This window comes from Pocillopora damicornis, chromosome 3 (genome assembly GCF_964200805.1).
Source record: "Pocillopora damicornis chromosome 3, jaPocDami1.2, whole genome shotgun sequence".
NCBI classification, from domain to species: domain Eukaryota; kingdom Metazoa; phylum Cnidaria; class Anthozoa; order Scleractinia; family Pocilloporidae; genus Pocillopora; species Pocillopora damicornis.
In genome coordinates, this window is record NC_142672.1 from 17,282,980 (window position 1) to 17,355,068 (window position 72,089).

At 38.6% G+C, this 72,089-nt stretch overlaps 1 protein-coding gene, 3 long non-coding RNA genes and 4 pseudogenes across 8 annotated transcripts; 3 read left to right on the forward strand and 5 right to left on the reverse strand.

The window, feature by feature from the left end:
* Positions 1-13,841: 13,841 nt before the first annotated feature.
* On the reverse strand, positions 13,842-21,453 carry LOC149048576 (uncharacterized). Its single transcript, XR_016184559.1, has 2 exons — positions 21,364-21,453; positions 13,842-14,334 (listed from the first exon to the last, which is right to left on the reverse strand). It is a non-coding gene; the product is annotated as an uncharacterized LOC149048576 (long non-coding RNA).
* On the forward strand, positions 19,468-40,638 carry LOC149048577 (uncharacterized). Of its 4 annotated transcripts, none has more exons than XR_016184556.1 (3): positions 19,480-19,958; positions 20,094-20,578; positions 39,459-40,638. It is a non-coding gene; the product is annotated as an uncharacterized LOC149048577 (long non-coding RNA). The 4 variants fall into 4 exon arrangements; XR_016184554.1 differs by lacking the exon at positions 39,459-40,638 and adding an exon at positions 22,598-22,931; XR_016184555.1 differs by lacking the exon at positions 39,459-40,638 and having other exon boundaries at positions 19,468-19,607; positions 20,094-22,246.
* Positions 27,126-31,660, forward strand: LOC149048578 (uncharacterized). Its single transcript, XR_016184558.1, has 4 exons — positions 27,126-27,256; positions 30,400-30,488; positions 30,866-30,952; positions 31,524-31,660. It is a non-coding gene; the product is annotated as an uncharacterized LOC149048578 (long non-coding RNA).
* Positions 38,105-39,190, forward strand: LOC149048579 (uncharacterized; annotated as a pseudogene).
* Positions 40,639-40,678: 40 nt separating the features above from the next.
* LOC149048580 (uncharacterized) lies at positions 40,679-42,078 on the reverse strand (annotated as a pseudogene). Its single transcript, XR_016184731.1, has 2 exons — positions 41,485-42,078; positions 40,679-41,029 (listed from the first exon to the last, which is right to left on the reverse strand). The product of XR_016184731.1 is annotated as an uncharacterized LOC149048580 (transcript).
* Positions 42,079-48,940: 6,862 nt separating this feature from the next.
* On the reverse strand, positions 48,941-50,065 carry LOC149048581 (uncharacterized). The gene has a single exon (XM_089199496.1). It carries the CDS (start codon positions 50,063-50,065, stop codon positions 48,941-48,943), a length of 1,125 nt encoding a protein of 374 aa, XP_089055622.1.
* Positions 50,066-63,130: 13,065 nt separating this feature from the next.
* Positions 63,131-63,779, reverse strand: LOC113664659 (uncharacterized; annotated as a pseudogene).
* A 2,792-nt stretch (positions 63,780-66,571) lies between these two features.
* Positions 66,572-68,027, reverse strand: LOC149048582 (uncharacterized; annotated as a pseudogene).
* Between the last annotated feature and the right edge of the window lie 4,062 nt (positions 68,028-72,089).

The following is a 72,089-nucleotide window of genomic DNA, read 5'->3' on the forward strand; positions in this document are numbered from 1 at the left end:
ACACTTCGAAAAAATTTAAGTCTTCTAGTGACTATCAGCTTTTTCGCTATAAGACCTCTACTTATTTTTACTTTGTGAAGTTCTGGGTCCTTTTGGTTGGACTGCCTGAGCATCCAACCATCAATTTGTTGTATTTGCTTATCCATTTATTTAAGAGGAAAATAATTTACGTTCGTTTGAGCGTAGCGAATTAGAACGTAAATGTATTTTCCGCTGGTATGAAGTTGATGCAGTTAGTCAGCACTTTATGTTTTTTCGTTTTTGTTGGAACATGCCGCTAGGGCGTGTCTCCAGGGGTTTTTGTGATTGGTTGATGTGTAGTATTTTAGGCTTCAAAGAGTTAACAGATTCCTCTCGCTCGCGCTCTCCATCCTGGCGTTTACTTCTTTTCCCACTCACCCACCCACCCCCCCCCCCCCGCTCTGTAGCGGAGGGCGAAAATTGCCTGGTTGTTCCCCCTGTGAGCCTTATTGCTAGAGCTATTTATTACCTGCACGTTTCCAGGGCTGTTGCCACTTTAGTTCTGCCCTTTGGCCGTCTTCATATTTCTGGCCTATTATTTCTAGAAAATGGGTAGTGACAGGTTCACTGGTTTCATCCTAGCCGTTCGTATGAAGTTTCTTAAGTTTCTATGGCTTTATTTACATGGGATGTTTAACCATTAAAATTTCAGTGGATAAAAGGCGCAGGCCTGGGCCGATATTATTACCATGTTTTGTACTTAAGAGGTACTGGCCTTGGTCGATATTGTTACAATATCTTTGTAGATAAGAGGCACTGGCCTGGGTCGATATTATTACTATGTTTTGTAGTTAAGAGGCACTGGCCCGAGTTGGTATTATTACAATGTTTTTGTGGATAACAGGCACTGGCGTGGGGTTGGTATTATTACTATGTTTTTGCGGAGGCGCTTGTCGTTATTCTCTGTTGTTGTGGAAGTGTCTTTGCAGCATGTGACTGTTTTGGTGGTTTCATAATTTGCGTTATTTCTTGTTTTCTCGTTACAGATGTTTGCTTCAGACTATCTTTGGAGTTGCATCCCGGTTGGTGTAAAGGCTAACCTAGGAGAGTATCTCGACATTATTGAAGTCTAAAGCGGATTCTACATCAAGGAGATATAAGAAAGAGATTTCGAAGTTTATTGATTTTTGTAATTCCTCCAACGTTCAGCCAGTGCCTCCTTTTCCTGTTACGTTTATAGTTGTTTATCTATTTAAGGTTTATCAGAGTTCTAACTCTTATGCTTCTCTAATTATGGCTCACGCAGCTCTTAAGAGGTTTCACTCGTTCGGTTTAAGCAACGGCGCTAATCCACTGGATAGTTCGATCTGTCATAATTTACTGGAGGCTGCTAGGCGTAATAAGCCAGTTACTGTTAAAAAGGCGCCTATCTCCGCTGAAATTATTAAGGATATTATTGATAAGTTCGCTGGATCTTCTGCTAATCTTAAGGACATACGAGTTGCTTGTATCTGCTCGTTAGGCTTCGCGGGGTTTTTTCGTTATGATGAGCTTAGTAACATTGCGCCCATGCATCTTGAATTTTTTCCTGATCATCTTAGAGTGTTTGTTCCCAGGGCTAAAAATGACATTTATCGTGAAGGTAATTATGTCTATATTAAGAGGTTAGCTAACAAGTATTGCCCTGTTGCACTTTTAGAAAGGTATATTTCCATGTGTAACATGGAACTTTCAAGTTCAGTTGCTCTCTTCCGTCCAGTAAGGTTATTTAAGTCTACCAACACTTACAAGTTATACGGAGTTAAATTATCATATACCAGATGTAGGGAAATCTTTAAAGAATGCCTTAAAGAAATAGGGGTGGATCATAAGTTGTACGGGCTTCATAGTTTAAGGGCTGGTGGAGCTACCTCTGCTGTTAGTTATAACCCTAGTCTTTCGGAGAGGGTACTTAAACTGCATGGTCGGTGGAAGTCCGATACTGCGAAGGATATGTACATTCAAGAAGATATTTCTAAGCGTTTACAACAAACTTCTCAGCTTGGTTTGTAAATTTACATTTATTTAGTGATATTTAGCTTAGTTACACTGTTATGACTGCTTGTGTGAAGCTTGAATAAACGTCAGTTGTTGGACTGCCTGAGCATCCAACCATCAATTTGTTGTATTTGTTCATCTATTTATTTAAGAGGAAAATAATTTACGTTCGTTTGAGCGTAGCGAATTAGAACGTAACTTGTATTTCATTGTGCAAAAAATACAGGAAATGGGTGTTTTCCCAAGGGAATCCCATATTGATATAGATTTGAGCATTATCAACCCACCTGATTCCGCCTGGTTTTCTCGTGCACGTTGAGAAATTTTTCAGTATAAAGCTGGGAAAAAGAGCAATCAATAAAAAACAGAGCTACATCAAATTTGTTCAACAATAATAATTACATTATAATGGAAAATAATCTTAAAATTGTGACAATGGCGTGGTGTGCAAATTCATTTTTGAGAATGCAAAGTTTTCAGATTTATAATGGCAGAGTATTAGAATTGAAATGTTACTGTGAAGAAACTTTGGAGTGACGTGCTGCAATAATTCAAAGTTTTTGGAATAAAAATGAAGTGAGTAGCAGAAAATTGATTAAAAATTTGACAAAGAATTAAGAAAATCTGGCATTTAAATTCAATAAAGTTAAAAAGAGCTACATTATATGTTACATTAGGAAATATTATAGACATGAAAATAATCCTAAAATGATAACCATGACGTGCTGAAGTAATTAAAGACAGATACAGTTTGGAAGCTTACTTTTCAAAGATTGTCAGTATAAGAGAAGAAGGACTTGATGCACAACATGGTAACCAAATCCAACAGAATCAGCTGCATGTCAATGCACAAATCAACCCAGCTAGACTGAAAAAAAAGAAAACATTATTGACGACGACTCCTCTCAATCACGTGCACAAGGGTCACCGTTCCTACTTCACCATTTTAAAGATGGCAGCAGGTAACTCGACCATTATCCTGCCTCTCCCGCCAAATTAGCCATTTGACCAGATTACCTCGACTAACACGACCGAATTGGCCGCCTCGGTCAACGCAGTCGACAGAACTGTCTCATCCGACACGTTTGACGGAACTGCTAAAACACTTCTAAAGCTAGTAGAGCTCATTACCAGAAATCACGGACATTTTGTGCCGGTGTCACAGCAGATTTGGACCCCCCGCGGATTTGGACTCTCCCGTCCATATCCGCTAGCGGATATGGATCCCCCTTCGCAGATTTGGACCCCCTCTACCAAACTTTCCTTTTGAGCATCGTTTTTGGTAACTAATTCTATTTGCAAGCTTTCGGTCGATGTTCTTTTCAATCACAACACAACATTCCTCAATAAAGGTACAGAAAAACAGCCATTTCGTTCCAATTCTGCCGCATTTATTATAGCGAGTCGTACAGTATACGCAAGAATTAGATGCAAAAAAATTACTGCATTCGAACTACTGAAATTGTTACAATAGATCTTTGCTTCTTCTGATGCAAATTAACATTAATACGAAACGTCATGACAACAGTGGAGACTATTGCGTCCAGTCACAAAAATAACTCAGTCTGACGTTCTGAAATAAAAACCCTCTTATTGAATCTAGCGGCGTTCGACTATCGCGGAAAAGGTTCAGAAACGACTTTTTTCCAAACATTAAGCTAAATACTTGCCCATTTTCCCTCGGTCGAAAGAAACATCCGACGGGTCACGAATGTTTTGAATTAAAAATATACTTTAGTACACACTGGTACATAAAGTATCATCTATTTTTACTAGAGCAATAAGGATGATGTTTTCACTCAGTTTTGTTGCGCCGGGGAGGGGGGGGGGGGGTCCGTATGTCTACGTCCTAACAAAAGTGGAGACTATTACATCGAACTCAGTGTTACTTTCTAATTACTTTCTAATTTTAACGGAAAGGCGAAAAACTGTTTTCGAAGTGGAAAAGTGGCAAAGTAAGTACTCGATGCCTGTTTTAAAGGTGCTGTTCCAAGGCTTGTCTTTAGCCGACCGATTCACTTCTTAATTATTTTCTCATAGGAGATAGAGTACCCTATCAAGTGGAAAGGATGGCCCATGTCATCATGTACCTGGAAGCCTGCCCTCCCGAAGAGGTTACAATTCATAGGCACTAGGCAGGAGTGTCGAAACGTTGGGTCTATGAATTGTAACTTCTTCGGTTACATTCATTAATCTACAAACCAGAGTAGCATCAAACCATGTCTCACCTTGTTTCTTATTATAAGAATAATAAACATATGTTTAAAAATTTAGTTAATTTGTTAAGATCGTTTTAAAGGATTTGTCTTTGTCCTAATAGATCTGTTTTCTGAATCTCTTCTAGACTTTATTAAAAGCCTCCACAGCCCTCAGAAAGTGAAATTGCTTCAGTATTTAATGGCTTTTATCTGGCAGTCAAGTACCTTGAAAATCAAATGCTGTCAAAGTGCAGCACACTTGCAAAGTTAACATACAGCATGTTATGAATGAAAGTGATCTTCGCAGTGATGTGCACTACTTAGGCAGTAGTGAAAATAAGGCCTGAAAAAAATTCAGGCCTGTACGGGATTTGAACCCATGACCTCTGCGATACCGGTGCATCGCTCTACCAACTGAACTAACAAGCCAACTGGGAGCTGGTCATGATGGTGGTTCTAAATAAACCCGTGAAGTGATGAATAGACGGTTAAGAATATATGAAGGTCATATATTTGAACTGCGGATAAAGACATGAATGAAAGTGATCTTCGCAGTGATGTGCACTACTTAGGCAGTAGTGAAAATAAGGCCTGAAAAAATGATGATGTCTATCGATATTTTTTTAACTACAAAGCAATAACGTCAAGGGATTCTAAATACACCATGCTCAGCTTAGAGGACTCTAACAAGTTGTCTCTACCCTATTATTGGTGGTATATATTTGGACTCTTAAGGCCAGGGAAAGGCCAATGATTTTCCTTTAAAGACGAAAGCTTACCTTGGAAACTCACCAAAGCATTTCGTGGCGCAAGCAGGGAAACTTCTTTAAGCACCAAAAATGCCCCTTGAGATGGTATCTCTCACAACTAATAGTAAAGCATGCAGTGAAGAATATTTACCAACTTAACTTTTACCTAATTAATAATTTTTGTAACACCAACAAGGCATTGATATTTGGTTGATAGAGGTACTTTTAAAGAAGGATATACAGTTTTTACATTTGAATGTATTTAAGACATAGTATAACATGCTTGTCATCAATAACATTAAATTATGTTTTATATGAAACTGAATGTGCTTAGAGGTGCTTTTAAATTACCATTTTGATTGATATTTATTTCCCCTGGTTTTCAGCTTTTGAAAGGTAGCAGAATTTCAAGTGAATACAAGTCAAAGAGATATAAAAGTCAAGCCAAATAGAAGTTGTGCAGCAATGCCTCCCCTGTTATTAGTGAAGGAGAGAAATAATTTGAGTTTTGTTCATTTTGCAGAGTCCTTTCTTCCTCTGTATTTCTTTGCAAATCCCTCATTTCATATATCAGCTTTTGCGTTTCTGTCTCTAGATCATTAAAATTTTCCTTTCAGTCTGAAAGCTCATCTCTTGTGAGATGGTCCCTTTCCACTTCCTCAATAGACACTAGTTCACTATGCCACAACTCTTGCTTCTCTTTCTAGCCTGCCTTGGATAGGGTAGCCTGTCTCTCAACTAACTCTAAACCATGGTCTGGAAACTGTGGCATTGAGAAAGTCAATATAATCAAATCCATCCTGAACATTTTCATGCCATATCTTTAGTAATGGGTATGGTATATTTACTGCCTGTTTTATATATGATAAAGTTGGATCTGGGACAAAGATTCTCATTCATAGCTTCTCTGCATGTACCTTGAAATTACATCTGACATTTTTGTGATGTATTTTGGATTTCTTATATTTTATGTGAAGGAAATCTGCATTTCTGAAATCAAATTTACAAGTGTGTAAATCTAGGCTTTCTATAACAAGTCCCCGTTCCTCGATGTATTAGAACGCACGTGTCTGATGAACGGTTCATTCAAATCTCCAGTTCTTTCAATGGGTATACATTCTGTGCCCATACACATGGCTTATTTATACAGCAGAATAAGCCAGGTTAGAAGGTTTGATTTGAGAGAAAGAAGATGGAAGCCCGTCGTAAAGAAATTTTGCGCAAGACCACAGTGGTTTCTCGAACTCCACACACACTCATATCGGTCCATTTGCAGACGTATTTACAGGATAAAATTTGCCTTTTTAAGTTCCCTTGGAACTTATTTCCTGCATGGGAAGAAGCCGCGTAATACACCAAAAGAAACTACAACAACAGGAGAATGTTGCGAGGTCGGGGAACCACTTTTATCATAAGACGCCTAACCTTACTTGTCAAGTGTCACGCAATGACGAATGGTTGCTTAATAACTCGCTCCACAATACTATATCTCTTACTCATTTCTGCTCAACTTTGCTATCGTTCCAATGGGAAAAGCCTTCATAACAGCAAACCGGTTTTTTGCCCAAAATTCAGACTTACCTGGCCGGTCTACAACACGAGGTTTCTACACGATCCTTGCTTAACTAGCTCGTCCATCCGCCATCTTGGCAGAACTATCACCGTAAAAGGTTATTACAATAGACGCCTGAACTACTATCCTAATTCTTCGAGCTCCTACCAAGTTATACGAATACGTGTATCCGGAGACGTCTCCTTGAATCCTGGTCCCGATAAATGTATTACTTGCAACAGGACTGTGGCGACAAACCACAGAGCGGTTAGCTGTGACTCATGCAATGGATGGACTCACATAAAGTGCGGGAACATTAAGCCTAATCAGTATAAAGCTATGCAATTGATGGATAACTTTGAATGGTTTTGCCAACCCTGTCTGGACGCTAGATTATCAAACAATGTTCCAGATAACACTGGTGATTGTGTACAACACAAAGACGACTACCTCGAAAGGTTTGCCGCCTCTTTGAATACTTCGCACAACGATCTACGCATCGCGCATCTCAATGTATGCAGTCTTCGAAACAAAATAGAAGATATTCGTCTTCTACAGAAAATTTGCAGATTTGATGTCCCAGCAATCGGCGAAAGCCATTTAAACGCCTCAATACCTGATAATGTACTACAAATTCCTGGTCTTAAATTCATACGTTGTGATAGATCTCAACGTAAAGGCGGCGGCGTGATCATGTATTATGCTGAACATTTATCCGTTACTCATCGCAGAGATTTGGCAGCCTTAGACATTGAAGCTCTCTGGATACAGGTTAAATTTCCTACAAACACTACTCTGTTCTCCGTAATCTATAGGTCTGAGCTAGAGTCCACGAATTTCTTCGAAAGCTTTCGTGGAGCCCTCGAAAAAGCTTGGCTTAAAACTGACAGCATCTTTATACTTGGCGATTTTAACTGTTGTTTATTAAATAGGGACCCTGACGGCATACCTACTTTGGGCAAAACGAAGAAGCTGATAGAGACCTTTGAAGACTTCAATATGCAAAACATTATCTCTCAACCAACTAGAATAACATCCACAACGGAGTCCCTAATTGACCTCATTGTTACAACTAAAGCAAACATGGTTCGTCAATGCGGCGTGCTGCCATTGGGCATATCTGATCACAGTTTAGTTTACGCTACTTTGAAGTTGAAATCCAAAAGACCCCCTCCGAAGATTGTCCGCTCAAGAAACTTCAAGAGATGTGACATTCAAGATTTCCAGAAAGATATCGAACGAATACCTTTTCACGTACTAGATATATTCGAAGACAAAGACGACGTCCTTTGGGGCTGGAATCTTTTGTTCAACGATGTTTGTGATGTCCATGCCCCTTATAAAGACGTCAAGGTTCGCAGCGTCTGTTCACCATGGATTAACAGCGAAATAAGATTAAAGATGAACAAACGGTTTAAATTATTCAAAGTAGCCACTCGCACTAAAGATCCGGTCAAATGGAAGGAATACAAAAGATTACGTAATGAAATCACCACGGACGTACGTCGGGCGAAAACTAAACATTTCAAGAACCAACTACTTGAAATAAAAACCGCTGCGGAGTATTGGAATCTTCTTCGCAATGCCACTGCACCAAAACTCAGAAAGGCTATTGGACCCTTGAAGAGGGAAGACGGTTCTCTGGCAGTCGATAGTAAAGAAAAATCAAATCTGATGAATTCTTTCTTTTCTAATATAGGAATTAATCTAACAAGGAACTTTTCATTCACAAAAGTCAACGCTGCCACAACATCAAAGTCAGTTCCTGTTATCAAAGACGTTATTTTATCAAAATCCGAAATTGAAAAGTATTTATCAGATCTTAAATGGAATAAAACTACCGGTCCCGACCAGATTTCTTCTAGAACTCTAAAAACTGCCGGGAATGCGTTGGTCCATCCATTATACCATATTTATTGTGAAAGTCTAAGATCTGGCTACGTGTTTGAACAATGGAAAGTGGCTAGGCTGAGCCCTATCCACAAAAAGGACGATGAGAGCGACATGAGCAACTATCGGCCAATTTCTATTCTCAGTATACCCAGCAAGATCCTTGAATCAACGGTCTCTCAGAGAATCGTCAACCATACATTCCACGAGCACAGTTTAGTCACTGAAAACCAATGGGCTTATAGGAAAGGCTTTTCTACTGAATTAATGCTTATAAAACTGACAGAACAATGGAGACAAGCGGTTGATAACAGTAAAGTTGTCGGCGTGGTTTTTGTCGATTTTCAAAAGGCCTTTGACTGTGTATCGCATAAAATATTGCTGCATAAACTCGAGATTGACTTTGGGATCAAGGGCAACCTGGCTGCTTGGCTTCACAGCTACTTAAAGGGGAGGCGACAGTTCACAGTCATTGACGGCGCAGCCTCTGATTTTGCTCGCATTAATACAGGCGTTCCTCAGGGATCAGTCCTCGGTCCAACCTTGTTCGCACTTTACACAAATGATCTACCTGACAATATAACAAATGCAACTGTTTTTATGTACGCAGACGATACCACCCTGTTCTGTATCGGAGACACCGTAGACATTGTTATTGCCGAACTAAATGCTGCCCTCAAGGAACTAGAGCTATGGTGCTTAAGAAATCAACTATTGCCTCACCCCAAGAAATGCGAAGGCATGCTAATTCATCGAGGAAACTTCAATGGTCCACTACAGTCATTAATACTGATGAATCATTGTATAAGATGGGTTAAACACACCAGGCTGCTTGGAGTCTATATTGATAATAGACTTAACTGGGACTACCATGTCAAAGCACTAAAGATCAGCTTTGCAAATAAGCTTAACATGCTGAAGCGCAGCTTGTTCTTACCAAGACCCATGCTACTGGACTTATACTTTAAAGTAATCTACCCATCAATTATATATGGTATCACCGTCTGGGGCGGCCTTACTAATAAGGAGGGCCTAATTGCATTAGAGTCTTTACACTGTAGAGCGGCAAAATTAATTTTTAACTGGCCATGGGATATGCCTAAGTCTGACGTACTAAGCAAAGCTCGATGGTCTTCTATTGAAACCACATATAAAGTTAATTTAGCTAAACTGATGTTCAAAATAGATAAGAAGACTTTACCTATATCCATCTTAGATACCACCGAAGAAGTTGACGTGAATACTAAGAAAAATCTAAGAAGTAATGCCAACATAAAAGTACCAAAATTCAATACATATTACATGAAAAACAGTTTTTCCAGAAGAGGACCTATCGTTTTTAACACACTTCTCCAAGAATCAAATTTAAGAAATATAACCATTAAGCAGCTCTCCTCGTTAGCCTACAAATTAAAGGCACTTTTAAATTTGAACTTTAATTCCATTTCTCCACAGACAGTGAATTTTAAGGACCCCAATTTTAAATATTTTTAGATCTTCTAATTTTGATAGGCTACTTTAATTATTGTATTTTACTACATTTCATTTTATTCCATTTTACGCACGACCCCACAAGCGTGTAGTCGCTTTAACAATTATCGTGTTTAAATAAAGTCTTTGTATTGTATTGTACGACCTTTGATTGAGGATATCTCAGACAAATCTCAGACACTTGAAGGAGTTACACTGGAGCAAAAAACACCTCATTTGATATGCATTTGGATCTTACAAGGAAGTCTCGTTGATTTATCTATTTATATTTTCGAATTTTTCGGATGTTCTGAAAAAAAAATGAGAGGTTGGGGAAACATGTGCAGCATCTTTTAGGTGGTTCTAAATAAACCCGTGAAGTGATGAATAGACGGTTAAGAATATATGAAGGTCATATATTTGAACTGCGGATAAAGACATTATTTAGAACCACCATCATGACCAGCTCCCAGTTGGCTTGTTAGCTCAGTTGGTAGAGCGCTGCACCGGTATCGCAGAGGTCATGGGTTCAAATCCCGTACAGGCCTGAATTTTTTTCAGGCCTTATTTTCACTACTGCCTAAGTAGTGCACATCACTGCGAAGATCCCTTTCATTCATACATGTTATTGTAACACTCCAGCCCTTTTTAAATACTCCGTTCCCAAGCAGCAAACCACACTAGCGACTAAATACAGGAATGGCTCCGACCTGTGATTGGATGATAAAAATAGTAAGGGTGATAACTTATATCTTAACTCCTTGCTCGTGAGTATGGTTAACCGCGTGGGATCATGTGTACTATAGGTGGACTCGGTCAACATATCGAGCGACAGTCGACTGATATATCGGTCGACTATCGGTCGACTGTCGACCGACTATCGGTCGACTGTCGACCGACTATGGGTCGATAGTCGACCGATATATCGGCCTACAGTGGACCGATAAATGTGTCGACCGATATAGTCTTAAACCATCGATACTCGACCGATACATGAGCGATACTTGACCGATACAAGACCGATACTTGACCGATACATGACCGATACTTGACCGATACTTGACCGATACTTGACCGATACTTGACCGATACATGAACGATACATGACCGATACTTGACCGACACTTAACCGATACTTGACCGACACTTGACCGATACTTGACTGATACTTTACCGATACTTGACCGATTCACGACCGATACTTGACCGATACATGACCGATACTCGACCGATACATGACCGATACTTCACCGGTACTTCACCGATACTTGACCGACACTTCACCGATACTTCACTGATACTTGGCCGATAATTCACGATAAAAGATATAAAACTCTAATAAGTAATATGATTATCTCATAATTTAGATGTAAATTGCGTGTCTGGAATCCAGTTTTAAATTTCTCTTGTGCCGGCCATAGCGCGTATCGTCTCCGGCAGCGAATTCCAAGTCCTTACAGCAGCGAAGTAACGAAGAGACCTTAGACCATGTTTTGTACATCTTACTTTAGGTATCAAAGCATATTTGTGCCCCTTTAATTACGATGCGTGTTCTTTACTTAAAATGAATTAGCTGTAGTGGTGGGTGTCTTCTTTTGAAAACATCTGTCTATCGTAATTAACATATCTTGGGTGAGACGACCCTCTAATGTGTTTTGTAAACCAATCATATTGAGCATTCTTTCTTAATGAAGGGTCTTTGCTATAAATACATGTCATACCTAAGTGCACGGTCCTTTACCCTCTCTAGTTTTTCAAGTATATTCAACCTATTGACTTTGCCTGTTACTTTTCCGGAGATAGATGCGGTGTGAGAATTAAGGATCTGAGTTCACTTACAGTAGATCAAAATTATGAGATCTACAACGCACGATGTTTATTGCGTTGGAGACTTACTACACCCTTTTCAAAGGTTAGGTTATATTTGGTTTTATTATCTGTGCTTTGGAAGCTTATTTCATTGGACAATGAATGGCATTTTAACTTTTTTTTCCGCCGCCGCTGTCATTATTCTTTAAAAAAGTGTCACCGTCAGTCGATAAAGAGCACACAATTCGACTATTTAAAGGGTTAAAAACCTCCAGTTTGAGACATGACGGCAAACGGGACGTCGGTAGAGTGAACTCGCAATACTTCCAACCGCACTCATAAAGTTTTGATTTCTATTTCATTCTATATCAAGCGCGTGTTTTTAGTAAACGTCAAAACAATTCTAACACTGTTTGTTCCCATTGGACCGCGAGTAAGGAAATTTCATTTTCCGGTGTTGTAGTCTTCAACGCTGGTGTACTAAATGGTGGTGACGGTTGAAAATATAGATCGTATTAGGTTCCGTAGCTTTGTAAATCCACTTTATACGGATACAACTGTTTCGAGATATTTGTCCGACAAAATGGAGCAAAACAATGGCTGTGTGCAAGTGTTTTAAAAAACGTTGGTTAATTTCCTTACTGTCCTCCGTAATACAAGATGTATACTGGTAACTGCAGTTTGTCATCAAAAAAAAAATTACATTCCAAAACTCAAATGGGAAATGGTTTTTGATCGCATGCATTTTAGCGAAAACTTAATTGACTTTCTTTCCATTGATTTGTAAAAAAAAAGTAAAATACGAGAAATTGGACCTTTCTCGGAAACCTTCGATTTGTTTTTACTGCTCGGTGTATTCATTGGTTCAAATGATATAGATATAGGATGTGAACCGCGAAGCACCCGTAATATAAATTATAATTTTTTTAAAATAAATGTTTGGGTGCTGGAAGAAGGCAATACTGCCGATGCAATAAATCCTCCTGGGTTACTACCCTTTTAAAGGAAATTTGGGAGCCCTCACGGGGCAAAGAAAATTTGACCAAGTGGGGATTGAAGCCACGACCTCCGAATTAGATCTACCGACTGAGCTACGAGACCAGCACGGGAGCAGGTCGGGGTAATTTAGGTAGTCAATCGCGATAAATGTGCAAATGATATCATATGTACAAAACGGGGAGGAGAAATTAGCATTCGAGGGCGTGTTTGTGTGTGCTTCGTGTGAGCCTATTGCTGCATAAAATAGAAATAACATAAATTAATAATAAGAAATACAATGAAAATAAAAGAAATGAGAAATAATGAAATAATTATAAAAAATAGTAAAATAATACATATCTCGTTTCGCCCCAGGAGTCTTTGTGTGGGTAGTTATTTGGAGTTGCCCAACCCCCTACCCACGGGAAAAACTGAAAACTTCAAACATTTTCCACCCTAGGGTCACAACAGCCGATCTTGTCCCGGGTATTACCTCGGGAGGGTGGTAACCGTAGGAAATCAGCGTTGTTGTTCAGCCTACAGGATTGAATAGTATTTGAATTTATTATTAGTTTTGTTATTGCTATTTTATGCAGTAATAGGCTCACAGGAAGCATTAAGGAAGGTCTCTTCCCAGCCCCCCCACCCCCATCACACACGCAGACACACACACCCTCAAATGCTAATTTCTCTCCATACCGAGCAGTGAAAAACAAATCGACGATTTCCGTTAAAGGTCCAATTTCTTGTATTTTACTTTGCAGATTTCATGCGTATGTTATCTGTGTGTTACTCCATGTATTCGTATGTTACTTTTATGTTACTCATATGTATCTGTGTGCGCCCGTATGACTCGTAATTACTCGTATGTACTTGTATGTTACTCGTAGTGCTCGTGTGGTGTTTTAGTCACTATCCTTTGAAGATCAATTGAACAAATGTAAGCTTATTTGCACCTTATCTTCTTCTCGCGAATGGCTATAGCACGTTTTATTCTCTTCTCTTCCATTCCAGCAAGTCGATCTCACCGTAGTGACTTCAACAGAAAAATAGCGCCATCCGAATTATTCCCAAATCTTAGGCAAAACCTGTAGCCAGATTAGAGCCAAAATGCCAAAAACTGTGCGCATTTTACCTTGAAAATGTTAACAATTAATGTGTCATCGAGAAATGTGCCCATAAAGAGATTCACCTCGATGCCTCGTATACATTGTATTTCATTCAGGTCTTTTTTACAACAGAAAACATATCAACTAAAATATATACGAAACATTACATCAACCGTATTTCAGTTTATAATACCCACTTATGTCCTGCACCTGCTAGGAAACAGTCTTTCTTAATTTTTTTCTATATATTCAACACGTTTTAATGAAATCTGTCTCTTCTTAAGCACAGTTCCAAAGGGGACGTCGACCTCGAGAAGAGAGATGGGTTCTTGGGCTTTTTGACACACAGTATGACCCCGCTCGACCGTATTTACAGCTTGTGAGAAGGCGAGATGCGCGTACTCTTTTGACCATTATCCAAAGCCACGTACAACCAGGCTCTTTGGTTTATACTCATGAATGGGTGGCATACAGGCAAATGCATAGGGTCTTGGCTTTCAATCATCAAACGGTTAATCACTCGGTTAACTTTGTCGACCCAATAACCGGTGTCCACCCACAACAGGCAGAGAGCAATTGGTCTGCAGCAAAGGACAAATTTAAGAAGATGAAAAGGAACACAAATCCTAACTTCCTACAAGAATACCTCAAGGAATTCATGTGGAGAAGATGGCATGGTGAGCTTCACCCGAATGGCTGTTTTGGACGGTTGATAGAGGACATTGCAGAACAATATTCACTTTAAATACCCAGAGGTGGGGGTACTCCCATATACATGTATGTGCCGCGGGATAGGGTATGGTTTTGGCGGTTATCGTTTTGCCTCTGTTAGCATTGTGTTTCCGTTGTGATCTTTAGATAGGATATGTAAATTGTATCGGCTAAAATTGCAGCGTGTAAATGGCCAGCTAAACAAAAAGCAAATTCCGCTAAAATTGTCCACAAGCGATTTTATCGAGATTTGTGTTTTGCCGGGCGTGGTTAGCCCTTGTTTGGTTATTGTTTTTCCTTGAATAGGGTGTCATATTTCGTGTTTGGACAATTCTCGTTTGTTTCTTCCTTAAAGTGGGACAGGGTTCAAGACTCTTCGAGGCACACACTTATTCAAAATTTACGGGAGTACCCCCCTCCCCCGAAACGGGACAGTTCCTGTGACCTTAGTGCAACATTGGTGCAATTTAGTACTTTTTTCAATTTTAGACTCAGAAGCATATACGGTAAAAACCCGCTAATAGGAACCTAATTTTTTCAAAGCAAGGCTAAGAAGGTTATTATAAAATATGGTGCTTAACTGGAAAATTTGGCTACTCAGGTTCTTTAACAGGTTCTTGTTTTCAAATAGACTGCGAGCAGTCTCTTTTGTTGTGAAATCCCACTGAAACGAACGGGGAAAAAGCGGACGTGATCGACGAGCGATGAGGGGCGAGGCCGTGATCTGCGAGCAGCAGGGGCGCCAGTCACAGCGAAAAGAGATCGCAGCTTTGCCGCTCACCGCTCGTCGATCGCGCCCTCTGCTCGCAGTCTAGTTTTCAAAATAAATGAGTTTTTTGTCATTGGAGGGCGTGGCCTATTTTTGGTATTGTATGCATCATATGTTAAAAATCCAAGCATATATTTACCAAGTTTACAAAGCTATCCAAGATAAACAGAACAAAACGCAACATTAATACATGGAACTGTGTTGTTGCTTTGACTGAATTTCTCAAAAAAAAGAACCTGTTTCAAAGTTGTAGGCTAAAACAGGTTCTCGTGTAAAAGGAGTTTTAATGTACAATTTTTGTCTAACATTTTCAGTTAATCTATTTTTTTTTTAAAATCTAGGTTCTTAAAAAAGGGTTTTTTACTGTACCTGTAATAAATTCAAACATTGCAATAGTCTAGCACATTCGAGTTATTTTACGCGAGGTATTTTGAGCATTTGACGTCATTTTCCCTAATTCTCAACCAGGCTATAATTGGAACGAGATAAAGAAATGGCGACTGCAACTTCTCGGAAATAAAAATACAAATAAAAAAAAAGATTTTTGATGGTCGTAATGGATTGATATTTAGCAAGGTATTTTAGACATTCATATTTTACACGAAATTATAAAAAATGGATATGGATAGTTTGATCGTAGTAGCACTTTAAAAACATTACTTTCCCCCTACACTTCTGGAGTTGGAAGTCTACGAGAAGTTTACCCACTCTTTGTTTAGCAATTTATTAAAGCTTTGAATATCTATCATCTTGAGGCCTCCTTTATCGTAATCATTGATCATTTGTGTCCTTTTAAGTTTGTCCCCTTTGCTTTCCCAGAGAAAGTCATATAGCAGGGTATCGATTTCCTTAAGTGCACCCTGATGCGTTGGAAGAGAGGTTAAAACATGTACAATTTGGGATACTGCCAAAGCTTTTATTATCGTGATTTTACCTAGAAGAGTAAGTCTCCTAGCAGACCAGCTGCTTAGGATGTTTTTTACTCTCTCAATTTTCTCTGAAAAAATGGCATCACCAGAACACATCAGAACGCTTTAAAGGTAGTGCAAAATGCGATGGAAAATTTGGAGCTATGCGATGTTTGGAGAATTTTTAATCCAAATGGCAAGAGGATTATCTGGAGGCAAAGACAACTAGATATTCATTGCAGACTTGATTTTGTTTTAGTAAGTCAAACTACAGTACTTACCCGCTTATAAGAATCTGAGTTCTCAGTTCTCAATGTACTCGTAGGGTGTACTCATGTGAATTCTAATTCAAAACCAACATGTACATACTACTGTTTTTCATACATTATTTATATCAAATTTAGAGATTTTTATAGTTCATACATGTTTAAGTTCACTACTTTTGAGAGTCATGTCTTTTATCTTTGCCTGAAGATCTTTAAGGTTTATTTTCTAAAACAGGAACCTGTTACAAATTTAGGCTAAATAGGTTCTTATGTAAAGGGGGTCTAAATTGATATTTTTAGGCTAACAGGTTCGTGAATTCTAGGTTCTTATAAGCGGATTAGTACTGTATTTCCGATAGGTGGGTGCCGCGGAGTTCCCTTTTTAAGGATAAAAAAAATTGATACCGTTGTTAAGGCCCAAACCCCCAAAGAGACGCCCTATTCTAGGTAAAATAACAATAATGAAAAAAACAAACAAACAACGGCTGACCTCGCACTGCAAAAAGAAGTCTTTCTAAAATTGCTTTGCTTATGAGTTTAACTGCCTAGTTCAGTTTCAAAAGATCATTTACTTTTCGTTTAGCTGGGCAGTTACACACTGCAATTTTAGCTGATACAATTTAGGTGGATCCCATTACCGACATAAACTGGACAGTTAATATCGGTAACGTTGTACAAGTAATATAACGTTGAGGCCCTGTTAGAGCTATTAGAGCTAAGGAATAATAATTATTTAAGGTATGTTGGATTCAGGGCAGCATGACATCAGGGATAAAGCATAAGCCGGGTAGTTTTAGGAATAATGGAAATACGTTAAGGTACAACATTAGTTACACAAGAGCGACCAACTTTACAATGTATTTTTCCATTACCAAATCGGAACATATATCGAAAAAACCTCACACTCTTTCTTAGCCTATTCTCTTCTGAGCGATATGGTCGGTAAGTGATCTTATACTTGGCCGATACTTGACCAATACTTGGCCGATACTTGACCGACACTTGACCGACACTTGACCGATACTTGACCGATACTTGACCGATACTTGACCGATACTTGACCGTTACTTGACCGATACTTGACCGATACTTGACTGATCCTCGACCGATACTTGACCGATACTTGACTGATCCTCGACCGATACTTGACCGCTACTTGACCGATACTTGACCGATACTTGACCGCTACTTGATCGCTACTTGATCGCTACTTGACCGATACTTGACCGATACTTGACCGATACTTGACCGATACTTGACCGATACTTGACCGATACTTGACCGATACTTGACCGATACTTGACCGATACTTGACCGATACTTGACCGATACTTGACCGATACTTGACCGATACTTGACCGCTACTTGACCGCTACTTGACCGATACTTCACCGGCAGTTGATCGCTACATATCGGCCGATGCATCGGCCGATAGTCGGTCGATATATCGGTTGACCATCGGTCGACTATCGGTCGACAATCGGTCGACTATCGGTCGACTATCGACCGATAGTCGGTCGATTGTCGACCGATAGTCGACCGATAGTCGACCGATATATCGGTCGATTGTCGCCCGATATGACGACCGAGTCCACCTATAGTACACATGATCCACCGCGTGTCTCGAATGAAATATCAATGTGAGAACACCGATGAGTCAATCAAGAAATGGCTACTTACATAATCAAGAGAAGGCAGAGTCTAGCTTGTTCAGCGAGGTCGTTCAGCGATATTCCGGCGATGAAAAAGTCATCCGCTGACAAGCTCCGCTGACAAAAGTCATTTAGTCAGTTTGGGCGGACGACCAGAGACTGGAGCCATTCATGTATTTCACCGCAGACAGGAATGGCTCCAACTCATGCGTATATTAATTTTTTTTTTTCGTTCTGGCTAAATAATTCATACACTGAGATAAAAACTGAAAAAGCGATTTATTAGATTCTTATTATGTTGAAGTCTACAGTGTTTGCAAATGAAGTCCTCTTTTATTACTACAGGGCCATGTAGTTCCTAAGTTTTAAAATAATGCAGCAACTGCATCTCACGTTTGGAAAATCACGCAATGTTCCGTGACGCTGCGACCGATGTTTTTAATTTACAGTATGCTCTGCTGGAGAAATATGGCTTGGCCACAATCGAGGGAGTTTTTTTTCGTGGAAAAATGATTTTCTAGGTTATTGTTCACATGAAGGACAAATCCATTCATTGGGCTCTTCATCTGTTTAAAACTACTGTTCGCACAGCGCTGCTCACTAGTTTAGTTTTAAATTTTTTTTTCAAAAACTGTTTAAAAAATTATTAAAAAATCATTGAAAAAAAGTTATTAAACGTTTGAGTCGGAGTTATTCCTGTCAGCGGTGAAATACAGGAATGGCTCCAGTACTCTGGTTGTCCGCGTGAGCTGACTAAATGAATTTAGTCTGCAGAGCTAGTCAGCAGATGACCTTTTCATCGCCGGAATATCGCTGAACGACCTCGCTGAACAAGCTAGACTCTGCCTTCTCTTAATTATGTAAGTAGCCATTTCTTGATTGACTCATCGGTGTTCTCACATTGATATTTCATTTGAGACACGCGGTTAACCATACTCATCGGTGAAATTAGGAGATCCTCGCAGCTAAGAACACTACTGAAACGAGTAGTTGTAAATAGGACCTGAAAAAAATTCAGGCCCGTACGGGATTTGAACCCATGACCTCTGCGATACCGGTGCAGCGCTCTACCAATTGAGCTAACAAGCCAACTGGGAGCTGGTCAATGAATTGGGTACAAATAAGCATCCAAGTGAATGAGGATTTTAGATATATGAAAATTCGCATATTTGCGCTGCGGTGGAGAGATGAAATTAGGAGATCCTCACAGCTAAGAACACTACTGAAACGAGTAGTTGTAAATAGGACCTAAAAAAATTTTGTGTGTTTTCACATTGATATTTCATTGTTCCGCTTCGAGACACGCGGTTAACCATACTCACGAGTTAAGATATAAGTTATTAACTTTTACCATTTTTATCATCCAATCACAGGTCGGAGCCATTCCTGTATTTAGTCGCTTGTGCAAACCAATTAATGAGGAGGAGTCAAAAATACCTTCTGACATTACAATGTGCAACCAATGGCAAGTTGTTAGCAAGGAAAAGAAAAACCTTCAAAACACAAAAACAAAGGAACAATGAGGATGGGACACAGTCCGTTGCTAAGGTCTCCGATAATTCCATTACTGTTGCCGCCAAAAATTCGATTGATTACAGATTCGTAATCTTCTTTTGTCACAGTTCATTAATGCCTATTGTTCTGTGCGCATAACTTTCATCAATATTCTGTTACTCTTTCCTGTATAATTGCCTTTTGTTTATGTCGCTTGTATTAGTCTTTACCGCGGATTTTATTCATTCGGATCAACCGTTTAACTATTTTAACCGTCTAGCTATCTATACCGTCTCTGTCGATCGCTTTACGCCGCTTTACGTTGCTTTACGTCGCTTTACGTTGCTTTACGTCGCTTCATATCGTCTTTAATTTGGCAGTTGACCCAGATCTCGTGCGACGTTCGTAAGTGTCTTTTGTTTTTCTTTATTTTTGTTTTCTCGTTTGTTAATTTCTTTACCTTGAATTGTGACAACTATAACTTGTAGTCCATTTCTTGCAACCGGTTACGTATTTATTCCTGAACTTCGTTTCGTTTAGCCATTTTGGAAGTGAAGCTGGACATGTAACGAGCATTTCTAGCTACAACACTGATGTAGAACCCTATCAATTGGAGCTTCCTCAACAAAGACAAATATATGTGGTAAAAAGCTAGAAAAAGCCGTTGGCCATCGAGCAGTGGTCAAGTTATTCTGTAGGGCCACCTCAAAAGCTATGAAGGACAACCTCAAAGCTAGCCTGGAGCATTCGCCAGACCAAGTCGTTCTCTATGTCGCTTCCAATAACCTTAAATATAAAAACTGTTGCGAGATGTTGAATCGATCATAGACAAATCGAAAATTCATCCAACGTCACCTCCGCTATATCGAGGCTTACTTCCACAAGGGATGAATTCAATAGAGCAGTGAAAGATTCGAATAAACATCTAAAGAGCTACTGTCGTCAGAATGGATGGAAACTTATCCAGCATCTAAAGATCACAGAGAATGGCCTAATCAAGGGAGGACTGCATCTTAGTTATAAAGGTAATCACAACATTTTTAACAACTTTAACGCGCTCTCCGCAGATTTCCTGCGTGCTCAGTGTATCAAATCCAACAGTGAATCCCGTATACTGAATGAAAGCGGTAGAGAGGGTCCAACATAGGTTTGGCAGGATGCAGGATGAGGCTTAAAATCGAGGCGGGATGTGGAATACGAGATACTTTAAAGGCGAGATGCGGGATGAAGATAGGAAGGCGAGACCGGGACATACTCCAATTCGAATGCGGGATAGGGTATAGGGGACAGGTATAGGCGAGCTCATAAAAAGTATTTCTTTGCTTTAGAAACGGGCTTTATTAATGCTTCCTTGTAAATTGAGGTTGACATGCCTAAATGATTCAGTAGTACGTCCAGTTTTCCCTACATTAGCTACAAATGTTTACACGAAACACCATGGTATATTCATTTTTCTCGCCCTCGTAATTTTCTCTCACGAGTATGTCTGAGTGATCGTTTGTTTCCGTACGATATTATCGGTTTTTTGAGGATTTCTCTTAGCAATGGTTGTTGCTGTACGAAATGCCACTTTCTCATAAGGTTTTTATGTAAGGTTTGGAGATTTGGAACTGTTGGATAGTAATGTCGGTCAGCGCAGGAAAGGGCTTGAACTTTACTACAAATGATATATTTCTATTATTAAAATACGATGGAACTACAATTGAGAGGATTTTCCTACGATGAGAAAAGCGCAAATGTAGTCATGTGAAAAGACAAGGAGTATGAGTACATCTCAAGTGCGTGAAATAAACAACAATAAGGAGCTCACCATTCTTTGCTTATGAAATGTCAGCCGAAAGGAATGTTGAACAGTCGTGTACGGTGTGGAAACAGGCGCTCTAATAAGCATTATTTATAACTGAAATCATAATAATGATAATAATATTAATAACAAGTACAAAATTTATGGAGCGCCATTTCCATGTAGCCCGATGGCGCTCGCTTTATAATCAAAAAAGAAATAGTAAAATAAATCTGACCTACCTATGATGAACAAATATGTAAATACATGGTATCCAGTCGTTTCGTACCCATGGATCTTTCGTACCCAGACGATTTGTACCAGGCTTAGACGTTTCGTACGTACTTACGATTAGTTCGTACCCAACTCTCTGGTCGATTCGTACCCAACAAATTATGACACAAAATGTTTAAAACAAACATAGAAATTTATTTCATTTATCCTAGTAATCGCTAAAAAGCTAATTTCTAATCACAGAAACATCGAAAGTTATCTTTTAGTTAATACTCTTGAAAAATCGTGAACTAGTCGACCCATCCTAATATATTGCCTACCACCACGCAGCGCCTACGACTAAACGTACTTATTCTACATAGGAAGTAGAATGTGTGGGAACAGGCCCTCTAATCAGCATTATTTATAACTGAAACAAGAGTAATAATACTTATAATAATAATAATGACAATAATAATAATTACAAAGTTTATGTAACGCCATTTCCATTTAGCCCAATGGCGCTTTACAATAAGTAAAGAAATAGAAAACTAAATCTAACCTGCTTATGATGACCAAATATGTGAATACATGATTTGAGAATATCTCATGAAGCACTATTAAAAACATATGAACCTCTTGCGAGGGCCATATCTATTGCTCAGAAAAATAAAATAACAATATAATGCACAAAAAATGGTCTATTCAGGAAAACTCGCTGGGCACTAAGGTGGATAATTTCTAATTTTAAATACAGCTATTATCTATACCTTTTAGCAAGTTAAAAGTGGGGCATACAAATCTCCAACAAAACAGAGTTACGCTTAGTCTTTCGAGTCCCAATGAAGCCCAAAATCTTTGAAGTTACAAGGTTTCAATGATGCGAGAGGTCTGAAAACTAATTTTACATGCTGACTTGGCCTCTTGATCGAAATTTACATCCATATGTCGGATTGAACAGCTGTACTGTGGTAATGAGGTTAGCATCGTAGCAATCGTAATGTAGGCAGAATCTTTTCGTGAAGTCTCTTGGCTTTTTTTACAAAAGAAAAGTTGAAGCTCTTAACTCGGACAATGGGCTATTTTTGGTGGAAAAATCAGCATCTTTCCAAAGTGCCGGAGGGTTGTTCACGTCTTTGATCATGGAATCTTGTACTGCGCCGGTTGACTCTTGACTTGGGAAGCATTTTCAAGTAAAGATTTCATGCTGTTAGGGTTTTAGCTGGTGATGGGAAGGGTCGTAATAAAGCGGGGACGGCCTCACGAGGATGAAGACCTCGAAGAAAAAAGGATATCGAGTGAGTTCCCTCCTGTTTACAGTGTTTGTGGCCGAAGGCGAAGTCTGGGGAACATACGGACACTTGGTGAGCCAAAGGAGGCGAGTCATCTTATATTTGATATATCTTAAATTTATTCGTACAAACATTCTAATTCTTATGATAAAGCACAAGAGCTTATGTGTTGTTTCAACCTGCCCCCTCCTGCCCGGTAGACTCATGTGCATTTCACTGTCGTCCGTGCTAAGGGAGTAAGGAATTTAAAAACCTTACCCTCCCAGGGTGGTTAATTTAAAGCGGAGGTGTCAAGTGTTTCTATAGGGAATACAAGTGTCTTATTTTGAAGGTCAAGGAGTTGAAAGGTATTGAACTCGCTCTTGTGAAACAATAAAACATTCTTAAAGATGGGCAAGGAACGTGTTGCCATGATCTTAATAGTTATCACTGGCTTTACAGAAGTTTAAAGACCGCATTTAATAGCGGTGATACAAGTAGATTTGCTCTCACACTGCAGTGATGCACTCTGTATGAGAGTCATCTACATTGCTATTAAAGGTGACCATTTTGATGTAAGGCCATACACTGTACCTTCTTTTTTCGTCACCAATTTAACAAGTTTTAAAGTTTTTTAAAATAGTCAATTCAATTGCTTCTTAATGAGTAGAAAGTCATGTTCCTTGATCTTGCCTTCTACAAAACAAATAGGTCCACACTGCTTTTGTGTGTCTTGGACAATAATAATAATAATAATGATGATGATAATTAACATTTCTAGAGCACCAAAATTATAAAAATATTCTAAAGCACCTTACAAAATATTCTATAAAAATATTAAAAGAATTAAATGATGAAATATGAAAAATATGAAAAATATTAAAATGTTAAAACTATTGAAAATGTTAAAACAACTTAAAAATGACTACACTGACTGTTTTGAATTTCAAGCAGCAGTTTTTTCCACAGAAGTGGCTTGGAACGGCCAAAAGTGCGATCACCAAAGGTCTTGAAATTAGTTCTTGGGATCTTAAGAAGGCCAGGAACATAGGTGATAACCAGAAATGGAGTGTGGCTGCAGATATTCTTCTCAGTGAAGATACAATAATGCAAAATGTGATCAAACTTTGGAATCCTAAATAGTAATTGAGCAGCATCGTTAACCACCTTCTGGAGATTATCTGTCTGGTACTTGGGATGCCAAAGAGAAGAGAGTTACAGTAGTCCAAATGTGAAGTCACAAATGCATGAATAAGAGTCTTCGTGGACTCAGGACTAAGGAATTTCCTAATTTGGCAAATTAGATGAAATTGTGACAAGATGAAACTGCATGGTTACAGTTATTCTGTGCTATAGGTCTGCTTTGAGGGTATGCTGAATGGATGTTGATGGTTGCATCAGTGTGCTAAAGTTGACTGGTTTTCAAAGAAGTTGTTTGATAGCCTGGTTAACAACTAGACATTGCATTCTGAGTTTTCTAAGTAATTAAACCTTTTTAGCCATGTGGTCACATGGTTTGAAATGGGTAAACCAGAATCAAAAATGACTGCTCAAGTATGTGCTTCAGATGACATCTTATAGATGAAACTGCCTCTTCTATTGCTGAAACTTTCATTGTCACAGGTAAATCAGTGCTTTAAAGACTGTGGTATAAGAAATCGGTAACAAAGGAAATATAGTTTGTAATTAAGATTACAAACACCTCAAGCTGGAAAGACAAACTTTTGAGTGAATGATCTTTCAAGGTCACAACATGCAATATTCCAAAGACAACAAATGCTCTATGAACATAGAGTCATAGTATCCCTGGATAGCCTACCTCAAATTTTACTTGAATCCATGTCTGTAATTTTAATCTTCAAGATAAATCTATGGCATTTTCCTTCCCTTACTTCGCCCTTTTGGAAGACTTAAACAAGCTTTTTTGCCCAGCCTTTCAGTATTTTCTGTCGTGGCCAGAACCACAGCTACTTAATACCACCTTGAATTTGGCACTTGATCTTGAAAATTCCGGTGGAATTATTCAATTATTGATTTCAAGGCTGAGGCATGTGAGTCACTGATGGCGTCTCTGTGATTGGCTACCTCCAGTCTGAGGGGGACAAAAGGGGGACAAAAGTGTGAACTTATCTTTGTTGTTGGATTAACTTTGGCAGAATTCCAGCTGGATAAATATTTGATAAATTTAGTGGATTTATCAGGCAGAAAATATGGACACAATATCACATGGCAGCTAGTAAGCTGAATTGCAGAAAATTTAAAGTAATTTTGGAAAAAAGTTAACATTATGCATGATAAAATTTGCATCATAAAATCTATGTTTATTAGTATCAAATTTACTAATTAAGACTTATTTTATGTAAAACTGATATTTACTCATTAAAAATTGTTTATGACTCAATAAAACTAGGAATTGTCTTTTGTACCTGTCAATTCTTGCGAGCAGCCTTTGGAAGGTTTGAGTTTACCATGTTCTGTACTTTGGTTGGGGCTTGAGTGGTAGCTTTAACCTTGGCATTTAAAGCAGACACATGGAGGCTCTCCCAAAGGGGAATATAAAGAATAAAAAGGATCACTAGGCAAAGATATGTATGAACTTGTAAGTGTGGCAGAAGGGTTGCCACTTTCAGATGAGTTTATGGTATTAACTAAATGTCTTCATGATCTACCATTTGCTCCTTAATAGCCTCAATTCTCTAAGTAGGGAGATTGGGTGGGTGCATTAATTTCTCATCAGCATGTTTGGCCTGAATTAGAATTGCTTAAATGCTTGCTGGTTAACTTGAACCTTCTTTGCCTTTGCCTTTGTCTTTCCAGTCTCCCAGAGTAACCATGCAGTAGTTTAGTTCCTCTCCTAGAAGTCTATTCTGAGTAAACTTGCAATTAATGATTATAAAAGCTAACTATAATAGTTATCAGGAAAGTACAGACTAAATTACGAATAAAATTATTTAGAATTACAACATGCTTTAAAATCTACAAGTGTACAAACTAGTGAAAATTGAAATGTTTGAGTGAAAGTATGGTGGTCTTTGATGATATCTTTGGCAGCTAACAGTTCCATGATAAAATTGTAACACTGCAGAAACCACAGCACAGGGAATCACTTTCACATCATGACTTTTATGCTTTGGGCACTGAACCCAAACCAGAGAATTGATGCATCCATTTCAGTTCTGTGTAACTTAACATTATGAGGGTGGGGTGCAACAATTCCACAAAAACCTGGGGCAAGCAGTTATCCCTTTATCAGTCAACATTCTTGTTGCTAGTCAAACCAGGAGTTCTTGTCAGGGGGACAAAATCTGTGTTTCTTTTCTGAATCTCCAGCTTGGATAGAGTGGTGTAAGATGGCTATCAAGTTCTTTTTCATAGTGTAAACAGCTACATTTATCTCACTATCGGATGGATTTCAGGATGACATTGAGGTTGATTGTGTAATGGTTAGACCATGGTATCTCTGAATCTTCTTTACTTGTTTGTCTGAGGCGGCCACGCCCTCCAACTGGCTTTTTCATGAAAAAAACATTTGCCTCAAGGAAAATGTAGGGCATTAAATATACAGAACAAGCAGAAAGCAAAAAATTATTGATTGAATCACTAAAGTAATTTATAGCAGAGCAAACATTGCCAAACAATAAATCAACAACTATGTACCTACTGTCTTATACACGCAGTCAAACAGAAACTGTACAACAAAGTTGAAACATTTTTCAGAGAAATGTTCAGAACAATTGAAGTTGACCACATGTTAAATAATAGAGATAGTTGAGGAAAATGGGCTTAGATATACCAGCTTATATCCTTTTCTTTTAAAATCCCTTTCTTAATTCATCTGAACTCAATAGTCTGATAAAGCCAGGTTGAATCACGGATTGGTCGATCAATGTCAGATTCAAAGAAAGATGACCTTATTGATGTATCAGGTGTTTTATAATCATAGTAATAATGATAATAATAATAATGATAATTGTTGTTTGTACTAATTGACCAAAAGCACCTATCAAAGTTGCTAATACATATGTAAATTACATTTATTTATAAGTTTAATATTTGTTAATTCAGGAACAAACCGCAAATGTTTGAAAGCTAAAAGGAATGACTAAATGAAAATGTCTTAACTTTACTCTTAAGGAAACTTAAGCATGCTACAGTTCTTATTTGGTCTGGTAAATTGTTCCGGAGTGAGGGAGAAATGACTGAAAAAGTGCAATTTTCATAGGAGTCAAGATTATCCTCAGAGACCCAACAATTCCTTGTTGGTGGATTGGAGTGGAGTTTCCAAGGCATGTTGTTAATTAAGGAGTCTGCATCAACAACTTTATTCACAGGGGATATTTCTCTAGTTTGCCTTTCTTTTCTTTTTTTAATGGTTTAGGACTTTTTACTGGTCATCTCAGAGGACAATCACTACCACAAGAGAAAAGTCTCAGCAAGTTAGTTGTCAGGTTGATTGTAGCTTGCTAGAAATCTATCTCATGAGCTCCCTTTTTAGACATGTGCCTCGCATAAAACTATACATAAATATACCTATGGGAAGTCTGTGATCTGATTTTTCTGTTGTACAGTGCTTGATACGTAGAAGTAGAGCACAATATGTATGAGATAGGGAAAAAAACAGAGACTATACTTTCATCCCTACAAGCCTGTTTTGTGATTACTCACTCATCAGAGGATTTTATTGTGAAGAATATTCATAACCATCATTTATATAATTTACAAACTTGCATAAAGGCATGGCAGGAAATTTCAATGCTTTGTCCAATTATTACACAGTAATTGTTTGTTTCTGTGGTAGCATGAGGACATGTGTTCATTACGTTTATTGAGTGATGATAATTCAGGTGGGTGGATGATAAGTAATTTTTCTTTGAGGCAGAGGTTGCATCTTTTGCTTGCATTGTTTTAGGGTGATCTTGATTAAAGGATGTGCCATAAAATAAAGTGGTCAATGTTATTTTCTTTAAGGGTCCAGATATGTTTGCTGAGTTCAGTAGAGTTTCTGTGTTGTGTGTGTTGGAATTATGTGGTGTGGTTTCTGTATCTAGTCTTGAAGTCGTTTTCTGTAAGTCCAATGTACGTTTTGGTGGTGCTGTTGTCCTTAAGTGTGACAGTGGCTTGGTAGATTAGTGATGACAGGAGGCAGTTTCCGTTAAGTGAGCATGTGTTCTTCTGTTGGCAGCTGCAAGTTCTGGTGTCTTTTGTGTTGTTGTTATTTGCGGTGTCATTGAAGGGTTTGGATGAATTTAAAATGCATTTTTTGTGGTTGTTGATGGTCTGTTTAGTGTTATTCATGCAGCTGTAGCAGATTTTGATTGTGTTAGATTAAAGATTCTTTTTAGTTTGTGGTCTTTTCGGAAGTTCTTGTCTTCTATGGTGAGGAATCTGTGTCTGTGGACTGGTATCCGCATTTGTTGAGTGCTTTTTGATATGGAGCCGCCCCTTCATATCAAAAAGCACTTGATGAATGCTTTTTGATATTGAGGGGCGGCTCCATATCAATAAGCACTCAAAGAATGCAGATACTGGTACACTCTACACTACAAACTACCCACAACTAACAACAAAAAAGCTGACAACGGGACAACATACTGTGGTATAACCCCCCCCCATTCAGCAAAATTGTCAGCACCAATATTGGACACCAATTCTTTGCCGTAGTAGACAAGCATTTCCTGAAAGACCACAAACTCAGAAGAATCTTTAATCATAACAAATCAAAATCAGTTACAGCTGCATGAATAACACTTAACAGATCATCGACAACCACAACAAATGCATTGTAAATTCATCCAAACACATCAATAACACCATAGATAACACCAACACAAAAGACACCAAAACTTGCAGGTGCCGACAGAAGATCACATGTCCACTTAACAGAAACTGCCTCCAGTCATCACCAACCTACCAAGCCACTGTTGCACGTGAGGACAACACCACCACTGAGACATACATCAGACTTACAGAAAATGACTTCAAGACTAGATACAGAAACCACACTGCATTGTTCTAACACACAAAACACAGAAACTCTACCGAACTCAGCAAACATATCTGGACCCTTAAAGAAAATATCATTGATCACTTTATTTCATGGCGCATCCCTTCATGAAGATCACCCTACAACAGCGCAAGCAAAAGATGCAACCTCTGCCTCAAAGAAAAATTACTTATCATCCACCCACCTGTCTACTGTGTAACAATTGAACAGAGAATTGAAATTTATCATGACGCCTATTTGCAGATTTGAATAATAGGCGTGGATATGCATATTATATATATATTCCTTGTGGTTTACTTTGGCATTTATGGGAATAATAGAAATTCAGAGGATTAAAAGATGGCGAAGAAAGGAGATTATACACTAACATCTGGGCTTCATAACACATTTTAGAGGTGACCTAAATAGTTAAGGCAAAGTATGCCTCCTTAAGGAAAATGTTTGAATTTGGAAGCAAAATTTTTATTACATGAGGGCTCAAGGCTGTTCATAGCATTATGCAACTGTGTGGCATTGCATACTAGCAGCTGTTTCTTAAAATAGGAGAAACCTTGTCCCTGCAGGGCTGGGGAGTTGTGTTGAACTTCTTAGTTCTGGAGTTCATAACTCCAACAGCAGTCAGAGCACGGAATTTTGTAGACAACATTGCATTGTAGATCTAAGGGCTACCTGAACTTAGGTGATGGAAATTTTTTCACACCCTCCCCTGTATATATTTCCATTCACGCGCTTATATTTTTTACATTCGTTAAAGGCCATAGTATAATAGCCGAAAGCTCATATTTTAAAACCTTTTTAACCAGAGAACGTTTTTTTACCTTTGCCACTTTGTCAGTGGTCTCAATCTGCCCGCAACAATATTAGTTGGAGTTATATAGGAGAAACTGGCAGATGCTTCAAAACCCAAAGAAAGGAACATCAACGAAATCTTAAAAACTATACGAGTGGCTCAAACATTGCCAACCATGCGTGGAAAAACAATCACGCGATTGACTTTGAGGGTGCTACGGTGATAGACAAAGGCAATTACCGCGTTCGAAAAACACTAGAATCTTGGCATACCGCAAAAACTGTCGGCGCAGACAATAACTCTAAACTGTTACCAAGACAATATTCTATCTTATTGTAATTTGATTTTGTTCTATTGTCCATTTTTTAGCTTTTCACACTTCTATTGTATTTTTTAGTTTTTAATTTTTTCACACCCTCCCCTGTATACATTTCCATTCACGCGCTTATATTTTTTACATTCGTTAAAGGCTATAGTATAATAGCCGAAAGCTCATATTTTAAAACCTTTTTAACCAGAGAACGTTTTTTTACCTTTGCCACTATGTCATATCCTGGTTACAGTTCAATTTTTTTTAACTTTATATACTGTTGTACATTACAAGTTTAAAATACAAAATACTTAGAACACTGAGGAATAGTTCAAATGAAGAGCCAGGAGGCTAAATAGCCGCTAAGTTTGGATTAGGATTTTGCGACTGGGCAATATTTATTGGTCAGCATATGGGGTACCATGCTCAGAAAAGCAGACTTTGTTTTTGATTAAAACTTTTCCATTTCTGCTAGGGTGGGCACTGGCACTTCTGGTTTCAGAGTGGAACTTTCAGTGATGACTTCGATGTTCCCTTGTTGAGATTCTCTATTGTTTTGTCAAGGTCAGGTTTATTTTCTTTGCAATTGTTTGTTCTCCAGAGTTATTGCACACTCAAGGTTTACATAAATGTTTTCGGAGTATATCTGGTGTTGTATCCATGAATAATGCTTGCATATTGAAAATGATTTTGGAGTATATTAACTTAAGCAGGCCTTTCTGCCATAGATGCAAAAACTTTAAAGCATTGTGTTAATACAAATTATTTACTGTTAGAATATCTAGAATGTTGAGCAGATGGAGGGTGCTATCTGTTTGTTTATGCAATGTACCAATAACAGTGTGGCAAAACTTCCTCATGTTTGTTCTAAAGTGATCAATTAATAATTGCCAAGAAGATGCACATGTAAAATGCATCTTCTGCTCTTCTTTGTCAACCAGTGTTTAGTTGGCATTGTGGCTGTCACTTGGGATTGAGATTGGCAGAGTACTCCATGATAAATCACAACTATTCTCTTGAGGGAAATGGTAAGTGAGTTGGCACAACTCTTGCATCTCCAGCGTCTGAACAAGTCATGTAAAACACCATCTTTCTTTTGTTGTATTGTGAACCAATAATTACCTGGTGAGTAACTAGTTGATAAAGGATTATGTTAAGTAGGAAGACAGTATTGAAAGGAAAAATGGCAATTTGCAAATCCTGGAAGGTTTCTCTCAAAAACTAACAGAACCCCCTATAAAGGTCTTTTATAAGTGAATAGCAATTGAAATAAAATATTCTGATGGATGTGGTCTTTTGGCTGGGTTGACTGAATTTGTGTGGAAGCTGAATCCATGATTTACCACATTGGTTTACATCAGTAGCAGTCTTATGAACCTTCAATAAAATTTCGCCTAAAAGAAGCTTGGAAAATTTGACTTCAGATGATTTGAGGTCATTGAAGCTATGTTTCTATGCATCATGACTGCCTAACTGCTGGAAAAATTGCCACCTCCCATGAGGGGTATATTCAGTGCCTAAGAAGCATCCTTTGGGACATGTAGATTTATTGAATTTTGGATCAAAAACCATAATTGAAATTTGAAGTTTTTCCAATAGGAGCTGTCAAAGAAGTACACATTGCTCGCATAAAATGCTTTCAAGTTGGAGTCCAATGTTTTATAAACAGTTACAAATGTAAAAACGATGATAAAAGTGCCTTTGTTCATTCATTAATCTTCTCTAAGTTTGGACCATAACACTTGATGACAATTCTTTTGTTAAATTTTCCTTACATTGTGATTTTGAAGATATCTCTTCCTTGCCCATTTTTTGATGTATGGAGACCATGACTATGCATGATTGTATAAGTATATTAATAGAATCACCCTCATAAAATTGTGAAGATCCTCATCACTATTCAAAGCTTATGTAATGCTTGCCAATGAAGCAAAGTATTTTCAACTACAAGGGGTTATTTGAAATGTGCAGTAGTACATCATCATAGAATTATGTACTTTTGTTCTATGCCACTATCCAGTTTTTTTTTTTTTACTGTGGACAGTTTGTTCTGACTGGTTTCCAAAATTGAACTTTACTTAAGTTTGCTCTTGGCTTTGTAATTGACAGGAGAATCTTATTAAAGTAATAAAATATACAGGGCATCACAATGCTTGTGTGATCAGACTGTTGTTAGGATACTTTGATATTTGCACAATAACCAACAACCAATTTCTTAAGTGTTTGTGAGTGCATGGAAAAACATTTTCTGCTTTCCCCAAAGTTCATTAATGTAGTGAGAAACTTAAAAGTTTTACCTTTGCTTTGCTTATTCAGTTTGCACAAGTGTTTCACCTGAGGAGATCACAAGTAAACATTTCTTCTTTTGCTTCAGGGTATAACTAAGTTAATGAAAATCTGTGGACTCTATACTTGTTGTGTAGCAAAACAAAGGTTAATTATAAAAGTGAAATAAGGGTGCGTTTGATCAAAAGGGTATTCTTTATCGATCATCAAGTCATTTAGATTGTGTTAAAAAATAAATCAGTTAGGGAAAAAGTTATTCTAAAGATATAATAAAGTAAGAATAAGAATTAAAGAAAAATTATCAGTAACTGCTACATTACATGAGTACTAAAAAAATGGCTTGAGAATTGAGGTTACCAATTTCTAGCAGTTTGAGCTTTTTATAGTAGTAAACACTCAAGTTAACCTGATCCAGTTCTGATCAGTGTGTATGTATCAGAATGTAAACAGTTTCATTTCGAATCACTCATGATGATTTGATTGTGTGCAGAGCATGTCAAGTTATAGGAATTAGCTATGACAAAGATGAAAATTCATCTGAAAACCAAAAATGCTTCAACAGACTATGGTTCATTGTCATGTTATGGAAGCATCTGTCAATAATTTGAGATCTTTCAAAACACACTCACAAACTTCAAGTCTGGCAACAACCCAAATATTTTATTTACATTATAACATTGTTTATTTGACAATAGAAAATCAAAGTCAATAAGAAGTTAACTATAAAAGTTTTGAAACAAAACAAACAGAGTTTTATTAGATACTATTAGTGCATGCCTGTTCAGCCATCCTTCTGTTACAGAGATAACTATCAATAGCTTTACGGCAATCCACAGCAGTTCCTGTTGTGTCAACATCAATGGAAGAATTTGAATACAATTGGTTTGATCTTTTTCATTTAACTGGATCTAAGGTAAGCTTCTACCCTGCCCTACTTGTATTTGGTCCATCTAATTCCTGTGGTAAAAAGAAAAGCCACACAATATGTAGGGCAAAATTCTTATTGAAGGTTGACTTTAAATGCAGTGAAGGAGGGTATCCTCCGAAGTTTCCTCCTCTGATGGAGCACAGTTTGGTGGTGAAGTTCTCATCATTAAATTTTATTTAAGGACACTGGAATGTCAGCAGCATCTTGCAGCACTGAACAAACTAATGCAAAGGTGTATGTTTAATTAGTTCCATTGGTTTTAATCATGTGTGGCCAAACTTGACTTGACCTATAAATTTTTCATATTTTTTTTTGTGTGTATTAACTTGGGCTGTGTTGAATATTGAAATAAACTACCACGTCTCTTTTTGGATCATACATGTATGTGTAGAAATAATTGTGTAATCAAGTTTAATGTTATGTTGGTGGAAATTAAGTGACACTTTGTTTAGATATTGCACCATGATGGAAGAAAGGTTTTATAACTTACATCTAATTCTAAAGAAATTGTTTGAGTTCTGGACTAATTTTTCCACTAGCAACATTTTGCTTAACGGCCTTCATGACATCACTTGAGCAAATCTCACCCTTCATTATCAACAGCTGACTTTGAAAGTCCTCAATAACAAAACCTGAGGTCACAATCTCAAACTCACTTAGGAATGTAAGAATCGCTGATATTCCTCTTTTTGATGCAATAAGCAATGCTGTTGGGGTCCCTTTCTCTCAGGCACACCATGTGGACAAATTTGTGTTTAAACACTCTCCACCACTGTAAGCTCTTTTTGGCATTGCATTTGTTTTCCACATACTAAGCCAGCTTAACATGCTTTGCCTCTCTACCCTGCATTGAATTGAGGCCTAATCCACAGCAAAGCCTCAGATGTTAAACTTCCTGTCTAGATGTTAACCTTCGTGTCCAACTGTCCTCACAGTAGAAGTGACACCATTAAGCAACAAACAGTTGGCATTGAAAAATTGTTGGCATGAGGTCTTTAGCTCTTCCACTTGCTCAATGTGCACCTCGACTGTTGAGTAAATAGAAACTGTCTCTCAATTTGATGACAACAAATGCCAGTGTGAAGTTTCACAACTGACCCCTTTGAAAGAGAGTTGATCTTCAGAAGTTCCTATATCAAAGAGGCAAAGTGCCAACAAAAATACTTTGATTCAAGCCTTGTGAAGCCATATGAGAATGTAATACCTTTCTATTGCTTCTCGCTGAACCACCGAAGAAAGGCCTTGTGTATTCTCCCACACTTAACCTTGTCTTTCAGGCACTTCAAAACTGCAAGCAGAACTCTGTTCAACAGGTTGAGAAAGCTAAGTATGCAGTGACTGTCATCCTTGCCAAATGGCGACCATCTGCCCCCACTGCCACATACAGTACTCCTCACTCAACCTAACCAAAAGATCACATCCATCAGAATATTTTATTTCAATCACTATCTACTTACAAAAGACCTTTATAAGGAGTTCTGTTATTTTTGAGGGAAACTTTTCAGGATTTGCAAAATTGACATTTTTTCTTTTAATACGGTCTTCTCACTTAACATAATCCTTTATCAACCCATTAACTAGCCAGGTACTGAGAGGTTCACAATACAATGAAAGAAAGATGGTATTTTACATGACTTATCCAGGCACTGGGGATGAAGAGTTGTGCCAACTTACCTTCCATTTCCCTTCAGAGAATAATGGTGATTAACCTTAGAATACTCTGTCAATCTCAATCCCAAGTGACAACCACATTGCCAACTAAACACTGGTTGATAAAGAAGTGTAGAGGATGCATTTTACATGTGCATCTTCTTAGCAATTATTGACTGCTCACTTTAGAACAAACGTGAGGGAGTTTTACCCCACTGTTATTGATACATTTCATAACCAAACAGATACAACCTTCATCTGCTTAACACTCCAGAAATTCAAACAGTAAATGTGTATCAACACAATGCTTTAAAGGCTTTTTATCTACAGCACAAAGGCCCACTTAAGTGGATCCCTTCCAAAACCATTTTCAGTATGCAGGTTGAATGCAATACTAGATATGCTTCCCAACAAAATTTGTGTAAAACTTTAGTGTGCAACAACTCTGGAAACTTGTAAACTTTAAATTTGTAATGTATGACATTGTATACAATGAATTTAAAAAATGGTCACTGAGTTACTAGGAACTGAGACTAACAATTTCAAACCTTGAATACAACTGCCGGTCAGAAAAAGGAAACAAAAATATGCTACATGCAATTTAGGCAGCTATCTATAAAATTTAGTTGGTTAAAATAACTAAGTGAAAAATAACTTTGTAAAAGTGAACAAAGAGAAGTAGATGCTGTGTGCCATACACTGTCAGTCATGTATATGCCCTTTGCAGATTTAAGAGATGGATATAGTTGTGCTATTGATAAACAAATTTGATGAAAAGTTTTTGCATCCATGACACAAAGGCCTGCCTCAGTGGATTCAGTAGTATTCATGGATACAACAGATGTGCTTCCTGACAAAATTTATGAAAACTTTAAGTGTGCAATAACTCTGGAAAACAAGCAGTTGTCTATTTAGGAACTAATCTCTATGACAAAATCCTTCTAAACTCATTATAACTTAAAATCTTCAATTTCTCTTGGTAATACTCTGAAGTATAGTTCTTTTCTCCCTCATTTGTTTAATTTAAGCTACTTAAGTGAACTGGAAGCTGACTTGAAAACTTAGCAGCTAATTAGCCTCCTGGCTCTTCATTTGTACTATTTCTCAGTTTTGTAAGTAATTTAGTATTTTCAATTTGTAACATATGACAATGCATAAAGTATTACACATCATGAATTTTAAAAAATGGTCACTGAGTCACTAGGAACTGAGACCAAGAATTTCAAACCTTAAATTCAACTACCAGTCAGAAAAAGAAAACAAGAATTTGCTTCATACACAATTTAGGCAGCTACCTATAAAAGTTAGTAAATTAAAATAACTAAGTGAAAAAAACTGACCTTGATGAAATGGTAGAGAATCCTAATAAGGGACTTCAGGTTCCAGAGAACTACTTGGAAGTCTTTACTGAAAGTCCCACCACAAAACCAGAAGTGCCAGGGCTTACACAAGCAGAAATAGTCTTATTTTACCATAGCAAATGCAAAGCAAATGCAAAGCAAAGCCTGTTTTGCTGAGCATGGTACCTCTGTTTTCTGACCATTACTTGTTGCCCAGTTGCAAAATACCAATTCGCATCTTATCAACATTTTGGGGCCAGACCAGCCCTTCTGTGTTGCATTACAAGAGTGGGTAGCTTTTTTCGAAATGGCATGGCAAAAGTCTGCAAAGGCTTCTGGGTTCTGCCTTATTGGGATTTCAGTCTAGATATTAGCTTTTTGTTGATATATGATAAAGGCAATTGAAACTTGCATAGCTGGAAAAAATGGCATGACAGGATGCAAAAATGCAGAGCCAAGTAATAGTGGTGACAGAAACGGGAAAGTCATTGTAGCTGTTCCACTTGATGTTAAATTGCATGTTTAAAGATATTCTTTTCTATTTTTGGGAACTTCTCATTTGATACCCTGGTATGTTTGCACATACATATAGGGTAAGACCTTGCTCCTCGTTGATTGACTGTTTCAGTATAATTTAAGCCCAATGTTGAGTTGATGTTGTTATTGGCTATATTGAATTGGTTGAAAAGTTTTAGATGGTATTTTCATGTGTTTGCAAATAATTGAATTTACTGAGAGGTGGAGTTGTTACGACATGTTAACATGAAATGCAATAAGACATTTTATTGATATGTAAAAGTTTTCATCTGATTATCTACTGGCATGTCTTTGTATCATATTTCAACCCAACCATTTTCCTCAACATATAAACACTATTACAGATTAATTGGTCAGGGAAATGGAAAACTTGTGGCATATACACCATGTTTGAAATGCCATGACCAAAGTAAGCTAACAGGATATAGGAGGATGTATGTGGGAATAGGCCCTCTTGTCTGTATCAATAATTTGCTAATCACTCCTGTTGGCAATGTTTTGATGAGGTTGGGCTATCAAGGCAAAGGAACTGAGGATTTTAGTAGGCAGTGACTTTTTTTCAAACCAGGAAACTATCATTGTGAAAGCCATACTTGTGCCAGGTAACTCATTCTTATTCTGATAAACAAGTTTTGAGAAAGATACAATATTTTACAACAAAAACTCGATGTATAGGTTGTGCAAACACCTTTTATTTGACTATACTTTTATAGCCAATACCATTCCCTTCAAATGGTAAAATGTTAGGAGGATCAGAGAAAAAATAATGTGCCATAGATCTGCAAGATTTGATGTAATTATTTTAATTACAAGAATAATAACTGATACTAGGAGATCTAATAATATTAAAAAAATAATAAAATCTGGTTGAAAAATTAGAATTCAGCACAGGCTGGATAAACAAGGTTCTTAGAAAAACAAATGTGTACTAATAAAAAAGCTAAGCAAACTTTTTTAACAACACCTGTCTGTACCTATATGGCATGTAGTAAAGTCTTTTGAAGTAGTCATAATCCCAGTTTCATATGTTGAAAACAAATGCACATGCAGATTTCCTGTAAACCTATAGTTTAAGCCTGTGATGACTTTGAAATTTTGATGCACACCTCAAAAGGAGAACAAATAAATTTCATGTTTCTATTTATCCAGTTTAGGTTAATGAGGTAAAATTGAGTCAAACATTCAAGACATACAGTGACAGGTTCAAGAAATTTTCGCAACTAATTTTAAAGGTTAGCCTACGTGGAACAATCACCTTGAACTGATGATGCTCAACAGAACTCTCCATGATAAGAGGGCAGGCTTTCCTTTCTTCATTTAAAGAAATAATGATTTTATCAACTTTCCACAAGCTCAGTGGAAAGTGAGAGTGAATGAGACTGATAGTGTCTTAATTTGTTACTTAAATAAATATCCAGATCCAGGATGAAAAGTCAGACATGGTCAGCAACGAGGCAGTTCTTTTGGATCACAATTATTGTCAGCGTCTTCTAAACAATGACAAGGGAACTCAAACAGACTTTCCTTTTGAAGATTTACAGGTTTTAAACAGTGAAATTAATACTTTGAAGGAGGAAAAAGCAAATCTTAAGGCAAAGTTGACAAACAGCAAGCAGCTGAAAAGAGAGCTATTTGTGGATGATGTTTTCAAAGATGACGAGTCATTCAAATTTTACACAGGGATACCTAGCCTGGCTTGCTTAACAATGATATTTAATTTGTTAAAGCCCTTTGCAGAAAAACTTAAGTACTAGGACAAAAACAAAGAGAAGGAAGTTACGTATCAAAAAGATTCAAGCAAAAAAAAGCCTGGAAAGCAAAGATTATTGACCATTATGTAAGAGTTCATCTTAACTTTGGTGAGACTCAGACTTGGGCTTTTAAGCAGACATCTTTCAGATATATTTGGAGTATCAGAGGGAACAGTTAGCAAAGTCTTTACAACTTGGGTTTGTTTTCTGTCTACAGTTTTTCGTGACATTCTCCTTAAATGGCCTTGTAAGGAAGACATTAAGAAAACTTTACCACGGTCTTTTTGTAAGTTTCCTAGCACAAGAACAATAACAGACTGTACTGAGACATTTTTACAAAAGCCAACATCCCCTAGTGCCCAGAGGGCCACCTGGAGTAACTATAAACAGCACAACACAATGAAAGCACTAGTGGGAATCTCACCTACAGGTTATTTCACCTTTGTTTCTAAACTATGGACTGGAAATGTCAGCGATAGATATATTACTGAAAAAAGTGGTCTATTAGACAAACTTGAAGAGGGGGATTCTGTTATGGCAGACAAAGGCTTCAACATCAGGGATCTGCTTACAAGAAAGAAAGTAGCACTTAATATCCCACCACTTTGCAAAGGTAACTCACCCTTTAAAGTTTAGTGGTTTAGTTAGATAAAGGGAGTTTCAGAGGGAAAGGATGAGAGAAGGTATGGAAAAAGCAAACAGATGGTCCCCTTAGGCTGGTAAAAAATCTGATATAGCAACATACCTATATCTAATTGGTAGTAACAATGAAGTTGAAGTTACTTAACAGGTACAAATTCTTATCAGTATTTTTATTAATGGTTAAGGCAAGCTGCTCATCAGGGAGATACATGTAACCATTACTTTAACTCAATCTAACAAATATGTTTATAAAGGCTGCAGTTCCCATCATATGTGATCTCTTTTCTAGGTGCTTTGATATTTAACATAAACAGCTTTGACTGAAAAACAGCAAGTACTTCTCTATCAGTAGCTTCTCAAGTTAGCATTTACTTAATTTGAAATCTCTTTTTTTACTCAGGAAAGCAACTGTCTAAGAAGGCAGTAAAATCTACCTGTGCCATTGCCAGTGTTTGGATCCATGTAGAACATGCCATTGGATGACTAAAGGACTTTAGAATTCTACAAGGGAACTTTCTTGTTCCAATGCTGCCCATTGCTGACAACATTTTTAGTGTGTGTGCTGCTCTGTGCAATTTGCTACCACCCCTGGCTAAATAACTACTGCTGCCTTGTGAGCTGAGAAGCACAATAAGTTTGTAACTTTGAACAATTACCAGTCAGTTTATGTTAATGGTTAATAACACATATCAAAAATCTTCTTTAGACCCACTGAGGAATTATCCAGCATTGAGCATCAGCATTCACCACCAATGATAGTCCCTTATAATGATTTAAGTATGTCATGGTGAAAGAGTTCCTGAATTATGTACTTTAAGAAAAAGTTTCTCAGGTTCTCAAGCATTTCGTCCCACAACTCACTGTCAAACTTGACATTGACAATCAATATTCCTTTGAAGGTATAAATAACTAGATCACAGCAATGAATCCCTGTTATTCCCATCAGACCCTGAATTTGATAGTTCCATTTTGTTTCTTTTTTTAGTATATATTTGTCACCAACAAACACGAGCTTCTCCTCAGCTGCAACCTGTGGAGGGAGATTTCTTTTTGCATACATGCTCTTAATTTCAATTAACTTCTTCTGACAGCACTCACAAATCCTGACACCATCAGGACTGGCTCCCAAGAAGGGCCATAGTGTGTTTACTATTAGTCTACTGTTTTTTATTGACAACTTCTCATGGTTTCTCTTTTGTTTTTTAATGTAGAGATCAAGTGCTTTCTTTTCCTTTTCATGACCCCATGTTAACTGTTTTGGCATTGCATCTTCAGCAATTGGACAGTAATTCATAAGATGCTTCACAGTGTTTCTCTTGTCTGTGCTCTCTCTGAGGTGGCACACGGTGTAAAATGAGGAAGCTGTAATTCTTCCTGCCCTTTGATCAAACCAAAATTGGGACTGGGATTGATTGACAGTCTTTTTGTTGATCATTTCTGCTTGCTCTTCATTAAATGAAATAGACTCAAGGAACTCAGTTGCAAGTTCTGTAGAGACTGTAGGTGTCACTTTTTCAATATTAACAGAAACAAACACTTTAGCATAATCACTCATTGAATAAACATCAACACTTTGAACACTTTCTTGTTTACTGACATTTAAATCATCACTTATCAAAGCCCTGATTTCTTCCTCTGTTTGCCCTGGTTCTTCAGCTGATTGTAAGAAAGGGAGAGCTGAAGAACCTGGGAATGTTTCCAGCAACCCAGCTTTGAACTGTTGTTCTAATTCAGCTGGGTCATAAGGAATACAAAGTGGATTAAAATCTCGGCTTTGCAGAGTCTTTTACTGTCACACCATAGCCACCACTATTTGTTTGTAGCTCCTGAATAGGCAAACTTCCCTCATTTCTCTTTCCTTTCTTTTTCCACATGCATTGTCTTGATGTACATGACTGGAGATCATTGAATCGTACGCTTGCTTCCAGATCAAACAGTGCTGCAGCTATGTGGCGACAACCTCCATCTGCCCTATCAAATAGAGACCAAGATGACTGATATTTATTAAACATTGTCCTCACACAAATAAAATGATCAAAAAAGCAAGTGATTTTCAGTCATCTGCTTGTTTTTTCTGTATATTAATCTTATAGCAGGGTGAAACATTTGGTACACTGAAATGTAGCCAATAGCTTAATTTTTTTTTCTTTGAAAGTTAGTAGTGATATATTATCACACAAGTTTCATTTTTAATTTATTCATTTAGTTAGCTGGGTTTTTTTTAATTAATGTATTTCATATATGGCATATCTGTATGTTGTTTACATTAACATTAAAAATAGTCCAACAATTCATCAGCTGATCATAACAGGTAAACATACATCTCTCATTTTAGACTTTTAGCTCGTATATATTTCAAATGACTCTGGCTCATTGTACATCTTAAGGCTAATTACCTTATAGTAAGAGTAAATGAAAATACATACCCTCCTTTGCATGGGCAGTAGGCTGAATGCACACTTCCATCCTTCTTTAAAATAAAAAAAACCCTTATATGTTGCTGACCCATCGTCAGCCTTGGACCTTTCAGTTGGCTTTACAGCAAACAGAAAATAACTGTAACTGCTAGCACTAGATTGTGGCGGATGGTAACAAAGGTCTTCTACGTGTCCATCGAAGTACAACTTGTATCCCAGAAGAGATTTGTAACTTTTTAGGCTTTCGGCGTTATACCCGGGATCCTTTCACACCAGATAATTAAAAAGATCAGGAAATGTAAAGTCTGGTACTTCCGAAAAATTGTGGGTCCATTTACTAAAAGCCTGATTTTCTTTGTTCAACGGATTGGCCAAGTACCCTTCATTGTTAGTTTTCAGTTGCTCTTTCATTGAAATTGCTGGATCGACTGGCTCTTCTTCTTCTGAGATTTTCGGGACTTTTATCTCCTCACTTTTTACACAAAGTTCTACTAGTTCATTCTTGCGCTTTCCCGAGCTTTGAATGCCTCTTTGTTTTAAATATTCTTTTAACCAAGGGACTGGTTTAGTGCTGAAGATGTCCGCACCAGAGCTGGCATCCATTTTGTCCTCTAAGCCTCGTTCACATGTTGGTTTCTAGTTCTCAGGAACACGCGTCCGAGAATGTCGAAAGGACCCTATTAGATTGCGATTTCCTGGAGCATTCTGGCGCAAACGCTCAAAATACTTACAGACGCATATACAAGTCGTATTAATCGCGGCTAATCCACACTGAAAGATGTTATTGAGCGATAGTTTTGGAACGGATTGAGTCGCGAACGCTTGAAAGCCGTGAAAGCCTTGAATGCCTTGTATGCTAGGTATGCCAATGTCTTAGTTGAAAAACGTTCACTTGTTGTAAAAAGCAAAATATGAAATCTGAAACCAAACTGCATATACTCTATGCAATCTATTGAACAACACTACTACCGTGAGACTGAAGAACATAACTATAATGGATGCAAACTGCTTGTGAAGAAAGACGACATAATGGATTCACTTGATGGCAAGGAACGTAGCTACGATAACAGTACGAATGGTATTAATTTCACGATCAGAAAGGTGAATCTTATGTTTGTTTTCATTGTAGTTGTATGGATATTCTTTTTTAATAAATATGTGATCCAAAACCCTGTGTTTTTTGTGTATAATGTTATTATGTTAAATATTGTTTACGCAATTGTCTTGTCACAGGCAGCCCAAGCTCACGTCTCGAGAAAAAGCCAACGATTAATTCATGAATGCGTCACGCGCTGTGTGACTCGGTGTTAAGTTACGAGAGGAACTGCACGTTATAAGGAATAGTATAGGGAACGAAGTATGGTCGATTTACAACGATACATATTTCGAAATATGAAAATTTTTCTCGTAAAATCAATAAAACTTACTCATACCCTGTGTATCCGTTGTATTTTCTGGCGATTTCTGCCGTTTTAAGCTTGCTTTACCATCACTGATATTCACTTCATCTACTTTTATTACGTTGGTAAAATCTGTACAGACATCACACCAACCAACTCGCGCCCAAAGTAAGAAGACTATATTGAAGGCTTGAAGTAATATTGCGATGGATTTTCATCAAGAAATGGGCCAGGAATATTCCACAATAGTGCAAATAATCGTGAAGGCGGATCGCAGAAAAGCGATTGCGTGACGCTCGGTAAGCTGTAAGATGACATGTTTTTATATACCAGACGTAAAAACTCTTCAGATTCTTAGTCTGCATTTTGTACCTAGTCTGCAGTCTATATTTTGTATACGGTCTGCAGTCTGCTTTCTGCATTTTGTACTAACAGGTATCCGTGGCTCCAAGACAGTTTATTTTTGGTTACATTTATTCGCAAAACACACATTATTTACCACAAAATACCTGTGAGTGAGGTAATTCGACATTTTCGTTCTTTCCCACATTAATATTCTTCTCTCCTTTTGTAAGAATGTAGACATCACTCACAATGTTTCAAGTAATCCACATCCACCCACCCTACAAAAAAGTAACTCTTGCATGCATAGCATGTCTATGTTTTGAAATAGGTGTATGCCCTTGGCCAGACTTGAGCGCACTATTTCAGTATGCTAGTCCGACACCCGTAGTATCACTACACTTAATTCCAAGGATCCAGTACCATCCAGGTATCCCAGTTACCCTGCTCACAGGGTCTAGTTTGATCAAAAACATGAATGGCAATAGAAAAACATGAATGGCAATAGAGGAAATTAGCTAGCACAATTCAAGTTTCCCCTCTTAAGTATTCTGCGATGTTTTTCTATCACATGGTAAAGTTAACAGTTTCCCTCATTTCACTATCTTCTGTTCACTTGTTTCTTTGCTTTCCTAACAATCTTAGCTATTGTTGCCAACAAATGCGAGGAGCATATACATGAAAATGTGTACAGCTAATAACACTTTAATCCCTGAGAGTGACTAGCATCTAGTTTCTCCATTCAATACCACCCCTGAGTCACACATTAAGGTCACGAGGATAAAGGAAATTATACTCAACTGAAGAATCTCTTGTTGTTAAACAAATTCTTCTTGCCAGCACAAAAGGAAATATATAGAGAACAGTTTAGAGAATGTGCATTCTGATATTGGGGTGTAAGGGGTTAAAGACATCATGTAATCAGTTATATATATGTAGGGTAACCGGACATTTCGCACAAGTCTTTTAACACAAGTTTTGGACCGTTCGCACAATTCTTAGTGGTCATTTCGCACAATAATTATAAGTGAAAAACATCAATATCAATGGTATACTGATTGATACTGATAAGACATTTCACCTTCACAAGATCCAGCGGCGAAAACTTAGACATTTATTTACGTAATAACTTCAGCTAGATCGAAATGCTCGTGAACACGATCACTATTCTTACTTGAAGAAAGGAAAGGTAGAAATCTCTCTCTCTATGAAAATGTAAAGAACTCCCTTTTCGAACGACTAATTCTATAACTTTTCCTTTGTTGAACGAAAAACCTTTTCGTTTTGACAGTATCATCCACTACGAATAAGCAAACATGACGACCCACGCTAAGGATACCATGTTGACTTCGAAAGTAATGGTTAATAGTCTTCCCTCCTTGTTCGATCGCATTCAAACAGCATGTTTTATCGATCTGTAAGAGTTTCAAATAAAGCTATTGAAAACTTGCTTCTTATGTCTTCGTTATATAATGAAAATTAGGCATACTGGTAATACGTACAGCAAAAATAGTTCAACGTTAATAAATCGATATTCAGAGAGTGCTTCACATCGAATGTCGACACGTGCAAGTGCTGTGATTTGACAACTTGAACGTGTCAGTGTAGGTAGAAACTGGTGATCTTGTAGAAAGACAAGTTCGATCTGTAATCTTTTTAAAGATCGTAAAGTTTAATACATCTATCAAGTAGTAACCTTTCAAATTATTCTAATAACAATTAACTAGGCGATGAAGAGTTCAGTATCGATCGATTAGCGTCATAGCGACCGTGATGTAAACAATTGATTTCATGAAAGTGTCAAGAATTCAAATAATTTAAAGATTGTACGCTAGCCGTTCGATAAGTAATCATATAAGCTTAAGATCAAAACAAATAAAGAAATCTATATGTACTATAGCTTAAATGAATGTAGGAAAGGACTAAATTTCTACGAGTCTTGACCGAGTAGCGAGTTAAAATATGCATGATTCGTCGGGTAACATGGCCGTGAACTTGTGCGAAAAGTCTTTAGTGCGAAATGTCCTGTATTCTCCCCACTTTCAAAGAAAAGCATTTCGAAAATTTATGCATTAAAGACATAAGCTACCAGCAACAGGTTTTTCCATTGCAAGTGTTTCATATTATCAGATTCTCATCACATTTTTTTGTTACATTTGAAAGCATAAGAATATTTTAATCATTACAATATGTTGAAATCCCCTATTTTAACCCTTAAACTCCCATAAGTGACCAAGAAAGGATTTCTCCTTACAATATCAAAACAATATCAAGCAGACAAGTTATGAGAATAAAGAAAATATCAGTTAGGGGATTATAAGATGATCCAATACTAAATCCTCCAAACTAACATCACAAGAACTGTATAGGAGATAGTAAGGAGAATTACTAATGAGATCTTGGGAGTTGAAGGGTTAAGTCCCATTGGTGACCTAGACAGAATTTATCTTTACACTATTAGTATGATATAAAGCAGAAAAGTAACAATAATTAAGACAAGTATCAATTTGAGGATTATTGGTTGATCCAATTCCAAATTCTCAAATTTAACACCACATGAATTGTATGGCAGACAGTAAGGAGGATTACTCATGAAATTTTGGGAGTTAAAGGGTTAAGACATTTGGTAATTATGTGTAACAGAAAGACAGCAAATGAATATAACATTATACTCCAGTGTTCAATCAATCAAACAATCAATTTATTAATGTCAAAACATAGGATGGGGTTGCCCTGGTCATCCGAGCCAGAGGCTCATGTATAAAACGTATGACAATAAAATACTAAGTTAAAAACAATACAATTATGAAGCAAATTAATAAACTAGCGCCTACATAGGATAATTTAGAAAGCTGCACCCACCTGCGACCCAGTGAATTAATGAATTAATGGAAAAACTAAGAAACTCTAGCAAGACCCTAAGATATACAATAATTGCATTTACAACTGGCTCTCAAGACTGATAGATTAAAGTATTTTAAAAGTTTGCAAAGTTCACTCAAATCGGTTGATCCTTTAATTTAAGAGGGAAGCTGATTCCACATGTGCAAAGCCTTATATGTGAAGGAATTATGATAATATCGATTGTTGTAGGACGGTTGAGTGAGATTGTGATCGCTGTTCCTTATATTGTAGCGCAATATACGAGGTTAGAGAGGTTCTTAAGATCTTTGTTAAGAGACATTTCTAGTGCAGAAATGTCTGTATTAGACGCATAGGCTGTGGTATCCTCAGCGTAGAGCCTCAGGGAGGTTAATTGAATAGAAAAAATTTTTTAAAATTTATTTTTAAAAAAAATTTTTTTTGTGTTCTTATGTAGAATGAGGTTTCAAACTCATATAACTGTTAATCAAATACGATCCAAATTTAAGAAATTGGTGAGTATCAACTGGAATAAAGAGGTTCTTGGATGACAAGGGCTATGGTGCATGGTTTGATAAACTGTTTGCAATTATAAAGACTAGAGATACTGCCAGCCTGAGCAGGCTATTGAACCATCAGCCCTTGAATTGGTCCCAAATGAAGATCAGGCTTCAAGCAGTAGACATAGCCTGAGAGAGCGAAATAGAAACCAAACCAAAAGATTGTATGTCCCAGTGAAAGAAAGTAAGCGAAGTTGCAAAAAAGACCCTGTGTGTGAGGCAATTAAGCTCATGAGATGTATTGTAGAAAATGACCCTGCAAAGGCAATTATAAACTTCATGAGAGAAGGTGTACAAAAGGCCCGTCAAAATGAGTTGCAGTGTACTGATTTGACACTTTTAGTGCAAAGCAGCAATGTATGTTGTTGTATCTGATCTCGGTTGGTGCTGTTGGGTTTTTATCATGGGTGCTATTGAGTTTTTCTGTATCTTACTATTTTGTGTTTCATGGCTTTAACTGGTGTTCACAGTTATAGGGGAGGGGAATGTTATCTACTACCTACAAATTATCTTTTATATCCAAACCCTTGGAGTGGACAGGAAATGCAGTGCCCCCAGTTAGGATTCTTTTCAAGCAAGGCTCGTTCCTCAACCACCACCCAGCCCCACCACAAAAATATGAAAATTTCCTTATTTAAGAGAAGAAAGAAATTTTAATGTTGATATCTGTTAACAAACTGGTTCACAGAAAATTAATCTCTTTGACTTGAGCACCCAAAAACGTTTTAGTTTTAATGATATGGGAGATCAATACAGATCATTTGTAGAGAGACTACATGAATTTCAACTCCAAATAGCTGTGGCAACAGTAACATTATTTTAAGTATTAGCAGTGACACTGATACCAGGTTGAACTCATTCATGTTCATTGTTTAATGATCGTAATCAATGCTTGAGGGTATCCAGTGAGGTTCTTCAATCTAGCGATCCCGACTAATATTTTATTTCAATTCCGTAATTCCGACGGTTTATACCGGTCAATCTTGATCATAAAAATGTTTTTCTAGTCATTTCCTAAACGTAAGAGGGCGTCTTTGGTAAGTGATGATTTTCTCAACCAGCATTGATCTGTTGAACTCTTTGGTCACCGTAAGGAGTAAGTTTATCTCTTTTCACCGAAATAATGATATCGTTCATTTTAGAAGTTTTCAAAGATTTGCACGAATAACGTACGCTAGTCACGGAAACGACTTCCTTCCCTTTTAACTTCGATTACACACAAACGTTTTAGTAAAGAGAGGTCAGTATCAAAGATACGAATACAATGTACAATAGATGTGTCTATGAATTGTAACTTTCTTCTTTAACATTCATTAAATCTGTAAACCAGAGTAGCATCAAACCATGTCTGAAAGCCATTAAGAATTGTACGATAATTTCCATATCAGAACATGGTTACAGAAAAGCTAAAGAGATCTTGTACCACAGATTTAGACAGAAACTAATGGAAGCTCTGCATACAATCCTTTCTGCTCGTCTTTGTAAGGACTCTAGAGCATTCTTATCTACTTGTCCACAGCATCCCCACACTGTGTCACAATATTCAATAATTGGTCTTATCATGGAAGTATAAATAATCTTCACACTATGCCAAGTAATGCAGTAGCGAATTCGGCCAAGCATTCCAACCCTTTTACCAGCTTTAGCTAGGATGAATTTAACGTGATCGTTCCAACTGAGACGTTCATCAAACACCACGCCAAGATACTTGAACTGAGACACACGCTTGATAGAAGAGCCATTTACACCAATGGTAAAGGAATTTATATTAGACAGGCGAGGTGATGCGCCAAATACCATAGCTTCAGTTTTGTAAACATTTAAAAACAAACTGTTCTGACGAAGCCAACATTCGATTGCTTTAAGTTCTTCGTTCAATCTTTCTTGTAATGCATCGACTTTGGAGGCGGGGTAAAACAAAACGGTGTCATCCGCATACATAAGCATACTACAGCGATTCACAACATTGAGAAGATCATTTACATGAAGCATAAATAGTAAAAGTCCCAAAATGGATCCTTGCGGGACTCCAATGGAAATGGGCTCTAGGTCAGATGATACACCCTGGAAGTCCAAGACCTGAGTTCGATCGTGGAGATAGTCTTTAAACCATGCAAGCTTTTTATCTAATACACCCATATAAGATAGCTTTTGTAGTAATAAGTCATGATTAACTGTATCAAAGGCTTTCCGAAAGTCACTAAAAACTGCACCTGTTAACATCCCTTGATCCATGTTCCTTCTTATGGTGTCTGCAAGTGAAAGAGCAGCAAATTCGGTGGAATGACGTTTTCGAAAACCTCATTGAAATGGACTCAAAATATTATGTTCACGCAGATACTGATAAAGCTGATGATGAACAGCCCGCTCCAGTAATTTTGAGACAGTGGGTAGAATTGAGATGGGATGATAGTTATCCATTTCCACTACCTTGCCCTTCTTAAAGAGAAGAATAACTCTTGTGGACTTGAAATCCAATGGAACACGTCCAGATTTTAAAGAAAAATTAATCATCTCTGCCAAGGGTTTAGCCACAATATCAGCAGAATCAATCAAGAGACGAGCAGGAATATTGTCCAGTCCCATCGCTTTTCCTGTTTTCAAAGCACGTAATTCAGCTTTGACAAAATCCTCCGAGACTTTATCAAATTTAAAAGCTGGATGCTGTGCAATTCTATGATGGATGTTTTGGGACCCAGTTGAAGACGAGAATGCATATGGTAAGCATTCCAAGAGCCGAGTAGCTGCACCGACGAAAAAATTATTAAAAGCACTTGCAATAGTCTTTTTATCGGTGGTTATTGACTGTCCAGTGTTTATTTTTGGCGAAATAGCTGTTTTCTCGCCAGGTAATATTTTCTTCATTGTTTTCCAGAAAGCTTTATGATCTTTGCCACTGTCTTTACTAAGACGATGATCATATGAAGCTTTGGCTTTCCTTATACTGTTAGAAACTCCATTTCTGCAGCACCAGTAATTAGCCCAGGCCTCAGACTTATTCGTCTTCCTTGCTTTCTTGAGAAGAAAATCACGTCGGCGCATACTGATTTTAATGTTTTTATTTAGCCACGGACACACGTCTACACCTCGCACACGCTTATGAATGACTGGAGCATGCTTGTCGGCAGCAGAGACAAGAGATGTTTTAAAATGGTCCCAAAGCTCATTCACCCTTGCAGTTTGTCCATCAATAGAGTTCAAATTCCAATCAATACCAGCAAGGTCCCTACGGAATTCACTTGATCCGTAATTTGCATAGTTCCTAAATGTTTTCATTTGAGCAGGAGCTTTTTTCCAATTTAATTTTCGAATACAATAAACTAACTCATGGTCACTAAGATGCAAAGAGGCAACTCCGAAATTGCTTATATTTTGTGGACAGTTGGTCGCAATAAGATCTACCAAAGAAGCAGAGTCTTCAACCATCCTTGTAGGACTAGCTATTAGCTGTTTAAAACTCATACTTTTGAACAACGATTTGAGTTGTTTTCTGTCAGGACTGTTACGCTTAGATGACAAAGCAGCAATTAAAGTCGCCGTTAAGAATTGTTTCTTTTCCTTCGACTGCAGCACAAGCCAAAATATTGTTTCCTATCATCTAGTTCTTTGAGGTTTACATTAGCTAACCACTCCTTTACTTTCTGTGTAGTGAACTTGGTATCCTTTTCGGAGGGGTCTTCTTCTGTGATTTGGATCATTGACTTAATCCTTACTATGCCTGCTCTTTCTGCTACGAAGACATCATCTTCAAAATCCTCAAAACGCTAAACAATGTCATCATTTATCTGTTCCTTTAGGAGCAGTGTCTCTTTTTCTTTCCTAATCTGCATCCTGTTTTGCTTCCTTGATTGTTAGTTGTGCATCGAGCTTGGCTTTTTGTGCTGCAATTTTAGCATCTATCTGAACTTTTTCCTTTAACTGCTCCACTTTTAATTCAGCCAGATCAGCTTCCCTTGCAGCAGGAACACCTTGTCGTCACTCAACTAATTGATCACATCAGCGAACAGATGTATCCTTTCCAACATGGGTTCCAGAGAGGGAAATCGTATGTATCGCAACTGCTTCAAGTTTTTTCATGAAATTGGAATGGCACTGGACATTGGCCTTGAAACTGATCTGGTATACCTTGACTTTACCAAGGCATCTGATTCAGTATGTCATCAAAGGCTTCTTTCCAAACTCAGGTGGTTCTAAATTGCTGGTCTACTTCTGCGCTGGTTTGGTAGGGTTACCGGTCACCTCGCCACCAAGCAGACTCGCCACCAGCGAACTCGCCACCAAGAAACGATCTCGCCACCAACGTACTCGCCACCAAGCGAAGTCTTCTCGCCACCAACCACCAATAAAGAGATATACGTTTATAAAGTTTGAGTACAGACAAGCGAACAAACTTATCGGTTTCGAACGTGCTTTCGACAACATACGTTTATAAAGTTTGAGTACAGACAAGTGAACAAACTTATCGGTTTCGAACGTGCTTATCTTACTAATCAGCCGAACATCCTACTGTCCTCGACTAATCTCTTAATTGGTGGTTGGTGGCGAGAAGACTTCGCTTGATGGCGAGTACGTTGGTGGCGAGATCGTTCCTTGGTGGCGAGTTCGCTGGTGGCGAGTCTGCTTGGTGGCGAGGTGACTGGATACCTTTGGTAGCTATCCCACTGGTCTCCGATCGTAATTCGTTGCAGTCGTTCAACACTCGGTTGAACTAGCTAAAGTGGTTCAACTCGACAAAATGCACAACTATGCTAATAAATTCAACTGCACAAACTCCACACTCTAACTGAATTGGTTCGAATTGATGGATAGATAGATAGATAGATAGATAGATAGTTTATTCACCTTAAGAACTTGCAGCCAAAAGCTGAATTGCGATAAGGTTTGCAAACGCGAAATTTCCAGCTTACTTAATTACAACTAATTAATTAATTTCTTAATTAAAAACTGTTACAGAATGACAAAATTACAAGCATGCGTCGAATTCCTATGTAAAATAAGAAACAAAATAATATCTAATTATCACCTACGATAAACGTAACTTAAGAGAAAGCTATTCTTGCATCTTTCCGTTTTACACCTCGGGTGAATAAATGTTCTTTGTTCTCTCAGATAGTAGCCAGGTTGGTATTTGCTTGGAAGTAGTTTATGAAGACTGTGAGATTGATTTGCACATATTTCATTGAACAACTTTGCCGCGATTGCCTCTTCTATCATACAGCGTTAAAAGTCCAGATATTTCCAGAGCCTTGGCATATGAAAGCTTGGGATAAATAATCTTCATAGCACGTTTTTGAAGTCTTTCTAGGTCTTCGCTTAGATAACTTGGTAAAGCGTGATGGAAAACTGGGCTGCCGTTCTCCAGAGTAGACCGAATGCATGTAATGTAAAATAGCAGAAGCTCTTTTGTGGCGACATGTGATCTCTTTAACTGTCTTAGAAAATAAAGTCTTGTAGAAACCTTCCTAACTAGCTCTAACACATGGGCATTCCATTTTAAATCACTAATTATACTGATTCCTAATAATTTTATTTTATTTTATTTTATTTTTTTAAACATTTTTTTTTATTTTCACTTAAAGCACAAATACTAGAATAATACAAACAAATACAAAGTTAATTACACTAACGCATACGCTACTCACTAACACTAATTACGAAATACTGCGTTACATTACATTCACAGTCGGCTAGATTTAATTTATGTTGTGGTTATATAATAATATAAACCTAATTTGTACAAATACTTCTACATCAAATTCCTTTTTTGGTAGTACTGTTAATACCCGATACTCATTTATTGAGTTACAATAACATGTTTTCCCATTTTTTATAATGAATAGATTCTTTTTTATTCTTTTTTGCAATCAAAACTTCAAATTTCCGAGTTTCAGATGTTTTAGCCTTCAGTAAGAATACAGACGGCTTGATATTTTTACAACGACATGAATAAATGGTATATTTTCCAAGAATGATTGTGATTTAACAAACAATTCCCAGGGATATTATCGGAAATACCAAAGAGGATTGTTACCTCATCAAGCTTATCAATTTTCATATTGTAAGTATTTAACCAAGAAATAACCGAAAGCCAAAAGTTTTTAGTGTAGGTACAGCTGATTAGAAGATGCTCAAGAGTTTCTTCGTGATCTCCACAAAAGGTACACATCGGAGAAGGAACCAAATTCATTTTATATAGGATTTTATTGGTGTAGAGAATACGATTTAAGATTTTGTAGTGAAAGGCTCTCGTTCTGGTGTCAAGAGTGACTCGACCCGGCAATAGATAAATATTTTTCCAGTCTATATTACCTGAAATATTATATACGGAATTAAACTTAGATTGGGCAGTCGGAGAAATCTGGATTCGTTTGACCAGGGTGGAATAGATTGATTTTGAAGTCATTCTAGTTATATCTTGAACATCGTCTGAAACAGTTTTGTCAATTCGGTTGTTATTATTCTCTCCAACGTTAAGGAGCTGTTTCCTGTTAGGCGGAATGGCGGAAAAAATGCCTTGTAGGAGTAAGTAATCTGACAAGGAGAGATTTTTCTCTCTAAAAGCGTCCCACCTTTTTAATTTTGAGTCATTTGAGAGAATATCTCCAAGTTTCACAAAACCTGCTTCTTTTATTCTCTTGTTGTATATTGATTTCTTGTTAATCAAGAGGTTCTGGTTGTTCCAGATAGTCACATTTAAAACGTCCTGTTTTGTAGCTATTATATCGTGATTGCCATTAAAGTCAGACAAAACTTCAAGACGTTCTTTATAAAAAGAAGGTAGTTTACAGGGTAGGCGCGATGGATTGAAATTGCACTGAAGCAGAAAACTGGTTCCTACATTCTTAAGATAATGAGACAAGAAAACTTTCCACGGACTACTATTATCATCTAAATACCTTGCCAGACACACAATTCTTTGAGTTTTAATTAAAGATTCAGGGTGAGGCATTTTGAGGCCACCGTCTTCGTATTCACTAATTAAGGCTAGTCTTTTGACTTTGTCTTTGCCTCTCCACACGAAATTGAATATCACAGAATTTATGCTTTTAATTATATCCTTATCAAAAGAGATAAAGGAGGCCCGATACATAAACTTAGGCATAGCAAATGTTTTGACTAATCGAATTTTACCAATTAATGTTAAGTTTCTCCATTGCCAGCAACTTAAGGACTTTCTTATTGACTTTAAAGTAAGGTCAAAGTTAAGCTCTCTGCTTTTACGCTGATCATAAGTGAAAAATATATACCTAGTATTTTAATTGGCTCATTCACCTTATTAATATCGAGAGCTTCGTGATTTCGATAGGAACTTCCTAACCAGTAGGCTTCTTTTTTGTCCTTATTTAGTTTAAGCCCTGAACATTCACCATATGTGTTCAATAAGGAACTAAGAGAGTCATAAGATTCCTTATCGCGTAAAAAGTTTGTTAAGTCATCGGCGAAAGTGATACATTTGATTTCTTTGTTTTCTACTACTATACCTTTTATATCTCGAGTCTGTTTGATAGCGGTAAGGAGGGTTTCCAAGGCTAAAATAAATAAATAGGGCGAGAGAGGGTCACCCTGTCTAACCCCTCTTCCGATTGAAAAAAGAGGAGTTGCTACACCATTATTCATAATGCAGCTGGATATATTAGTATAGAAAAGACGTATCCACTTAATAAAGGATTCTCCAAAATTGAACTTTTCCAAGGTCTTAAAAAGGAAGTTCCAACTTAAGGAGTCAAACGCTTTCTCGAAGTCAATGGTCACCATGAGACCGGGGAGATTGTATAACTTTGTATAGTCCATAATATCACCTATAGTTCGTACTGCATCAATTAAGTCGGAAAGAACTTTCTCGAGTCTTAATGTTATAGCTTTGGACGCAATCTTAACATCCACGTTTAACAGAGAAATGGGTCTCCAATTCGCGACATATCTTTTATCCTTGTTTTTCTTCTCAATAAGTTTTATAATTCCTTGTTTTTGGGAGTTTGCCAATTCTCCTTTTCCATTGGAACTGTTTAGAGAGTCAACTAACAAATGTCCTAAGGTGGGCCAAAATACTTGATAAAATTCTGCTGTCAGGCCATCGTTACCTGGGGATTTTCCGTTTTTAAACGTTTGTAGAGCTTTAAAACACTCCGCCTTTGTAAGAACCCCTTCACAAATTTGTTTGGCATCTTCGTTTAAAGTTGGCAAACGACATTGGTCAAGAAACGCATCGCTAACATTGTTATGATTGGGTGGGTCGCGGTTAGAGTACAATTCAGTATAGAAGTCATACAATTCTGATAAAATTGATTTGGGATTAGTTATTAATTTACCGCCTTTATCAAAAAGTTTACGGACGCAAGAGTTGCTCATCTTTCTACTTTCTAAATTTAAGAAATATTTGTTATTTTTCTCACCATGTTCATACCAATTGGCTCTAGAACGAATAACATTACCTTGAATAATATAATCATACAGTGAGTTGTACTCAGATTTGATCGTTTCCAGCTGTACAGCGTTATTTTCTATCGGATTAGAGTCAAAAATCTCTTGGCATTCTTTCAATTTATTCTCGATTTCGCAAAGACGACTTCTCCTTTCTTTTGCCTTTGTTTTGCTATATTTCATTGTTACTTGTCTTATTTTGTATTTAATTAAATCCCACAGAAGACCTTTGTCTAACACTTCATTAAATTCTACTAGCCACGAGGGAACGTTGTCTTTTATAAGATTGATATATTCTGGATCTTCTAACAGGCTAGAGTTAAATTTCCAATATGACGGCCCAGTTGGTTGCATTTCAACACTGTTAACCTGGAGCACAATAGCAGCGTGGTCTGTTTTAATGGCAGAAATTATACCTGTGCTGTCCACGTCATCTTGAAAATCATCGCTTATTAGTCAGTAGTCTAACCGATGTTGGACTAAAGGCTTATTTTGTTTCCACGTGTAACGCTTTTTGTCCGGGTTCCTTTGTCTCCATATATCTACTAGGTTAAAGTCTAACATTAGCTCGCGGATTTTGGTTACCACGTCTTTTTTTCTGTTTTACTTCCATAGCTATCAAGTTGAAGACTTAATGGCACATTAAAATCACCTCCCATAATAAACCTGTAGTCCTGGTCATAGTCACTCTCAAGTAAAGTAGTCCTAAGGTTTTCATAGAAGTCAACAGCGTCATGGGTATTGTTAGGAGCATAAATATTGATCAACAAAACGGGAGAATCTTGAACTAACGCTTCAACGATGACGAATCTGCCCTGGCTATCTTTCTTGACCGACTTCAACTCAAATTGAAGGGTCTCGCGTATTAACACCAGAACGCCTTAGCTATGATTGGATCCGTGCGAATAATACATATCTCCCAGCCACTGAAATTTACAACTATCAAAAACATCTGGCGTACTATATGTCTCTTGCAAAAAAATAATATCCGCTTTCTGGTTCCTAGCCCATGTAAAGATCGATTTGCGTTTGTTGAGATCACGAATTCCTCTAACATCGAAGGATAGAACATTAAAGCAAACGTTATTCATAAGAGTAAGTTGATAGATATTACATTCTTAAAATATGAAAATGAGCCGGGTATAAAAATCGAGTGCGGTTTGAATGAAATAAATTGGTATCTAACAGACTGCGATAAAACTACATGAACATAAAACGAAAACGAGAACGAAAACGAAGACTGAGGGCGAAAATAAGTTAACCAATCCCACATACCTCTTGCTTCAGAAGAACTGTTTACGAGCACGAACAAACGCCTAGTACATCATTCCACCCGAAACCCTTTCACCGGAATGTGAAAAAAAAAATCAAACTGGTAGTGCCCATGAGGTGTGAGAAAGAATATGCATAACGGATAAAGTAGAAAGTGACAAAAATGGCAGGAATTTTCTACTGCTTCTTAAATTAGCATTTTCTAGAGAAAAAGAATGATCATGATAGCAACGTTAACCCAAATAAACTTATTACATTTTACATTTTGACATATTTACCGTTGATGTAAAATTTGTCGGGCTCCGATCTACTAAAATAAGCACGTTTACCGTCCTTCCTGGCATTCTTTAACTTCTCCATTTGGAGCTTTCGCATCTCGTGGATTTCTTTCGGGAGGTCTTCATACATCTTGTATCCTGTTTCCTTAAGTTTACGTCCGCATTTGAGCACCCGTTCTCGGTCTGAAAATCTTAAGAAACGCGCAATAATGATCCTTTCTCTTCCATTTTCCTTTCTTGGCTTGCCCATTCGGTGTACTCGTTGAAATTCGATGTTCTTTGCATCTTCTATTCCCAGGACTCTTTCAAAGAAATCAGTCAGCACCGCTTTTGTATTTTCAGTAGACACGTCGCCCCGCTGAATAGCTCCATCTTCTTCGCTCGAAGCGAAAGTTTCGGGGATGCCTTCAAATTTCAAGTTTTCCTGTCGACTGTAGGCCTCCAAGTATAACAGTTTTCTACGTGTATCGCTGACGTCGTCATTGTTTTTATTAGTCTTAGCTATCAGGTCTTGTACTTGCTCGTCAACGAATACAGAACTTTGTTCCATTGAAGTGAAGTATTCGTCTAAGGTTTTCTGCTTCGTTTTCACTGAATCTACTTCTCTCTCCTAAGACGTTACCTTGCTTTGTAGACCTTTGACTGCTGCGTTCAGTCAGGTGACATGATGTTTCTTTGCTAGAATCATAGGATGAGCAGTGTCATAAGGAAGTTGTGCTCTGGTAAGTCGCCCTCCTACCTACAACACACCTCGCTCATCAACTACTGGAGTCAGCACTTTCAAATCAGTTACTGACTTCTTTTCCACTCTTTAATTCTTGCATCTCCTTTGAAAATCTCTCGATCTGTAATCAAGCTACTTATGCATTTTCTCCAGTTATAACATTTAACATTGTTTGACCATGTGAACTACTTCCAACAATAATATATATTGTGCAATTTGTACAGTTTAACTGTTATCACTTGATTGATATTTAGACGGTTGAGCCATTTAAGCTACTTATGCATTTTGTTGAGTTTAACCATTTCAACTAGTTCAAATGATCAAGCTACGCTTAAAAGGGTCAACTGACCAAAGAAACATCATGTCACCTGACTGATTGTAGCAGATGTCCATAATCGTTGCCGCCGTGCAGGAGTGAATCATGTACTAGCACAAGTATGATGTTGTTACTGGATCATAGAGGGTCGGCAGGAAGTGAAGAATTGGATAGAGAATGCAAGCCGTGTGAGAAGAGGCATGCAAGACTGGCAGTTCAGATTGTGTGGACCATGCAGGGCCCTTCACGACCAAGATTACACAAAGAGTATCTGCCAAGAGATACTTGTGCCTGTTTACATGTTCTACCACCAGAGCGGTATACTTGGAGGTGGCCTTTTCATTGAGTACCACAGACTTCCTAAACGCATTCAGTTGAATGGTAGCCATGAGGGGAAGACCGTAAGAGGTTTCAAGTGATAATAAAAGCAACTTTGTAGCCGCTGATAGGGAACTTAGACAACTTATTCAGTCAATCCATCAAGAGAAGATTGTGGATGAAAGTGCCAACAATGGAATAAAATGGAATAAAATGGAATTGGAACCCACCTGAAGGTTCTCCCTTCAGAGGAGTTTTTGAGTCACTGATTAAAGTAGCTAAGAAGTCCTTGAAGGTCATAGTTAGAAATGCAGGACTAAACGATGACGAACTTCAAACCGTGTTTAAAGAAGTAGTAGTGCTGATGAGCTAAATATCACTCGGCTTTTCATGATGGGTCGAGGTGATCATTAATATCAGTCTGGGAATGTGAAAATGACCACAGACATCCCAAAAGGTACGAAATTTTAACGAAAAACCTTTTAACTTCACCATTTGCTCCATTCATTCTCATTAGAGAAAACATAAAACAAAATTAAACAAAATCATATAATCATAAAACAAATGACTATTATGCTGTTTTCATTGATGTTTAATCATTAACAGGATTTAAGACAAAAGAAAACCCAACAGAAGGTGGAAAGTGGAAAATTATTAGCTGCTACTAGGTCGCTAATATTTATGTAAGGTCAAAGGAAAAATTAGTAAAGATTTCTGGTGTAATGGGAAATAAACTTGTGAACTTTACTGTGGAAAGAACACCATTCTCACCACAATATGTATAGGGAGATTTTAAAAAACAAGATAGTGGTAATATTCACGAGGGACCAAACTTCAACTGTCATAGTCTTTTCATTTACAGTGGCATTGTTTTGACAGAAGAACAAATCATGGCACACCACGACTTCTTCATAAGAAGGTACAACGTCGATGCTGATCCTGTCAAATGATTTAAAATCTCAAGAAAACATATAAAAAAGCAAAGGCATGAAATCTTCACACAAGAATCAACAAGTTTGCCCTTTTAGCGACGCTGATGGCGCAACAAGGGTATCGTTCAAGATGATATTCAGGCAGACCCCCATTAAATCTCACGAATGAGACATCGAGAGAAATTATTCATGTGTGAAAAATTCAAGTTGCCTTTAAAATCAAGGTTGACTCAAAATGCACACGAGTTAATTTCAAGTCAACCTTGGTTTTAAGGTTAACTTCATGGGTAGCCTTTAGTAGTATTAGCTACCATACCGGGTAACCAATCACAGAGCCGGATATCGCACACGTGACCACTAAGAACAATAGACTTCACACCCAAGAACAATAGATCGACTGTTTTCAATTCCCAAGGGACTGACATCACCATTAGTAATATATTCATGACGTCATTTATGTATTGACGTGTTTCTGCATGTCGTCACTAGATGACAACTATATGGAGATATGTGGTGGATTATATATGAGGGATTTTGTCATCCATGTGGGAGTCTTTTTTAGGCAAGGTGCATGCGCAGAAAATGTAAATATGATTTAAAATATCTAATTCGTCAAACACCGCTCATTTTACAATTGGAGGAAGGGCGTTACATCATCAATGAAATGTGATTAAATTCTTCGTCCACGAAACGTTCTTTTATGTTCGGTCAAAATCCCAAAGGGCCTTTTTCTTGAGCTTTTGTGAATATCACACTGTGTGTGTGTGTAAGCGTCTGTTTGGTCCCAAAGGCCTTTTTCTTGAGCGTTTTGTAAATTTCACACGGTGTGGATGGGTGAACCTGTATGTGTGTAAGCGTCTGTTTGATTCCAAAGGGTCTTTTCTGCTTGAGAGTCTGTCACGTTCGGGCTCTTTGCCTGATCAAAGGTCCATGCTATTAGAAGGTAAGTTTCTTTGAATACACTTTACAATGAAGGAAAGAACAACGCTGCTTAATCAATACAGCCTCTATTGCTCAATTAAAGAAAAGGTCCATGCTATTCAAAGGTAAGTTTCTTGAATACACTTTACAATGAAGGAACGAACAACTGTGCTTAATCGATACAGCCTCTTTCGCTCAATTAAAGGAAGAGTCCTTGCTATTCAAAGGTAAGTTAATTAAGAAACGAACAGCGCATTACAGTATACAACTAAGAAACATTTGAAATTGTAATCACAAAACTTGTTTTTTGGTGCTTTTTTACTTTGAAACGATACTCATACTATGAGATACTTGCTATCTGAAAATTCACTAGCACCATTCATTATCACAATTCTTTTCTTCAACATAGCAACAAGTTGTAATGGAGGAAGGAAGGAACAACTCTTTGCTTAATCAATACAGTTTCTTTTACTCAATTAAAGAAAGAGTCCATGCTATTCAAAGGTAACAATATTGCCTCTTTTATTCAATTAAGGAAAAGGTCCATGCTATTTAAAGGTGAGTTTTATTTTGATAAAGAAACAAATATGAAAGCTGTACGCAGCGTCGGTCACGTTCGGACTCTTGGCTGAATATTTTGTGCATAATACAATTGTTGATTAATTATTTGAGTGAGTATAAGTGCGTTTATGCGTGTGTATGTAAACCCCTCGCAACCATTTTTCCAAGTGAAAACATTTTCGCAATCTTGCCCATACAGGCCCTCCCTTGCTCAAACTTGCCCTACTAATACAAAAGAAACCCTTTATTCCCCTGAGTATTCATCTTTGATTTCCACAAAAAACATTCTAAACGCACAATTTATTTCATACATGCGTGTGAGAGAACATCATCATGGCAAAGAGAAAATTTGTTGAAGAGTTGAGTGATGAAGAGTTATTAAAGGTTGTAGAAAACATCGAGTCGAAAATGGTTAATGAAATGAGTGGCGAGAAATTATTGAAGGCTGTGAAACATATCGAATCACTGCTCTTTGAATTCGAGTTTCGGACTGTGGGGCCGTGTAAACGTTGGAAGAAAAATCTGTGGCAAAACAACGATTTACAGCACGCTTGAAAGAATTACGCCAACCTTCACCAGATGACAATGTCGGCGTTTCAGTCACTCAATGCATGTGTGAAAACCATGTGTGACATTTTCACCAAATGTACTGAATGCTGCAAAATCATTGAACACCCCCGGAATAAGAAAAACAAAGGAGGAAAAACACACCAATGCGGTGTCACTCAATGTCCCGTATGCCAAGAAGACGTAGATATCAGAACCCACAAATTTTTCATTCAACCTGCTGAAGAAGTCAGCCGACGGTGAACACCAACCTATTATAGTATGTTGCGAAACCAATCAGGAGAACCATACACATGTATTTCACGGCGAACGCTGTTCTCAGGACTTTATAGAATTTCTAGATCAATCGGCTATCAATGAAGACGAATTCGAAAGACCTGTCATTGTCATGTTTCACAACCTGATAGGTTATGACGGTATGTTTATCCTACAAGAACTGTACAATCAACATCGTCTGGTGGAAAATCAAGTCTGTGTCGGCATCAAAGTCCTTTCCGTCACGTCTGGCTCTATCACCTTCAAGGCCTCTACCATCTTATCATCGGCTTTCCATTTATCCTCTAGACTCGTGGCCATAGAGTAGTCAATGTCGTGCTGTCTGGCAATGCGATCCAAACGATTGATGCCCTGATCCCCTCGATCCAGGCGTTTTTTCAAAAATGTGCCTGGTCCTAAGAATTGATAACGTCTCTTTTTAGTTAAAAAACTCATTAATAATTCATAAGCCCATTAACCTATCAAATGGTAGATAATACATCACGTGCAGTGACTTTATATCGATAAACCTCATCCTTATTAGTATGCGGTGTTTTATCAGATAGAAAGACACTGCACGTGACTTATGAATATTACTTAATTATGAAAACAGAAACTGACACAACAAATGGTGGGAACATATTTAATGTTCTTTCAACAAATTTCACACAGTAAATTTACTTTTGCACCAAATTAATAGTACAGTTGTGAAATACACATCTGGAAAAATTCCCTATTCCATTAGTACAGTAATCTGGTAAAGGCATATTAGACCTAATGTTTTTCTCGTATGCTAATTTCTAACGTTCACAAAAGCATAATTGTTATGAACTCTCTTGACACAAGAATGTTTTTGAAGCCGTTCAAAAAACTCGCAGCACGTGTTTTATCGGGTCAAAAACCACTCGGCTACGCCTCGTGGTTTTAAACCCGATAAAAAACTCCTGCTCGTTTTTTAAACATTACATAAAGAATAAGGATGAAATTCCACTCCTAATTTTGCAATCCAGTTTTGAATGTCAAATTTGCCTCCTCTCTGCCCTTTTTTCGGTGGAGCCTTCCTTTTGGTTCTTGTTTTCCGAGAACTCCTCATAGTCTTTGTCCAGTTGTCTTCTCAAGGGTTTTTGTAAAGCGGCCTCTTTGCCTCCTCTTAACCAATCCAATTCCGTCTTGCGTTTGACTTTGGCGTCGTTTAAATCTTCCACCTCTTTCTGTTGACTCAGACATTGTTTGCAATACAATTTGTCTTCGAGATCCATAGCCCTCTTACGCCAATAGTCGCGATTCTTTTCCATTTTATGACTATTCTCTTTCCATTCTTGTAACGATTCGTTAACCTCGGTTAACAAATGCGTCAGAGCACTGTAAGTCTGACAACTCATGATTGAAAACAGTTACAGTACGCTTCGTGTAGACCTTGCCAAAAGCCAGAGCCTTTCTGATTCATCAAATGAAGTCATCTCTTTTTTTATAGAATTTTTTCTCCTACTCAGTTCTTTGAGCACCTTTTTGTGTCTTCTCAATTTAGCCATGAGCGGTGGTGACACCGGAACACAATTTTTTAACATGTTAAACACCAATTCACTGACAGTATTGATTTGTTCCCCGTTGGCGTGTTGAATCAAGTCATGACGTTTGTTTCGATTTCCCTCTCGTAGTATAGAGAGCAAGAAAGCTCTATGTCTCAAAAGTCGTTTCATGTTTCACTCACTTCTTCCCCGTCTTTAGCTTCTTTGACCATAACTTCTTCATTCCTTTTTTCAAAACAAAGTGACCTAAGGCAACAGCTGCCTTCTTTCCAAGCTTTTTGATTACGGCTGAAGTCACCAAAGCTTTTATAGCCGGTACAGCCGCTACTGCCGGAGCAAATCCACCTCTCTGCACAATACGTTGCCCTCCTCTTTTCTTTTTCATAGCCTGTGACCTTTATAGGTGTGTATGCGGAGGTAAAGTGAAACATCGCATACAGCCTTCATGCTTTAATAAGCGGCTCACAATGCGAAACCTATCATGACTGGCCAGATGAAAATCGACCGTCAAATATCCAAACGGTCGCTCGGTTTCTTTTTCATGTTTGAAGATACGCTTGTAATAAGATATTACGCATACTCAATTGATCGCGAGGATTCTTGAAAGCCACAATGTAATGCAAATTACGAGTAATGGTCTTGGCGTATTTACCAGGTGGAAACATATCTTGACAGAGATAAAGAACGGTAATGTTTTGGTGATGAGAATGTTTGGTAAACAAATCCATGACTTCTTTTTCATTACCACCTTCAGCCATTAAATCATCCAAAACCAAAATACCTCCTTTCGCTGTAAACCATTTTTGTAGATGTGATACATCGGGGACTCTTTCGTGAAATTTTATACCCGTGTGTTTCATACGATCAAATTGTCTTGCCATGCTCCATAACAATACACTATAGCGGTAGGTGGCTGCGCAAACAAATCGGATAAATCATGTACTAACAAAGATTCGGTGAAACAAGTTTTGCCCCAACCTGAAGGTCCTACGATTAAAATACGGGAAGGAGACTTAAACTTGAACAATACCGCACGTTCCATGATTTTGATACAAAGCTACAGATGACGGTGGTTTTTATAGAGACAAAAGATGTGAAACAAAGGATCAAATAAATATGTTTAATTTTCACCTACCATTGAACATTGCCCTGATCGTCTAGTGGTTAGGACACTGCGTTGTGGCCGCAGTAACCCAGGTTCAAATCCTGGTCACGACAAACTTTACGTGTTTATTTTTATTTATTTATTTTTAAATTTATTTGTTTATTATTTTTTTAAATCATTTTTTTATTTATTTCGATTTTGAAAAGAAAACTTGTCATCCTTAGAGATGTAAACGTTACGCTGCACATGTTCAGCAATCATCCCATACCGAGATTTTGAAAAAACATAAATAAATAAATAAATAATTAAATAAATAATTAAATAAATAAAATAAAATAAAATAATTAAATAAAATAGTAAAAAATTTTAAAAAATGTACATGCGCGATACTCAACTCGTAAAAGAAGTGTGACTGGGATAGGATTTGAACCTATAGCCTTCGGACGGACTTTTTCCAAAAATACGTTTACAAGTTTGATGCGAGTCTTTGCCTGAGGTCATACAAAGTTCTTCTTGTGAAATCTCTTTTTCTATTAGCTTTTTTAACATTTGACCTACTTTATGATCGTGGGTTACGAAATCATGTCTAGAAAACAGTTTCAAAAATTTACTCATGTCTTTTCATCTAGCTTTGTCTCAAATACATCAAGGCGTAATCTCCGCAACTCTGACTGTAAAGAGACTGTAAACTCTTGGACGATCGCACGACGTGTTTTCAATGTGTGTTGATCCAATCGATCAACGGCTGAGTGGTTTCATACACTTGTAATGGTAACGCATAACTATCAAAAATTTCACACACGTTTTCCAGGGTTCTCCAAAGTGCTATCCAGTGTCTTCCAGGTTGATCATGCGGATCTGTGTTTACAATGTATCCCACAGATCTGTCTTTCTGAGGGTGTCTAGGTAACTTATTGCAGGGTACAGTTCCGTAAAAATGCGGTTCGAGTGTAGGATCGTGACGGGCTAAAAAATCTAACTGCACATTATTAAAGATTATCTTTTCCAACTTCAAGCGTCGCCAGGTGTGCGTCCACGTACAATGTCAGTAGTGGTATCCGCTCACTCAGGGCTGATTTTTTCGAATTCTCCCAACCTGACCTATGACGTAAATGATGACGTCATCAATTCTAGCTAGGAGAATTGATTTTTTTATCCTATGACGTCATCACTATCACCATAACAACCTGACTTATGACGTCATCAGTTCTAGTTAGGAGTATTGATTTTTTATCCTATGACGTCATCATTATCACCATAACAACCTGACCTATGACGTCATCAATTTTTGCTGGGCCGTGGTGGACAATTGGTATTCTTGGGCGTTCCTCACGATTATGAATGGTATGGGCACGGTGGTGACGCGCGCTTTGCCAGACTCCAGTGGGGAAGTCAAGTCTTCCAGCACGTTGTTTTATGGACTTCAAATTTGACGTATCTTTTCCCCAGACTATTGAGTGTGATGCCTCGGACTTTACAGTCCTCTTTACCTTTGTGGGTCTTGTACCCGTAGTTTGTTGGACCTCCGGAGGCAAATTCCACTATATAGTCGTCTGGCGGCAATTCATCCTTAAAGTCCCCCAGATAATCTCCTAGTGGTGGCTCGGGCATTCCCTGGGCGGAAAGGAACACGACTGAGTCTGTGTCTTTGTACAGTACTCGCTCTTGTAAGATGTCCAGAGCGTCATAGAGTTTAAGACGAGCCCAACAGGTCGTGAAACAGGCCACGAATATGTTCAGGTTGGGTGAGATGGATTCGTCTTCCTCTTGTAAAGTGTACTGTACTTCCACGCGATCGTCTGATTGAGAACCAACGTACTTGATTTGGAGGGTGTCGCTGTTACAGAAGGTGGAAAACTTTTGGGGGTCATCAAATTCCCGGACTTGTGTCTTGTTGGTACACTGACCAAATTTACCCCACATGGAGTTTAACATCATCTTGGCCAGTGTACGCAGTCCGGGATTTTTCTCGATCCTTTTCGGGTCCAATTTGATTAACACTCCCAAATTTTGACTACCCTGAAACCTCGATTATGCAGTAAGTCGAGTTTGACTTGCGCGCAACGGTACACGTCGTCAAAGCACCTATCGTCGAGGTGGCGGTGGGATTCGGTGTAATTGGAATAGCAGACCGGACAACCATGCCAAAAGCAGCCTTGGAACTCGTAGACAGTGTTGGTTTTCTCATGGTATCTGTCTACTGTGTACTGGGAATGGGGAATCCGGTACTCGTCAAAATTGCCCGCATGTTGGATGTAATCGTCTTCATCCGCTAACTGGTGCTGTTGCCAGTGGAGCCATTCCAGGGCGACACGAGAATGATTGGTGTTCAAGCGCCACCCGTGCAGCGGTTCATTGGTGATCGTGTCAGCTTCCATGCGGTTCTGACGGAGATCCCGGTTGCAAGCAGAGGCGGTGGTGATGTGGGAAAAGGGATTGAAGCGAGCCAGAGGCTCGAATATAGACTTGAAGGAGAGACACCCCTGCTTAAGTAGTTTGACATCAGGCTTGCAGTATTTAGTCAACTCCTTTTGGAAGTCGTAGATGACGTTGGCCACACGTTGTCGAGTATGCCACAGTCTGGCATGAAGTAGGAAGTGTCAGGAATGCGTCCGATGTATGATTGATTAGAAAGGGTGTTGAAGAGATGCGGAAAATACCCCTTTTTGAGTTCGGTGAGACCAAACGTCTTGGGAAAGGCCGAGAGCGGCATTTGGAAGAAGGCGAGAGAATCTATAAAGGTGATGCAATCAAAGGTGACCTGCAACAACTTGGCACCGTTCCTCTTTGCCGGACAATGCGGTGTTGACAATGGTACTCTTCGACGACAAAGTAACCGTCGTACCCTTGGAAATTGTGGGCCAACACCTTGACCTCTCGGCTGTCCTCATCCGTCTACGTGTCCAGCCACTCCAAGAAGTCGCGCATGCACGAGTCTCCCCAGAAGCGGACTGTACACTCGTCATTCTAGGCTTCGGCCACGACAAGATTCGGAACGTGACGTCCCGTGTCCTGCATGGCCTCCACGTCGAAGAATACGTGTAACAGAGGTTTTTCGTCATTGAGGTCGACACCATCCACAGGAGGTGAAGGAAGAAGAGAAGTGGAGGGCACATCGTCCTCGTTGGAGTGCACGGTGGCCAAGCCGGCAGCAGCACCACGCAGACGACGACCAGGTCTTCGTTTGGCGCGACGTTCCGCCCGTTCTTCCTAGGTAGTCTTAGCCACTTGAATGAAGCACCGATGCAACAAGGCTTCGACGTAATGGTGACAGGAAGGACACGTGACGTAGCCACACCAGCCTTGGGCCTTGGTGTAGTCCGGGCATCCAGTCTGGAGACAGGCACTGCAGTGGTCCGGGTTGTTGTCGCAGGCGTGGTGACCTTGGTTGTCATAGGGTTTGAGACACTTCGCGCAGAAGTAGGAGGTGCCAAAGAATCCGGGTAGAGAAGTGATGACGTTGTAATGGCCGTCGTTGTAGAGGAGGACGAGCTGCTTTTGTGAAGGTGGGCCAAACGATATCCCGACATACTCGCGCATGGCATCGCAGAGAAGAATTTGGTAGTCGTAGAGAGAAGGCTCGGAGTTCGTCGTACCTACATGGACCTCGGGGAACTCTCGTTTCGTGATGAAGGTCTACTGCATGTTCTGCTTGGATCCTTCTGCCTCTTTTGAACCTGTCCCAGTTGGGGTGTTGGTCAAGTCTGGCTTTGGCCGTGACGATGGCTCAGGCGCAACAAAGTTCGTCTCCGTTCTTGATGAGGAGCACGGACAGCTTCTTTTTCTTGAAGGATGTCAAGGCAGAATGGCTGGGTTTCAACTTGCATTTGCGACCGGAACCCGTCGTAGGCGCGTGCACGTGCGTGAAGGAGAGATGGAAGGAATCATCCATTTCGAACTGTTCGTTGGAGTTGAGCATGGCGCTCATTTGTTGGAGAAGGGTGTCCACCCGTGTCCCACCTTGAAGCCATTTGTCGGCCGTCAGACCGCGATAATTGTAAGCGTGGGATAGTCGATTACTTGATAGTCCCAGGTACACGCGATCTTGGGCCAGGACATGGTCTTGTTCGATGAGATGACGGACGGCAGCATGCAGGGCTTCGGTAAGAGCCGAAGGTACATGCTGGGAAGGAATAAATGCACGGCGTTGTCTCAGACGCGTGGTGTAGTGTCGCTCTCCCACTCCCATGCGTTCACTCCTGCGATCCACAAAAGGATCCAAAAGAAATTCGAAAGAACCGGGAGGAGCGGAAGAGGAAAGGGCTGCGCCCCCCAGTTGAGATTGATAGGAAAATTGACAATCAAGAGCTTCACTTACCTCGTTCAATATGACGTCCGCCACGTCTTCTACAAATTCATTCTCGCCTTCTTCGTTCCTAGCCGCAGCTAGTAGAGTTTCACTATCCACTTCTTGTACGAAGCTTCCAAAGTCTGGTGGTCCTGCTTCCATGTTGACTGAGGCAGAAGAGGAATACTAGGAAGGAGACTATACTTATATACTGAGTTCTACGTCATCACACCATATTGGGAAGCACCTTCATATTAGGACTTAGTAAGTGGTGTAGGGGAAGGGGGGTATCCCCTAGTCCTACTAGAAGGGTACTGGTACCAAGATTGTAGTGGTTATAAGAAGGTAGGCTTTTTCGAAGGGACTCATTACTCATTGGTAGGAGAGACAAACGAATGAACAACATGAATGGAGACCTGGAAGATAATCCCAAATGGGCAGCCTTGTACCTAGAAGACATGATGGATATTATGCAGCACCGAGCGGACGAGGATTCCTTGAGACGAGTGGTACGCTATGCCAAAGCTTACATCCGGGACATGATGGATGAGGAAGACAACAACGAACTGACGGACGGCGAGAAACGGTTTCTAATCCTGAGGAATCAAGTCATGCTACTACGCCTACATCCTCTACCTCAAGTTGCTATGTCTAAGAAGATGGAACGCTCTGGGAAGAAGAAGAAAGTTGAGGACTCGGACGATCAAGATTATAGGAAGAAAGTCTTATTGGATTATTCTACGCCTGGCGTGTTGGGTAATCTGAGGAGTGTCTCAGAGTATGCCAAGACTCAAAAGATATCGGTCGGGCGTGCCAAGAGAGAATTGGAAAAGAATCTTGCCTATACCCTACATAAACCCAGAAGGTAGCGCAGTGCCTTTCAACCCGTTCTGGTGTTCGACATGGACGAACAATGGGTGGCCGATCTGATAGAAGTACAATTGATTGCCAAACAGAATAAGGGGTATCGCTATCTTCTCATTGTCATTGATGTGTTATCCAAATATGCATGGGTGCAATCGCTTAAGAAGAAGACTGGAAAAGATGTCACCGAAGCCTTTCGACGTGTACTCACCCAAGCCAAAGAGAGAAAACCTCTTAAATTACAAACAGATGCGGGTAAAGAATTTTACAACGGAACGTTTCAGGAGCTCATCAAACGAGAGAAGATCCATCATTTTTCGACGCACGGGTATTCCAAGGCTAGCGTCGTGGAACATTTCAATCGCACCCTGAAATCCAAACTCTACAGATATTTCACGGCCGCCAATACCCTAAGATTCGTAGATGTGTTACCCAAACTCGTCCAACAGTATAATGACACCTATCATAGGAGCATAGGCATGGCTCCTGCCAAAGTCACACCTTGGAACGTGCAAGACGTATGGCATCGATTGTACGATGGATGCTTGAAAGAAGGGAAGAAATGATGTCCCGTGTTTAAAGTGGGAGATAGGGTACGTCTCAACAAGAGATTCAGATCTTTTAAGAAAGGCTATCTACCGGGATGGACGGAGGAAGTGTTTGTCGTACGTCAAGTGGTTCCCTCTTTGGGCGTCACGACCTACAAGGTGAAAGAATTGGACGACACTCCTTTACAGGGTACCTTTTACACCAGGGACTTTCAAAAGGTGACAATGGACGAATCCTCGTTTTTTAGGGTCGAAAAAGTGTTGAAACGTAACAAAGATAAATTGTACGTCAAGTGGAAAGAGTATCCTGCCAAATACAATAGTTGGATCCATAAAAATGACGTGAAATAAAAGATGCTATTATTTGTACGTGTGTTGTTATCATGAGAGGAGGTACGTTGAAACGATTCGTGGTGTACACGCCCCCTCATCACCCTGTCCTCCAAAAGGGAGGTAGTTTGTATCGGTGGGGATGTCCACCACCCTTTGTGGGTACGTGGTCTGGTACTCATCATCAAATGGGGAGTGGTATGAAAGAAATGGCACAGGATTTTTTGCGAGAAGTGAGGACTGGTATTAAAAGTGGTGTTAAGAAATGATCCCTTTCAGAAGTGAAACGTGGCGTAAAGAGAGGAGCTAAAACGGCCCTCAAGAACAAAGTCAAGAGAAAAGTGGCCAAAAAAATCAAAGACATCTTTGGAGAGTAAACGAATCATTTCACGCGTCCGTCAAGTACGTAGTAGTCAGCCTAGAATCAGCGTGGGGACCAACGATCGCATCTCTACCATTCTCCATAGGTATTCGCATAGAAGGAAACAACAGCGGGGTGGATAAAGTCAGCGCAACATAACCCGAATCTCTCGCTCTTTCAAGTTCCACCCACTGATCTCAGTACGGTGAGTTCGAGATGGGTGAAAATTCCCCCTCTGACGTCGAGTATCACACCCATCCAAATCTACATCGACAAACAATCGGATCTCATTGATTTGTCGCGATCGTTTGTGGAAATAGATGTGGGTTTCAAGACGACTGCAGGTGGCAATCTCACACCCCGCAACGACGATGTGGGAAGGATGACGTCTTTTGCCAACAATTTGGCTCATACTCTTTTCAAGCAGATCAATGCGAAATGTAATGGAATGCTACTTACTGAACAAGTGGACATGTACCATCATAAAGCCTATCTCCAGACCCTACTGAACAACGACAGAAATGATGGAGACACCATCTTACAAGCCACGAATGGAGGTTGGCGAAACGAAATTGATTCTCCCGTCACTTACACAGCAACAAACGTCAAAGGCGACGATGCCGCCTTTGCGGCACTCTCCGACAATCAGCAGGCTAGCATCAAAGCCCAGAAAAAGGAAGCGAGAGATTTGTATTCGGAAGGAAAGAGGCGTATTCTGCGAATCCAGCATCCATCTTCTCTAATGGAGAGTCCAACCCGCCCACCGAATCCGTGCGCATGCACGCTGACGATGTTAAACTTTCCTTCTACATGTGTCTCGTGAAACTCAATCCATCCACTTACATGGATATGATAGGCCTCTTGAGTAAATCTGTGGCCCTCTACCCCTTCGTTAGGACAGAAATGAGACAATACCCCCTGGACAATGGAGCCACCTACAAAGAAATCAACAACCCCTTCAATAACAAAGTCCCACAACGATTCGTACTGGCTATCGTGGAAAACTCAGCCTTTAATGGTAGATACGATCAAGATACCTTTGCCTATCAACCAGCAGGCATAGAATACATCAAACAAATTGGACCTTTGGTAGCCATGGACCAAAGGACCTTCGGTAGCCATGACTGCCCCTGGAGTCCCTCAACCCCCCGTCGATGACGACAAGATGGATGGGTTACAAGAAAGACTGTGGAAAGAATTGATAAAATCCATAAATGCCAACACTCAATCCATTGTTCCCCAAATCACCCAAACACCTTTGACAGTAAAGAAGGAGGAGCCAAAGCCTAAGAAAAAACGTAAACAAACCGAAGTCGAACGATTGAAAGAGTTCGGTTCGTGGGAACCTTGGGAAAAGAGAGGATACGATCCCTATCAAGCATTTCAAGATGACGAAGATCAATACGCACCAAGCACTAGCCAAGGGAAGGGGAAAAAGGGGAAAGGGAAGAGGAAGAAAAAAAGACCGATTAAAAGATGTCCTCAATCTGGAGGTGGTGGTCGTCGTCATTCCAGGAAGAGAACGCGCCAGTGAGGTGGAGGATTGGACATTCAAAAATGGATCTCTAAATTGGGAGTAGAGTTTCACTGGCCGGGGTACCGGTACATGGGGCTGGGGAAACTAGAAAAAAGATTGAAACGAGGGGATCCTGGTATAAACCGTTTAGATCAACTCGCCAAACAGCACGATATCGATTATTCTCGCGCCACGAGTCATAAAGACAAATTGATAGCCGATCGTAAAATGGTGGCAGGTATCGATCGATTTCCTGGAAAAAAGACATCGACTGAAAAGATTGTGAAAAAGATTATGCAGGGTAAAATAAAATTAGGTTTGTAACTTACCCATGTCTCATTCTT

Coding starts and splice junctions, on each gene's coding strand:
- LOC149048581 (XM_089199496.1), bottom strand. CDS start 50,065: ATGGTTGAAGACTCTGCTTCTTTGGTAGATCTTATTGCGACCAACTGT.